We start from the raw sequence: 72,089 nt of genomic DNA, 5'->3' as shown, positions 1-72,089 counted from the left end.
TTGGTTAACCAATTTATTTATTGATTTTAAGTGGTATCCCCAGTATGAACCGTATTTAGATCTTATACCTGATCTACTGGGGAAGGGCTTTTTTTTCACATTTTCGCTTTGGGAGTCTCCTGTTGCTGTCCCTATTAAAAAGCTGGGTACCTACTTCACTCTCTGATCTATGTCCAGTTTGTCATGGTAGCCCAGAAACTGTAGAACATTTTATGTTCTTCTGTACTGCATATTCCTTGCCACGGTCAAAATGGATTTGTGTAATCTGACGAGATTTGAGTTTGACCAAGTGTTGTACAGCTATAAGAATTTTAAAAAGTGATACCTCCTATCTTTTAATTCTTGCGGTTAGCAAGTTTCTTGTGGCCGCCTGGCATATACGAAGCCATTTTAAAAATAATTCTTTATGAATTAATTTAGGTTTATAAGTATTTTAAAGTCATGAAGTTTAAGATTGTATTTTATTACTACTATGCTTTTAAATTTTGTATAAGTTTAAATTTCGCATTAATTGTATTTGATGCTTTGGTGGTTATGATGACCAAATAAAGCTTGTATATTGAACTACTACATCTTCAGAAATAGCAACTACTCTTTCAGCAATGGATAGGTTTAGATTAGAGGAGAGATACTTGCTTGTAGACAACACACTGGGAGAACTTTCTTCTAATGCTTTCTATCGCTTATTGTGTGAGTATATTAGCACGATGGATGCAAGAGATTGTTATGTTGGTACACAAATTCCACCTCTGTTGAGGAGGGAATAGCTTATCGTAGTATGCCATTAACTTACGGCATAAGTTGTAGTCTTTTACTAACAAGATTTTATAACCAGGAATATATCCAATTCTATTTGATCTGGTGTTTTTTTTTGTTCCTATAATTAGAGATCTTAATACAATAGCTAAGAACAATAATATAGTGTTCGTGAGGGATTTCTTTGAGCCTACATTAACATTTGGGACTGCATTTGCCCATCGGAACAACTTAACCTGCTTACTCTCACCTACGAGAAATAGCTTTTTAGATTACACAGATGATAGAAGAAGGGCAATGAAGGCTAAGATAGATAAGGGATTAGTTCTGCAAAGACCGGGGAATGACAATGCATTTACTGACATTACTTGTAGTACCTATACTTATATAAGGGCCACAATCTAGAGTGGATGAGATTTTTGTAGGGATGAGTGAATGTAGACATGTTTTTGTTTCATTATAAATGGACTTTCTATTTTGAATGGTCAAGATCCAACAGTACCTGGTATCTATAACATCTGTGGGACAAATACATATCACTGTCTTCCTAGAGGATGGTATGGCACATGTTATTTGGGGATAGTATTACTGTAAATGTAAGAACTTGAGTAAATTTCCAAAATTGACTGAATTACAACCAAAGAGGCAAAAGCGAAAATCAGTTTCTGGCATTGTTGGAGACATATTTGGAGCAATAATTCCTTCAGTGGGAGTTGTTTTGAATTCTATAAAAATTCGACAGATGTCTTCTGTTGTTGATAACATGCTGACAGATTTTTCAGGAGCCATTGTCCTCATGGACACTGAATTTGCTGCGGTAAGAGCAATGACTCTTCAGAACCACCTTGTGTTAGACATTCTTTTAGCAAAGGAGGGCAGAGTTTGCAAATTGCTAGGTCTGTGTCATTGTTGTTCATATATACCGGACAACAGCAAAGCAGTTAGAGGCTTGATTAACAATCTAACCAGAGATAAAACTGATTGGAAAAAACTAACTGAGCTCACTGCTTGGGGAAAAGCTGGCAAAGGATTTACTTCTGTGGAGAATTGGCTCAGCATTCTGGGAAAAGTAATGTTAACGAAGATAATACAAGGGGTTTTGATTATTGTATTTGTCTAATTGAAATTTGGGGAATGTGCAAATTGTATAAAGTGATCAAAAGTAGAAGATTTAGAAGGAATCAGAGGAGTGTAGAGTTTAAATTAGAAAGATTACATGGAAAAAATTCAAAGAGAAAGAGGATCTATAAAAGTGTATGGGAATCAAAATTTTAGTAAACTGTGTAATGAAATAAATACATTTGTTTGAGATGTAAGTTTGATGACACATATAGGGGGTCATTCTGACCCTGGCGGTCGGTGACCGCCAGGGTCACCAACCACGGGAGCACCGCCAACAGGCTGGCGGTGCTCCCTCGAGCATTCTGACTGCGGCGGTTCAGCCGCGGTCAGAAACGGAAAGTCAGCGGTTTCCCGCCGACTTTCCGCTGCTCGGGAGAATCCTCCATGGCGGCGGAGCGCGCTCCGCCGCCATGGGGATTCTGACACCCCCTACCGCCATCCTGTTCCTGGCGGGTCTCCCGCCAGGAACAGGATGGCGGTAGGGGGTGCCGCGGGGCCCCTGGGGGCCCCTGCAGTGCCCGTAGTATTTCAGTGTCTGCAAAGCAGACACTGAAATACGCGACGGGTGCAACAGCACCCGTCGCACCTTCCCACTACGCCGGCTCAATTCTGAGCCGGTGTCCTCGTGGGAAGGTAGATTTGCCCTGGGCTGGCGGGCGGCCTTTTGGCGGCCGCCCGCCAGCCCAGGGCAAATCTCAAAATACCCTCAGCGGTCTTGCGACCGCGGAGCGGTATTTTGTCGGGGGAAGACTGGCGGGCGGCCTCCGCCAGTCTCAGAATCACCCCCACAGTCATCAGAGGAGGGATTGTGAGCACTGAAATTAATGAAAAAATAATCTTTACATATGTTCTTGTATTTGTTTTAATATATAAGATGTATTAACATTAAAATTACTGTGCGATATATAAGGTGCCTACTTGATTGGCCATCATCATCGTATATGGTCTTACACAAATAATGTACTAATATTGTATTGGGATTTCTATTTGTTTTAAAATGCATTGCTCTGTTATAATAATGGCTAAATAATATGAACTTTACTTGTGCAAACTAAAGGGCCTCAATTAAGCAAGGCCACAGCTAAAGTTGAATGTCTACCAAAGTATTAGAAAGTTGGAACGTTAGTAGAACGATCTCATGTCAGCTGTATAACAAATGAATTGTCTAAATCTCAAACTTGTCCAGTGTTTGTACTAATAAAATGTATTTCTTTAAAGGAAATGGTGCAACTCAAGAGTGTTTCTACATCTCTGTAACTGCTGTCTCAAAGTGTATTTGGAATATGTTGAACAAAGGGCCTACTGATTTCAGTCGGAAGGAACTGCAGGATGATAAACATTGTATTGACTGGATTTACGTAAATGGAGAAGAGCCAATCAATGATGTGTGGATATCTGTCTAGCATATTTTTATGATATGCAGTATATCTGTAATTGGACAATCTTCATCGTAAGATGCCACTGACCAATGACAACGTGAGATTGATTTAACATAACCATCCTGCACTCGGAGTGCCGGGCCAATCTTTATTTGCCGATTTGCAGAGCCACTTTTTTTGCTGATTTGCAAGTCACTTTGACACTTGCCAGCCTGTCTAGTGATGTTCTGGTAATTTGTTATTTTCAGTTGTTTCCCAAGCTTCATGCAATGATGCTGGTGCTTACTTTAGCGCTCAAGGCTTAGAGCCTTTAGCGCTTTGCTGCCTGCCCTAGATAATTAACTTGATGGTTCAGAGAACTTGGATCCCATATTCTGAACTGTCCCCCCTTTCACTGTTCCTTGTCCTATTACTGATGTCCTCCTGAAGAAGCTTAAGCTGTTTTGCTGATCCTTAACCCCTTCGCTGCCAGGCCTTTTCTCCCTCAGGTGCCAGGCCTTTTTTTTACTGTTTGGAGCAGTTCGCCTTTAGGCCCTCATAATGTTTTGTCCACATAAGCTACCCACGCCAAATTTTTCCAACATCATAGGGATTATAAGGTACCCAGAGTTTGTGGGTTCCCCTGGAGGAGATCAAGAAATTAGCCAAAACACAGCAAAGGTTTTTTTTTTTTTTTTTAAATGGGAAAAAGGGCTGCAGAAGAAGGCCTGTGATTTTTTCCCTGAAAATGGCATCAACAAAGGGTTTGTGGAGCTAAAATCACCATCTTCCAAGCTTTCAGGAACAGGCAGACTTGAATAAGGAAACCACATTTTTCAACACAATTTTGGCATTTTACCGGCACATACCCCTTTGTTACTATTTTTTGTGCTTTCAGCCTCCTTCCATTTAGTGACAGAAATGGGTGTGAAACCAATGTTGGATCCCAGACAGCTAAACATTTCGGAAAAGTAGATAAGATTCTGAATCCAGCAAGGGGTCATTTGTGTAGATCCTATAAGGATTTCCTATAGCAAATAACAGCTAAAATAAAAATAAACTGAAATTGAGGTAAAAAAAGCACTTTTCCTCCATGTTTTACTCTGTAACTTTTTCCTGCGATGTCATATTTTCAAAAGTAATTTTACGATACTTCTGCTGGACTCTACTGGTTGCGGGATATATAGGGCTTGTAGGCTGATCAAGAACCCTAGGTACCAAGAGCCAATAAAGGAGCTGCATGTTGCAATGGATTTTCATTGTATACCAGGTATACAGCAATTCATTTGGGGAAATTTAAAGAGTGAAAAATAGGTATCAAGGAAACCTTTGTATTTCCAAAATGGGCACAAGATAAGCTGTTGAGAAGCAATGGTTATTTGCACAACTCTAAATTCTGGGGTGCCCATACAAGGATGTGAATTACAGGGCATTTCTCAAATAGATGTATTTTTTACACACTGTCTTACATTTCGAAGGAAAAAAATGTAGAGAAATAGAAGGGACAATAACACTTGTTCAGCTATTCTGTGTTCCCCCAAGTCTCTCGATAAAAATGGTACCTCACTTGCGTGGGTAAGCCCAATGTCTGTGACAGGAAACACAACATGGACACATCACATTTTTACATTGAAATCTGACATGTTTCTTTAATTAAAATAGGCTGATCTGCCCTCAAGGGGGCAGATATGGCCTAAAATAATTTGCCTCCCCAGGGGAACGACCCTTGCCTAAGGGGTCACTCCCCTTGTGTGAAATTGGCCTAAAAAATAAAATCCCTGGTGTCTAGTGGTGTCTGCTCCCCTGGGTGCAAATTTGCTGAATAAAAATAGGCCGATCTGCCCCCAAGGGGGGGGCAGAAATGGCCTAAATATAATTTTCCCCCCAGCAGAGCGACCCTTCCCTAGAGGGTCGCTCCCCCACGTGAAAAAAAAAATGATCCCTGGTGTCAAGAGGTTTCTGCCCCTCCTGGGGCAGATCGTCCTAACTACAATAGGCTGATCTTCCCCCGGGGGTAGAAATGGCCTTAATAATTTGCCCACCTGGGGAGCGACCAAGGGGTTACTCCCCTTATGTCAATAACACACACAAAAACCATCCCTGGTGGCTAGTGGGTTGTGCCCTCCCCAGGGGAAGATCGGTCTAATTAAAATGGGCCAATCTGCCCCTAGGGGGACAGTAAAGGCTCAAAAATGAATTGGACCTCTGGGGAGTGGCCCTTGCCTAAGGGGCCGCTCCACCTATAAGTAGACAAAGTATAAACAAAAAACAAAAATAATCCCTGGTGTCTAGTGGATTCTGACCCCGGGAGGAAGGGGAGGACAGAAAAGGCCTTCTAAAAAATGCCCCCCCTTGGGGAGCGGCCCATGACAAAGTGGCCGCTCCCCTCATGCCAATTTCACAAAAATATAAACTCCCTGGTATCTAGTGGTTATTTCTGCTGCCCAATCGCTTCATAATCAGGCAGCAGAAATGCTCAGAGAGACATCAAAGGAAAGGAAATTCCTTTCCTTTCCTTTCCTTTGATTCCTCTCCTGCCCCCACCACGCGATTGGAAGAGAAATGTTTTTGCATTTCTCTTGTGCTCAGCTTCCAGCACGGTTGGGGGTGGCCTATGATGAGGTCAGCGTGTGATCGTGCGCTGACGCCATCAGAAGTCAGTGGGGGGTGGGGTAGAAGAGGAAGCGATTCCCCTGCATTCCCTGCCCTGGGGGAGCTCCCCCCAGGCACCTCTGGGCCACAGTCAAGGACGTAACCATTACATTCTTGGCTGCCGAGGGGTTAAAGATAGGTAATATGAATAAACTGTGCATTGTTGTTTGTCTTTTGTTTCCAGGCACCAACTGCTGTTTTTGATGGCGCCATAGCTAGATGTTTTCTAAATTTGCGTTACTAAAACATTTGCATTAAACCCATCATGCTAATGCTAATCTGGATTTAGTGAGGTGTTTTCTCATTACCTATGATCTGACGTCATTCTATTGTTAAAGAAATGTATGTTATTACTCTTGCAAAAATATTGGTGCTAATTATGTCTTTGCTGTTGAGAGAACTGTTTTAGTTGCTTTGTTTAAATGATGATTCTTTAAGCATTTTGGGCAACCTGTGTTGTTTCTCTATTTGTACCATTTGGTTTTGAGATTAATTTACGTGATTTTAGCATTGTTAATATAGGGAAATAAACATTTTAATTGGCATTCAAATTTAAAAGGAGTGGTTATTTGTGGCCAAGTAGGTCATGGTGCGTTCTTTACTGACTCTCTAATGATTTGCATTGTTTAATATTGTTTAACATTGATGACTTTTATGTGCTACTTAGGGTATGATCATCTTAAACGAGTCAAAAGCTTCATCGGCCTTGAGGACCTGCCTGCTTAAAAGTTACTATAACTAAACAGATAAGCCTTGGCGCGCTCACAGGCAGAACAGCTTAAGTGTCTGCCATAATGGTTGTGCCACACCAGCTTTCCGTGTATCAATATGATTACTCTCACCACTGGTTGGTATATTGATACATCATTCTCCCCACAACATAAGGCAAAACCTATGGGAAGAGGAAAACACATTCAGAAACACAGATCAATTTTTTGTTACTACAGAATGATGGCTGTTTGCTTGGAAGGAACTAGTAGATACAATCCTGTCACAGTGTTTGGGGATGGGGGGCAAAGGGCAGACAGGGGCAATAGGGCCCCAACTGTGGTGGTTAAGGATGCTTGCCTCTGATGTCCTGGAGTCCATCTTACTATGGCTCTTCAGACTGGGCCAAGTACACCCTTCCAACACTTGATTCTCAGGTTAGCAAGGACAAGCATTCAAATGTTCATCAGAGAGATAGTGTGAGGGTAGAGACTCACAATTCAAAATTAAACCAACAGATAGAATAACTTACTGTTCTTCCCAGTGCTTTTCTTAATTAAAAAAAAGTACTTTAGTAACAGAACGCAATATAAAACACAGTAGTGAAAGATCTCCTAAGGGTTCCACAATGGACATTAGGGTCTAAGCACCGTTCTAGTAGCAACGATAACCCCAGAATGAATCAGGCACAGATTTAAACTCACAATTTAGTTTAAGCGAGCAGCAATTCTACTCGGTTACCTATAGGTCAGTTTATTCTCCATAACATGCAGTCAATATCTTTCTGACTCACAGACATGGGGCCTGATTTAAGAAAAGTAGTGCTCCTCCCAGTGCAGTGCCACTTTTCTTGCGCCCTTTAGCGCTCCCCTTATGCTACCATGTGTGCGCCATATTTAAGATACTGTGCACCATGGCAGTAGTTAGGGAACTAGCATCGCATTAGCAACCGCTTCCCTTTGTTGTCACAGAAGCGACAGTGCACCATGGTGGTAGTTAAGGGACGCTAGTTCAGAGCTTTGCAGGATTAGTGTAAAAAAAATGTTGACACTAATCCTGAAAAGCCCATTGAGGCTTATTGTAAACAATGGTGTGGTTCCCCTTACCACCTGTTATGAGCATGCGTTAAAAGTGCTGAAAAAAATGACGCAAAGAAATTTCTAAGATTTCTTTGCGCCATTTTTTAGGCCACCCTAATGGAGAAACACCCCCTTTGCATTTGTAAATTTGGCACAGTGATTTCAGACTCGTTGAGCACAATAGCATTAAAAAAAGATGCTAATGAGGTGAAAGGAGGCGCTAAGGGCTCTTACATCTGCCCCTAAATGACCCTCTGTAAACCATTTGCCTTTGGATAGTAAAAGCAAACGCAGTAGGGTAGTCTTATAAATTAATATTAAACGTTTCTGGCTAACAGACTTAATTGCATCGAGATATATGCCCAGAAACCCTGGAAAGAAGGACACTTCAAAACCATGTTACTATTTTATTAGTACAACACTAACTAACCCATAAGAACTACATTTTCATTTTGATTAGACATAGGTCCTCATTACAACCCTGGCGGTCGGCGGAGAAGCGGCGGTCTTACCGCCAACAGGCTGGCGGTAAAAAATTTGGAATTATGACCATGGCGGTTACCGCCATGGTCATCCGCCACTTCTCCAATCCAACCGCCAGGGCGGAGATGACCGCTGGGCTGGAGACCTGGGTCTCCAGCACGGCGGTATCATGACCCGGCTGACCGCCATGGATTTCATGGGGTTTGGAACCGCCATGAAATCCATGGCGGTAAGCACTATCAGTGCCAGGGAATTCCTTCCCTGGCACTGATAGGGGTCTCCCCCACACCCAACCCCCACCCCGAGTCCTTCCCCTACACCCCCAACCACCCCTGCCAGCCCCAAAGGTGGCAGGACCCCCCTCCCCACCCCTACCCCCAACATTACATTATACATACACACCCGACACGAACGCAGGCACCACCAACACACATACCCGCACACACACCAGCATACATGCCAACTGCCACACACACAGTCATACGCACACACCCACATTCAGACAGACACGCACACATCCATACAGATATACATACAGACACGCACTCATTTCCAAACACACAACACCCCCGCATGCATACACGCACTCACACACCCCCTCTACATACACACATGCACACCCCAATGCACGCACACAACCCCCCCCACCCCCCACCCCTAACGGACGATCAACTTACCTGGTCTGTTGATCCTCCGGGAGGGGACGTGATCCATGGGGGCTGCTCCGCCGCCACCACACCATCAACAGAACACTGCCACGCCGAATCACAGAACGTGTTCTGTTGACGTGGCGGTGGAGGTGGAGCAACCTCCACTTCCCCGCCGACCGCCAGTATGGCTGCTGGCGGCTCTCCATCCGGCTCTCCATCCGGAAAAGGACAGAGGGCTGCCAGCAGTCATAATACGCCAAGCGGAAAACCGCCACCACTGGCGGTCTTCACCACGGCGGTCCCTCAGCGGTCTTGTGAAATGACCGCTGAGGTCGAAATGACCCCCAGAGTCTGAAAAATGGTAAAAGGAACAACTGTTATGCATTGGAGGCCTTAAAAAATGTATGCATTATCACAGACCTGTTCAACTTTGATGGCAGTCATATCTAATCATGGGCAGCCCTCTTTTGTCACATATATTGATGAACTGGTCTGGATCACTGAAATGTGAAGGAAGTGCTGCATAATAGTAGATGCACCCATCTTGCCAATTTCAACAAATATAAGTTCATCCTCAATGGATCTATAAGTGGCTTGAAGAATTGATTGCCAATTTCATAACTGCAAGTATTTTAAAAAAAACTTGTTCAAAGAGCAAATTAAGTTCAGTCTGCAAGCCGCCCAAAAGATTTAACATTATTTATATAAGAAATGTGTTCAATGATTGCAACTGTAATCTTGTGTGACTTCCCTTCCTACAGCAGAGACTGCTGGATTATCATGAGGTGGGCAGTTTGTGGACTTCAGGAATCATGAGCATCTTAGCAATTGAGAAAAATATTCTCATTAGATTAAAAGGTATTCAGAACTGCACTCTTGTGAAGTATCTAGATGTTGTTCAAACCTAAAAGCAATTCTATGCATCTCATGTTTTCCAACTATTTCAACAATCATATAATTTTCTTGATCTCTTGACTAACCAGAGTCAACTAATATATGCACATACTCTAGTGATTCTACTATATAGTTAGGGTTTCTAATTTTCATGTAAAACATATTATAACTGATTTTGGCAGATATAACGGATACAATACCACTGAAGGGGCATGAGGTATAGTTACTCCAGTTAACTATAACTGGTGAATTTCAGTGTTTCAGAGATCAAATGTTAAATTTTCACCTATCATGTCACTTTAACTTTTGTGTATTTCAATGACTTACTCTGCTTTTTAAATGTGTAGTGAGATATTATTACCAGACCAAACTCTAATGTCACATTAACCTTTGGTTTTTTTTCAGTGAATTTCTGAGGTAAATTTAATGTGAAGTAACAATTTAAAGAGATGTCATTTTTTAGTAAGGCAGATTTATTTGGTTTGCCAGAGAGTCGGAGCACCAAATTATACAAGCGTCTCTTATTGGCGGCTTTAGCAAGGTGTCCACACATCAGCCTATATAAAGTAGGCCTACTGGTTTGGTTAAAAAGACACAACAATAATTTATCAATAACCATATTTCAAAATAATTCTAATAAACACTCTTAAACCAATACATAATAATTCTTGTCACAAAAATATTTATAAAATATATTTTAATTAAAACAACCATAAATGTGTGCTTGAATCTATCTCTAACACTCTTCACGCAACAAAATGCAGCCATAGAACCAACTACAAGTGGCCCTCACACTCTAGCTGAACAGCTCAACTTCAAAATGCTTAAAAATATATTTAGCTCTCCTGGGGTCATGCATTCAGTGGGGCCATTAGCCCTTGCAAATCTCCCAACTCCCCTGCCAGCACCAATCCTGGGTGATGGTTGGAGCCAACTGCACTACTTTGCTCCCATCTAGCAGCATAACTTGCATCTAGAGTTTCTTGGGGAGTATCAACACACTGTATAGCTGTTTAGAGAAAGAGGCGTAATTATCAATAAGCAGAGGAGGGTGTTCACTCTAAAAGAAAACACACATCAGTATCAGCTCCTTTACTCCCCACTTGATTCAGTATCAGTTTTCAGTGAAGAACAGAATGCTGCGCCATCACAGCAGTCTGTCTCTGTCAGGATCTTCTGGCAGTGTCTTGCACGATAATCTGCGACAAAGGACTGATCCCTAAGAAACTCCAGATGCAAGTTATGCTACCCCATGCTCTCATAGTATAGAGCATAAAAGTAGGTTTTAGGCTGCTAGTTTACTAGATGATATTTGCACTGTGGTACAATTGTTCGTATTGTTTTCATTGTTCACATCATGCTTTAGTGCTGTTTTAATAATATTCTTTTTGGTTATTTTGAATGTGCTGTGCAACAGAAGGAGTCTGCTGAACTAACACGTTTAAGAATAGTGTCTTTTCTTATTGTAGTACTTGTGTGTGATATTGTAAAGAAAGCAATTGAGCTTTCAAATTACCAGTGCATCCCTGAATCCCTATTCAGGGACTGTTAGTAACCTAGAAAGCACAAACTCCATTTCAAGTATGCATTGAGCGAGGTTGGGTGGGGCTACAACAGACTGCTTTTTCAGATTCATTTGTTGGTAGGTACATTGACCTAAGTTCACTCCTGACACCCATGAGTGTGAAAACAAATCTTGTAGAGCTAAGGCAGTGTCTTAGCTTATGCAACATAGCACCCAACATGGGATGCCATGCTGTGTAAACTAAGACTCTAGCTTATCTCTACAAAGTTGACTTGCGCCACCCTTGGGTATGAAAGCATAGATTTTAGAGCTAGGCCAGAGTCATATTTTATGCAAAAGTCTGAACACTAAAGTGAGCCCCAAACAAGTAGGGTCTTAGCTTCTTCAGGGACGAAACCACAGCAAAGGCTTCCCTCTTAATGGCACTCCAATGATGCTCTCTGGGGAGGAGTCACCTACTAATAAAGGCAACTGGTTGCCCCAGGCATTTATCATTTATCTGTGCCAACACTTACCCAGTCCCATGTTCAGAAGCATCTGTCTGGACAATAAACTCTTCGCTGAAATCAGGTGCCTTTATGGCAAGTGCTGAGCACAAATCTTCCTTTATGGTTTCAAAGGCATTTTGATTCTGCTTACTCCATATAATGTTTCTGGACTATTTCTTGGAAGTGAGTTCTGTCAGTGGTGCCATAATGGTGCCTATACCCATTCATAAACCTCCCAGTATACCCAGTCAGGTCTAAAAAGCCTCTGGTCTAGGTCTGTGTCTTAGGATCTTCCCAGGCCAGAGTGGTCTGGATCTTGGTATAGAGAATTTGTACATGGCCTCCACCTACTTTATGGTCTACGTACACAACTGAGCCTTGTCCCATCTGGCACTTACTTGCCTTGATAGTCAAGCTTTAGTGCCACAGGGCCGGAAGCACTTCTTTCAGGAGGACCAGATGCTCCTCGAGGGTGGAACCAAATGCAGCAATGTCGTCAATATATTCAGCACTGAAACTTTCCAACCTAAGAGAACTCTGTTCACCAAACTTTGGAAGGCCGCAGGTATATTTATCAACCCACAGGGCATCACTTTTAACTGAAAGTGGTCTTTAGGAGTTGAACAGGAAGACATCTCCTTAGCTTCTTGTGTTAGGGCTATGTGTCAGTAACCTGAAGTCAGACCAAATGTGTTAGGTACTCCGCATCCCACAACTTTGAGCTTATAAACTCTAGGTATGGGGTGAACATCGGACTTGGTTACTGCATTTAGGCCTCTGAGGCTCCACAGAACCCCATCTCAGGTAGACCCCTTTTGGTGTTTGGCTTAGGTACAAGCACCACTAGGCTGGCCCATGGACTGTTAGAGGGCTCAATCAGTCCAAGCTCTAGCATTTTGACAACCTCAGCTTTTATGCTAGCTTTGACCTGATCTAACAACCTATAAATGCTACTTTTGACAGAAAGCTGTCACCTGTGTCCAAAGAGAATATACGAACAAACAAGTTGTAACAGTTCTTTTGCTGTTGGGCTGTCAAAGTGTATGAAAGGACTACTCTATCCACTAGGCCATCATTTGCACTACTTGACATTAAGTCAGAGAGAGGTTCACTTTTCTCTTTTTCATCTTTATCTGTCCCCATGAGCATGACCATGTCTGTACTGTCATGGTGAGGTTTTAGCCTGTCAAAAATCCTCTGAGGGTGTCTTGGGATACCCAAGCCCACCAGATAAGTGACTTCCCTCTGCCTTTCTAAAATTGGATAGGGCCCAGTCCACTTGTCCTGAAGGGACCTAGGATCCATAAGATCTAAAACTCGCATCAACTGTCCTCTTTTGTACTCTACCAGTGAGGACGTCTGGTCATATCAGTGCTTGACAAGCCCCTGACTGGCCTCCAAATATTTATTGCCTTACTCGCGCCATCCTGGAGTGAAGGCCTCGTACATAATCCACTGTGTCTTGTTTAGGGTCTTTGAATTTGAAAAAATGGGGCAACCCAGTACACTGGGACCTGGGTAAGTGAATAATGTAACAGATCGGAGACAGCCCGCACACAACACCGACTTGTGCGAACACTACCCCAGGTGCTTGGGAACAGCCTGGGCCAGGAACCAATCAGATGTCCCTGTCGGTCGTGATGCGGAATCCAGGAAGCGGAACCGCGGAACCCAGAAGGGAAGAAAAGCCGGCGTCCCTCGGACGAGAGGGGCGCGACGAGGAGGACGAAGAGAGCGGCGTCGTGGGTGAAGAGACCTCTCACCAGAGAAGAGAAGACGACAAGAAGGAGACAGGCAGAAGAACGACCTCCACGAAGGCCCCGGGAGGCAGAGCGAGGAACCCCGCAACGCTTCTGGAGAAGCGTGGCACAATCAGGTGCGTGTCTCTCCGAAACTGAGAGAAACCAGGGTGGCGGGAGGACGGGAGGAGCAGGGTTAAAGTAAGCAAGGGGGAGTGGGTGGCGGGAATAACGAAAAGGAGAAAGACTCAGGGCATTAAGGACACACTCAATAAAAGAACACACCGGGGTATAAAACTGCTACCATACCAAACAAAACGGTAGTTGCAGCACCAAGAGGAAGGGCCACAGCAGCAAAACACCTAAAAAGAGCAGCAAAGGAAGGAGAAGGAGCAGTAAAAGGAATGAATATGAAAGAAAGAGAGGTTCAATAAAAGAGGACAGTAAAGGCTACGAGACTGAAGGGAATGCCAGTATAGCAGAGGATAGTAGCGGAAAAGAAGAGAAAATAGAAAGAGAGAAGCAAAGTACACAGTAACAACTGGACCAGAGAAAAGGAAGAGAGAGAGAGAGAGAGAGACATATGAAAGAACATGGGAGGAAGGACAAGATGAGGTAGAAAAGGGAAAGGGACAGATAGAGAACAAAACCAATTACCGATACTTCTCTTGTTCTTTTCCACGCATGCGCCTCCTGGGAGCCCTGAAAAGAGGAAAAGAACATCCAAGAAGTGAAGAGCCAGGGAGACGAAACAGAAGCTATCCAGGAACCAAATACAAGAAATTCAGAGAAAAGACCTATTTGTCATTCCACTATAATCTTCAATAAAGCACATTTGAAATCTCACCCAGAGCTTCGTGTCATCATTTAACCCGGCCAACCACAGGTCCCTCTGGGGGAAGGATAAGAATTAACCTCCACAACAGTGGTTTTACAACATAAAGAACTTTCTGTACCGATGAGGTTTGTGAGTAATATATCACATTTATTGGAAACTTAAATTCAGCAATTTAAAGTAAAGTAATCGAGGTGCTCCTGTATAACGGTGCAGTGTGAGTGAATTATGTGTTAGTATACGTTTTGCAGGTACTGTGAGCCTGCTGAATTTTTCAAAAGTCAATCTACAATTTCTAACACAATGTCGAAGTTTCAACCCCAATCAAAGAAATTAATTCAGGTGGGTCATCATAAGGACAGAATATTGAAATAGGAAGCACCCCTATTTGATTGAACTCATATACATCCTAGTTGTGTTAACAATACAACTACAGTATACCAATTCGCCTTCCATCTCATGCTGAAGCACCCACGCTGATCTTCCTGCCTTTGCACAGGAATCTCACATTGTTGGTCCTGAGGGTGAGCAGGGTGGTCAAGTCGATTTCAACATTTCCTAAGCTTTTTTGTGACTTCCAGAAACTTTACAAAAACTTTGGCAAACTATCACAAACTTTACAAAAACGTTGGCAAACTTTCACAAACGTTTTCTAAACTTTTTCAATACCATTTAAAAGATTGCAAACTCATGGAAACAATGCTTAAGAGATTCCAGAATGTGGCAACTTTGGTTGGAAATTACAAGAACCTTTTTCTAGGGGTCATCTTGGCAGATTTGTGGCAGTCTCTGACAAAGTTACCTTATGGTACTGCAAAAAGCAAGTTCTGGATCCCAGAGGCACCAATGTAAGGAAAGAGATTCCTTGTGGGTGTGTGACTTCAATGTGTAATAAACTCACAAACCAGTTTTAGGTCAAGCCACATTTGTGTGCAAAATCTTAGCTCAACCCTGCTTAGCTGTGGTTTGAGCAGTCAGACTTTGTCAAATGAACAAGTGCAAAGCATTTAGAAATACCAAACCAGTTGAACAAGAAAGAAATACGACACAAAGAAAATCCTGAACTACTTTATAAACATAGCTCCTATTTTCATAGGACTTTAGACACCAAAACAAAAATAATCCACCAGGTTTCTGAAAATATAAATATTTAAGCAAATAATAAATCACTGCTTTTTATTCAAATTGTAAACAAGCATTGGCAATTACCACGGTTAGTGGTTCCTTGAAAAACTTCGGAACACTGTTGTTGTCGCGTAGGTTCTCATTCTTCTAATGAGTGTACTGGATTTTGAGTGGCAGAATCACCTGTGGTGTGGGAGACTGACTCTGGCCCACTACAGGCGAAACCTGACGCTCCAATACGGGTTTTGCTCCGGCTAACTAGCAGTGCCTCATCTCCACCCAAGGGAGGGATGATTGGGCAGCCGAGCCCATGACATAATTGATTTCTCAGGGAAACCGTGGTCACTCAGGCCTCATGCGTTTCTCTCAATTACATTAGTCTCACATACACAATGACAAACAGAGGCAGTATAGGTTTCAATAATGCTTAAATAAAGTGACTGCATCTTAGATAGCAAAACTTTAACTGCAATAACCAGGACAATACAGCATGACAAGATTAAGATTGTGACAAGGAGAGTAAAGCATAGAAATAAGGGTACCATATTGTCGCTAGAGTCAATTGACTAATTCTCTACCTAGGCTATAATAGAGCACTGCGTGTTAAGTTCTAATTCTGCCCTTCAGGTTCCCCTGGGAAGACATCATCCCCCATATTGAGCAAAGGCCTGAAGTCTGCATAAGCAGCTGTAGCGGGGCATTCAGCAATCAGCATACAGTCGTGGTTCTCTGGCTGAAATTTCCCTCTAACGTGTAAGGGACAGGAAAGTGTTTTTATATTAAAACAGCTGATGTTCTGAGAAAATGTCCCTACATAAGGATGTGTGGTTTCTATGAATGTCAGAGACAAAACGTATACCACGTTCATCGGCAACCTATCTTACTGCAGCCTTGGAAGAAGCACAGAGTGAGCAAGAATGTCTTGTTTGAAAACACAGTGCTAGCCTAGGCAAAAACAGCTAGATAGCTATATAGAGAGAAATAAAACAAGACCGTAAAAGTGGCTACTGTAACAATAATAAAGCGAAGCCGAATAAAATATTTGTAGGTTAAAGTGCACAGCGGCAGGCCTAGTATGTTAGAATACCATGCATGGTGATATAACTGAAATGGCTACACAACATTGTAAAGTTGTCAACAACTACTCCAGCCCACTTTGAATGACCAACTCCTGAAGGGAGCATATTACAGAGGCCAATGAGGCTTGAGATGGCAGATACCTTCCAGTTAAAGCAGTCTCCAGACAAGTGCCAGTCTCTGTGCGACAGCAATGGCAGGATGAGATTCTTGTTTTGCTTTGTCACACTCGGGGTAGAACAATAAATACTGCAGAGCATGAGGAACACTTTAACCTCCAGGCCCTGATTACCCCTGGTACCATATTGTGGAGACTTACAAGCAAATTAGCTTACACCAACTGTGGGTGAGACATTCAGATATACACATTTTATGGGTCAGAGCACTGGCACTGAGGCATGGTTGGCAAAATTCACTACACTCTCAGAGTTGAACACCAGCAGCATTGGTCCAAAACTTTGGGGTTGATCATACAAAAAGAGAAATTTTCTTACAGACATGGAATAAGCAATGTCTGCGCCATGATTCCAATTATAGGAGGTTCAGTATTGAAGACAAATGCCTCTGGCACTGAGCATTTTTATAGGTGAATTTTCTATTATTGCACGTGATGGACCTTCAGCATTAGGACACAATTGTGATTTAATCTGCACAGTCAAATGTAAATGTAGTGGTTTTGCAGCTCCTGGCTCAGGTTCCTGATCTGCCATCTTAACCTTAAGTATTATTTCCTGGGTTTTTGCTGCCTGTGACTCCTCTGTTGACTTCTGCAATGTTCTCAATGTCTTAATGGCTCTCGACTACCGTCCTTGCCTAATTGGGATACCTCCATACTCATACATCGGAACTACTGCATTGTCTTAAAGTATGCTGCAAGACTCAACTTTATTATCTGCAAAAGATCATTCATTGAAAGAGGGGGAAGGTCCTGCATAATTTGAGCAATGTAATCAACTCATTGCCAGATCTGATTATAATTCCTGGTCCCCCTGACCAATAAGTAGTTCAAGGATTTCTCTACAGTTTAATATGAATCTTAACACCAGTGTGGCAGACACACTTGTAGTCCAGTTTCCAGTGGCTTTCCTTCATTTTTTTTGTTTGAATCCGTTTATTGAGTTTTGAATTTCCAACGTACATTACAAAGACAACATAATCAGCCAAATTTACAAGCATGTGGCAAAAACGTAAAACACATGTGCTACAGTAGATGCTAACATGTGTGAAAGTTACAAACATTGCAATTGGGTGCATGGGATAAAGCCATTAAGTGGGTCCATAGCAAAATGGGTGAGTATTGAGGACCTTAACAAAATCCAGCACAATATTAATTCACAAACATCCAATGGCTTTCCTCCTTCAACAAGCAGAGAATACGCTTGAGCCCAGTATTTCAGCCGCTCTGGTGCTTTGAGCCAAGAAGACTATTGCATGTGGAAAGCAGATACTGAGCTGCACCTTTACAGGAGGAGTGTTCGCTTGCCAGAGCAGCAGTACCAGCTGAAGTGAGAAGGCCTGCAGGAGTTGATTAAGAGGTCCTCACTTCATTTACCTTTCAGTGCTATGATGATGTTAGTCAATCATTGTCAATGAATACCTCAACATCCCATTGATTGGTTGATAGTGCTCTGTGTGACTTAGTAGTCCGATTCTGGAGCAGAACATCCTGTCATACATCCGGCAGACAAGCAATGACATTGTTGGTGATGTGTGGGCAGCTCTGGACTTGCACAGCTAACGCTTTCTTTGAGCCTTAGCAGAACACCTCACCTAGGAAGTTTGACAGCCTTTGTGAATAAGTCTGCTCCTTGCTGGATTGTTCAGTGCAAGTGATTCCCATGTGGTGGTGTTGATCTTGAAAGACTTCAGGAAGGCCTTCAGCGTGTCCTTGAAATGCTTCTTCTGTCCTCCATGGCAGCACTTCCCCTGAGTGAGTTCTCCATAGTAGAGCTGTTTGGGGGTGAGCTCATGTGATATTCTGGCAATGTACCAAGGCCATCTGTTTTGGGGTTTCATCAGCAGTGTATGAACTGACAGCAGACTGGCTCTGGAACGGACTTCAGTATCTGGCATTTTGTCTTGCCATCTGATTCTCAGATTCCAGTAAACAGTCCACATCACGCAGGAGTACAGCAGAGTTGGAAGCACCACTGCTTGGTAGATCTTCAGTTTTATTGGTACGCTGATGTCTTGATGTTCCCAAATATTGTAGCACAATCTGCCGAAGACAGAAGTGGCTTTTGCAATTCTGCAGTTTACTTCAGCATTGGTTGACACTACTTGGTAAAGGGTACTTCCTAGGTATGTGAAGTGGTCCACTACCTGCAGTCTGTGTTCATTTACAGTGATGGATTATTCTGTGTATGGAGCGTGGGGAGCTGACTGGTGCATTACCTCAGTCTTCTTGATGTTGATGGTGAGACCAAAGTTGCTGCACACAGATGAAAACTTGTCCATACTGGCTTGCATTTCTGGTTTTGTCGACAAAGAGAAAGTCTCACAGTACACTTTCCTTCATCTTGGTCAGTTCTGTACATCCAGCCTACTCTACTCTACAATGCAGCACTAGAAGGCATTGGTCAGACTATCAGAAAATATCATGCTGAACACCCTGAGCTCTAGAACTCACTCTTGCTTGATGCCATTGATGACTGGGAAGGCCCGGGATGTTTCACCATAATCCAGGACACGAGCCATCATACAGTCATCAAGTTGCTGTACCATTAAAATCAATTTGTCAGGAGAGTCAAATTGTGACATGATCCTCCACAGTTCCTGGTGACTAACATGTCAAATGGTTTTGTGAGTTCCACAAAAGTTGTGTAGAGTTCACAATTCTGCATTTGACACTTCTCTTGTCCTTGACTTGCAGTAAAGGTCATGTCAATGGTTTCATGCCCCTTGCAGAAGCCACACTTTGTTTATGTGAGTAAGCCCTGCTTCAGGTGAGTGATCAGATGGTTCATCATAAGTTATGCTAACTTTCTACAAGTGGCAATTTCAGATTTCTAACTTAGATTCAGACTTTTCATTAAAGAGGATTTTAATTACAATTATTTGAGTGTAAAGAGCATATATCTACCTGCTCCGAATCTAAAGCTTTAGTCAATAGGAGATATAGACCTTACAACAGTGAAAAGTTACTTTAAATTACTATTTTAGGGGTGACATATTTATTATAAATAAAATGTTATGCCTGGCCAAAGGTTTAAAAATGCACTACATGCAATGTCCCCACTCACCCCCACAAAATTGGCACAGTCTTTCTGTCCCCTTGGGGGCCACTACAACTATTTAGGGGTGTGGCTTACTGTGAACAGGAAAGCTAAATTCTAACTTTGCCATCTTAAAACCAAAGCTGAACTGACAATCACAAGACTACGCCAGCTCAACATCTTGATAGAGAGTCCCTCCTCAGTTCCCATCTGACAACTGCTTGCAACCAATCTCCTGCCAGTGTTATATTATGGCCATGAAGGTTTTCCAGGGCAGCCTATAAGAAGGTGTTCAAGTTGCCACAGTACATCAGGGCTGGTTAGTAAGACTAGAGCTGTGTCTAGAAAGCCAGAAGTGGGCTCATATGGATGCCTTTTTAAAATATTACTACAGGGTTGCTAAGGCACCACCTAATATGCTGAAATCAGTAATTTACCCTATCTTCAACCTAAAAGCTTATCCCTGCTCGAATTTTGTAGCCATTGCATTTCAACATCTACAAATTGAACAGTCAGCTTTAGATACGCTGCTCCTCACACAATTTGCCCTCAAAGCAGTTCGAAAGCAGCTGTATTTTGAGTGTGCAATTGGGAAAGCCTGCCTGTCACGAATCATGGTTACAAGGTTGATGGCCCTTAACATTAAAGAGATGACCCCAAAATGGCCTTTCCATGATTTCCAATGGTAGGGTTTGCAGGTATAAATCTGAATCGTTTAGCCACCTACTTTGTTGCTGCCCGCCACTGAGGAATGCACGTTGCACTTTGCTCAAACCTCCTTTTTTAAGCTATGGTATACAAACTTGCGTTCAAGCTAGGAACTTGATTTTTACACTGAAAGAACCAGGCAAAAAATGCTGAACTATAGTATCGAAGATGACTAAACTTTGTTGTACTAATATTTACACTGCATTTGATTTAGTCTTTCTAAAAGAAATAAGAGACTGCTGCCAAGTACCCAAAATAGAGTCTCCTTGTGTACGCCACTTTAATGTATGAGACATTGCTTACCTAACTAGCTAGCTTCCTAAATTGAGTTATTACCCAAGATAGAGTCCTTTTGTACATGCTCCTGTATGAGACCATTTTAGCTTGACATGCTTGTTTGCACTTGCTTTCAAAATAGAGTTACCATCCAAGACAGAGGCCCTCATTACAACCCTGGTGGTCAAAGACCGCCAGGGCTGTTTTGGAGTTTGTACCGCCAACAGGCAGGCGGTACAAACATTATGACTGCAGCGGTCGCACCACCGGGACCGGCCGCTTCCCGCCACATTGGTCCCGGTGGATTTAATCCTCCAGGGCAGCGCTGCCCAGGGGGTTACAAGTCCCCCTCCGCCAGCCTTTTCATGGCGGTATGAACCGCCATGAAATGGCTGGCAGAAAGGGGAGTCGTGGGGCTCCTGGGGGCCCCTGCACTGCCCATGCCACTGGCATGTGCAGTGTAGGGGCCCCCTGCCACGGCCCCATGGAGCTTTTCACTGTCTGCATAGCAGACAGTGAAAAGCGTGACGGGTGCAACTGCACCCGTCGCACCGCCGCTACATCGCCGGCTCCATTTGGAGCCGGCTCCCGTGTTGCGGCCGAGATCCCCGCTGGGCAGGTGGGCGGAAACCAGGTTTCCGCCCGCTTGCCCAGTGGGGATCTCCAAATAGACAGCGCAGGAGTGCGGCTGCATTGGCGGCCGCGCAGCGGTTTCAACTTTTGCCCGCCAATGTTGAAATGAGGGCCATGGTGATTTTGGGTTAGCTAATAAAACAGAGCCCTCTTATCAGCAGTCACTTTAATGTAGGAAATCTGTTAAATTGACTGCCTTTTTAGTGCTCTGCCTCCTTGGAGAGATCATGGTATATATATGATGTGCTCTAGTATTCTTCGCTTAGTGTTCAATGCCCTAGTTTTAAAATTGCCCTTTGCTCACTGTGCTGCTTTTATATGCGTTTCCTGTTTTAATTTACTTGATATTTATTTATACACTGTAAATTGTTTCTTCTTGAAGATCTTTCTTTGTAAAGATCTTAATTAAACATACAATAACATATTTACCTTCCGTTACCTACCTACAGGTTGCAGTGGCAAGCTGGAGGCATGTTTTTAGAGAGCTTCTTTAATGGGTGGCACAATGAGTGCTGCAGCCCACTAGTCAGGGGTGGCTCCTCCATTAGGGCGGAGGCCCCCAGACCCTGCCAGCAGCAGAAGCTGCAACCCTTTCACCACGAAGGGATAATTAACTAGGTTTATTATCCCTTCATGGTAAAAGGGGCGGGCATAGGGGATAACAGCCTATTAGGGGGTGCACAGAGCACTCCCCTCATAGCGCATGTGTGTTTGGCCGGCGGTCTCAGGTGGGCCAAACACATATGCGCAGTAGGCTCTCTCCAGCCTGGCAACACAGAGAGCCTGTACAGGCTCCCAGTCTGCCTGGGAGTGCCCTGCCTGGGTGCTCCCAGCAAATCCTAAAGCTGCTCTGAGCAGTGTCAGGGTTGGCCACAGGGCAGGCTTGGAGCCTGTGCCTGCAGCTGGAGCGAGCCACAACTGCCACTAGTAGCATTTAGTCTACAGACCCTGGTTACATAATATTACGTATACTAGAAACTAACAAGTTAAATAATGTACCAATTAGTAGGATGACAATTCTACTGTGTTGTGGGATCGAGCACAAGCATTATATCACTGTTTAGCAGGGAAAATTTGCACAAAGTCCTAAATCCAACAAAAAACAGATTCAGGAACAGAAGGCAACATGCTGGGATTGTCCCTTCAAAAAGGGCTGGTCAAAAATAAGCAATAAAGAGGTCTCTATATTTTGTTTTTATTTTGTTGCATTTGTTGTGTGTTCTAAGTCAGAGGTCAAATGTCAGGCTATGTCTTCTGACAAACTGCTGCTTATTGTTTTAAAATGGAAACTGATGTTATATTTTTCTTTCCTTTCTGTGACTGCAATGTGAGATGATTTTATAAAGTGAACTATCGGACAATCTTGCTGTGGTACAGAGCATGAGAAAAGAAGGACATTAAATGTACATTTTATTCTAACACAAAAACTTTTAAATATCTGTAAATGAACTGAACAGATATTCAAAATATATCAGTCATAAGAAAAACACAAAGGGGGAAGATTTTTTTATAATTGTAAATTTTGATAGAAGCAAAGATTTTAATAGGATCAAAAGGAATCAAAGCACTTTTCCTGGTAATGCACAAATGATAGATCTTTGTTGAAACACTATTTCAACATATTCATGATTGTGCATTGTAAGAAATTGAATTACTGGTTAAGGAGAGTGAAATCCTTCTCATGCAGCATCCGCAGTCTTTTTTATTGTGAAGATTCAAGCAAATCCCAAAATAACCTGTGCTTAACCCATTAGTAGCTTGGCACAAAAGCAGTTAGGCTTAATTTAGAAGCAATGTGTAAAGTATGCATGCTGTACTTACAACATTAACCCTTCACTCGCTGCTAGACTTTCCACCATGTGTGGAACCCTTTTTTACCTATTTGGGGTAGTTCACGCTTAGGATTCCATATCTTATTTAGATATGGTACCCATGCCAAATTTGTGTCCTTTTTCCAACATCCTGGGAACTTTAAAGGTACCCAGTGTATGTGGATTCCCCGGGAGGGGACCAAGCAATTAGCCAAACTACAGCTAAATTTCAAGTTGTTTCGGAAAAGTTGAAAACAAAGTGCTGCAGAAGAAAGCCTCTGGGTGTTTTTTACTGCAAATGGCATCAGCAAATGGTTTGCATTGCTAAAATCATCATCTTCCGAGCTTTCAGGAACAGGCAGACTTGAATAAGAAAAGCAACTTTTTAAAACAGTTGTTCCATGTTACTGGGATATAGAGCATTTTTCCTTTTTTTATTTATTTTTTAACCTCCTTCTTCTTAGTGGTATAAATAGTGATGAAAACCAATGGTGTATCCCAGAAAGCTATACGTTTCTGAAAAGTAGAAAAAATCTGAATTCAGCATGGGGTAATTTGTGTAGACCCTTCATGGTTTTTCTATAGAAAGTAACAGTTGAAATAAACAAACATTCTTTGTCATATTTTCAAAAGCGATATACTGTTACATCCGCTGGCCCCTTCTGGATGAGGGTATACATAAGGCTTAAAGTTCAAAAGGAACCCTAGGTACGCAGATCGAATGACCAGTCTGCATCTTGCAATTGTTTTTCATTTTGCACCAGGTATCCAGTAATTAATTGGTAAAATATGAAGAGTGAAAAACTGGTATTTTTGATCCTATGTATTTCTGAAATGGGCACCAAATATGGAGTTTAGATGCAGTGGTTATTTGCTCATTTCTGAATTTAGGAGTACCCATACTAAGATGTGACTTAGAGGGCATTGCTCAAAATGATTTCTTTCTTACACACTGTCTTCCATTGGAAGGCACAAATGCAGAGAAAGACAATAACACTAATTCTACTATTCTGTATTCCCCGAAAAAATTTAAGTAGCCCTAAATACTGTATGGAAACATCACAGTTTTCCACCCAAAACTGACCTTTTTTTGCAATGTGCCTGACTGTGGATTTTGCGCCCTAGCTCTGCCAGCACTAGGAAAACCTACCAAACCAGTCCATTTTTCAAAACTAGACGCCCAGGGGAATCCAGGATGGGTTGACTTTTATGGCTCCCATCAGTTTCTGTAAGCCAGACTCCCTTGTAAACCTCAAAATGTGTCCAAAAAGACATTTAACTCACATTTCTGTAATGAAAAGTTCTGGAATCTGAGGAGGGCCACATATTTCCTACCACCCAGCATTCCACTTGGTCGCTCAATAAAAATGATGCCTCACTTTTGTAAGTGGGCCAAGTGTCTGCGACAGGGAAGGGCAAAAATTGTGTAGAAATTGAGGGTGAACCAAATCAGGTCTAGAAGGGCAGTCTTCTTCATACTTTTTAGGCTGACTCTGCTTTGGGCACCCACACAAGAGTGGGACAGAGTTTCTACCAGTACAGATGGTTGTAATGCTGGGTGATAGAAATGTTGTGACTTTGTAAGGATTCCAGAAGTTTCCTTCACAGAAATGTAGGGTAATGTGTGATTTCAGGCAACATTTGTGGTTTGCAGGGAATTGTGGGTAAGAAGAGTCAACTAATATATGCACATACTCTAGTGATTCTACTATATAGCTAGGGTTTCTAATTTTCGTTTAAAACGTATTATAACTGATTTTAGCAGATATAACGGATACAATACCACTGAAGGGGCATGAGGTATAGTTACTCCAGTTAAGTATAACTAGTGAATTTCAGTGTTTCAGAGATCAAATGTTACATTTTCACCTATCATGTCACTTTAACTTTTGTGTATTTCAATGACTTACTCTGCTTTTTAAATGTGTAGTGAGATATTATTACCAGACCAAACTCTAATGTCACATTAACCTTTGGTTTTTTTTCAGTGAATTTTTGAGGTAAATTTAATGTGAAGTAACAATTTAAAGAGATGTCATTTTTTAGTAAGGCAGATTTATTTGGTTTGCCAGAGAGTCGGAGCACCAAATTATAAAAGCGTCTCTTATTGGCGGCTTTAGCAAGGTGTCCACACATCAGCCTATATAAAGTAGGCCTACTGGTTTGGTTAAAAAGACACAACAATAATTTATCAATAACCATATTTCAAAATAATTCTAATAAACACTCTTAAACCAATACATAATAATTCTTGTCACAAAAATATTTATAAAATATATTTTAATTAAAACAACCATAAATGTGTGCTTGAATCTATCTCTAACACTCTTCACGCAACAAAATGCAGCCATAGAACCAACTACAAGTGGCCCTCACACTCTAGCTGAACAGCTCAACTTCAAAATGCTTAAAAATATATTTAGCTCTCCTGGGGTCATGCATTCAGTGGGGCCATTAGTCCTTGCAAATCTCCCAACTCCCCTGCCAGCACCAATCCTGGGTGACGGTTGGAGCCAACTGCACTACTTTTCTCCCATCTAGCAGCATAACTTGCATCTAGAGTTTCTTGGGGAGTATCAACACACTGTATAGCTGTTTAGAGAAAGAGGCGTAATTATCAATAAGCAGAGGAGGGTGTTCACTCTAAAAGAAAACACACATCAGTATCAGCTCCTTTACTCCCCACTTGATTCAGTATCAGTTTTCAGTGAAGAACAGAATGCTGCGCCATCACAGCAGTCTGTCTCGGTCAGGATCTTCTAGCAGTGTCTTGCACGATAATCTGCGACAAAGGACTGATCCCTAAGAAACTCCAGATGCAAGTTATGCTACCCCATGCTCTCATAGTATAGAGCATAAAAGTAGGTTTTAGGCTGCTAGTTTACTAGATGATATTTGCACTGTGGTACAATTGTTCGTATTGTTTTAATTGTTCACATCATGCTTTAGTGCTGTTTTAATAATATTCTTTTTGGTTATTTTGAATGTGCTGTGCAACAGAAGGAGTCTGCTGAACTAACACGTTTAAGAATAGTGTCTTTTCTTATTGTAGTACTTGTGTGTGATATTGTAAAGAAAGCAATTGAGCTTTCAAATTACCAGTGCATCCCTGAATCCCTATTCAGGGACTGTTAGTAACCTAGAAAGCACAAACTCCATTTCAAGTATGCATTGAGCGAGGTTGGGTGGGGCTACAACAGACTGCTTTTTCAGATTCATTTGTTGGTAGGTACATTGACCTAAGTTCACTCCTGACACCCATGAGTGTGAAAACAAATCTTGTAGAGCTAAGGCAGTGTCTTAGCTTATGCAACATAGCACCCAACATGGGATGCCATGCTGTGTAAACTAAGACTCTAGCTTATCTCTACAAAGTTGACTTGTGCCACCCTTGGGTATGAAAGCATAGATTTTAGAGCTAGGCCAGAGTCATATTTTATGCAAAAGTCTGAACACTAAAGTGAGCCCCAAACAAGTAGGGTCTTAGCTTCTTCAGGGACGAAACCACAGCAAAGGCTTCCCTCTTAATGGCACTCCAATGATGCTCTCTGGGGAGGAGTCACCTACTAATAAAGGCAACTGGTTGCCCCAGGCCTTTATCATTTATCTGTGCCAACACTTACCCAGTCCCATGTTCAGAAGCATCTGTCTGGACAATAAACTCTTCGCTGAAATCAGGTGCCTTTATGACAAGTGCTGAGCACAAATCTTCCTTTATGGTTTCAAAGGCATTTTGATTCTGCTTACTCCATATAATGTTTCTGGACTATTTCTTGGAAGTGAGTTCTGTCAGTGGTGCCATAATGGTGCCTATACCCATTCATAAACCTCCCAGTATACCCAGTCAGGTCTAAAAAGCCTCTGGTCTAGGTCTGTGTCTTAGGATCTTCCCAGGCCAGAGTGGTCTGGATCTTGGTATAGAGAATTTGTACATGGCCTCCACCTACTTTATGGTCTACGTACACAACTGAGCCTTGTCCCATCTGGCACTTACTTGCCTTGAAAGTCAAGCTTTAGTGCCACAGGGCCGGAAGCACTTCTTTCAGGAGGACCAGATGCTCCTCGAGGGTGGAACCAAATGCAGCAATGTCATCAATATATTCAGCACTGAAACTTTCCAACCTAAGAGAACTCTGTTCACTAAACTTTGGAAGGCCGCAGGTATATTTATCAACCCACAGGGCATCACTTTTAACTGAAAGTGGTCTTTAGGAGTTGAACAGGAAGACATCTCCTTAGCTTCTTGTGTTAGGGCTATGTGTCAGTAACCTGAAGTCAGACCAAATGTGCTTAGGTACTCCGCATCCCACAACTTTGAGCTTATAAACTCTAGGTATGGGGTGAACATCGGACTTGGTTACTGCATTTAGGCCTCTGAGGCTCCACAGAACCCCATCTCAGGTAGACCCCTTTTGGTGTTTGGCTTAGGTACAAGCACCACTAGGCTGGCCCATGGACTGTTAGAGGGCTCAATCAGTCCAAGCTCTAGCATTTTGACAACCTCAGCTTTTATGCTAGCTTTGACCTGATCTAACAACCTATAAATGCTACTTTTGACAGAAAGCTGTCACCTGTGTCCAAAGAGAATATACGAACAAACAAGTTGTAACAGTTCTTTTGCTGTTGGGCTGTCAAAGTGTATGAAAGGACTACTCTATCCACTAGGCCATCATTTGCACTACTTGACATTAAGTCAGAGAGAGGTTCACTTTCCTCTTTTTCATCTTTATCTGTCCCCATGAGCATGACCATGTCTGCACTGTCATGGTGAGGTTTTAGCCTGTCAACATGTAAAATCCTCTGAGGGTGTCTTGGGATACTCAAGCCCACCAGATAAGTGACTTCCCTCTGCCTTTCTAAAATTGGATAAGGCCCAGTCCACTTGTCCTGAAGGGACCTAGGATCCATAAGATCTAAAATTCGCATCAACTGTCCTCTTTTGTACTCTACGAGTGAGGACGTCTGGTCATATCAGTGCTTGACAAGCCCCTGACTGGCCTCCAAATATTTATTGCCTTACTCGCGCCATCCTGGAGTGAAGGCCTCGTACATAATCCACTGTGTCTTGTTTAGGGTCTTTGAATTTGAAAAAATGGGGCAACCCAGTACACTGGGACCTGGGTAAGTGAATAATGTAACAGATCGGAGACAGCCCGCACACAACACCGACTTGTGCGAACACTGCCCCAGGTGCTTGGGAACAGCCTGGGGCAGGAACCAATCAGATGTCCCTGTCGGCCGTGATGCGGAATCCAGGAAGCGGAACCGCGGAACTCAAAAGGGAAGAAAAGCCGGCGTCCCTCGGACGAGAGGGGCGCGACGAGGAGGACGAAGAGAGCGGCGTCGTGGGTGAAGAGACCTCTCACCAGAGAAGAGAAGACGACAAGAAGGAGACAGGCAGAAGAACGACCTCCACGAAGGCCCCGGGAGGCAGAGCGAGGAACCCCGCCACGCTTCACAATCAGCGTGGCACAATCAGGTGCGTGTCTCTCCGAAACTGAGAGAAACCAGGGTGGCGGGAGGACGGGAGGAGCAGGGTTAAAGTAAGCAAGGGGGAGTGGGTGGCAGGAATAACGAAAAGGAGAAAGACTCAGGGCATTAAGGACACACTCAATAAAAGAACACACCGGGGTATAAAACTGCTACCATACCAAACAAAACGGTAGTTGCAGCACCAAGAGGAAGGGCCAAAGCAGCAAAACACCTAAAAAGAGCAGCAAAGGAAGGAGAAGGAGCAGTAAAAGGAATGAATATGAAAGAAAGAGAGGTGCAATAAAAGAGGACAGTAAAGGCTACGAGACTGAAGGGAAAGCCAGTATAGCAGAGGATAGTAGCGGAAAAGAAGAGAAAATAGAAAGAGAGAAGCAAAGTACACAGTAACAACTGGACCAGAGAAAAGGAAGAGAGAGAGAGAGAGAGAGAGACATATGAAAGAACATGGGAGGAAGGACAAGATGAGGTAGAAAAGGGAAAGGGACAGATAGAGAACAAAACCAATTACCGATACTTCTCTTGTTCTTTTCCACGCATGCGCCTCCTGGGAGCCCTGAAAAGAGGAAAAGAACATACAAGAAGTGAAGAGCCAGGGAGACGAAACAGAAGCTATCCAGGAACCAAATACAAGAAATTCAGAGAAAAGACCTATTTGTCATTCCACTATAATCTTCAATAAAGCACATTTTAAATCTCACCCAGAGCTTCGTGTCATCATTTAACCCGGCCAACCACAGGTTCCTCTGGGGGAAGGATAAGAATTAACCTCCACAACAGTGGTTTTACAACATAAAGAACTTTCTGTACCGATGAGGTTTGTGAGTAATATATCACATTTATTGGAAACTTAAATTCAGCAATTTAAAGTAAAGTAATCGAGGTGCTCCTGTATAACGGTGCAGTGTGAGTGAATTATGTGTTAGTATACGTTTTGCAGGTACTGTGAGCCTGCTGAATTTTTCAAAAGTCAATCTACAATTTCTAACACAATGTCGAAGTTTCCACCCCAATCAAAGAAATTAATTCAGGTGGGTCATCATAAGGACAGAATATTGAAATAGGAAGCACCCCTATTTGATTGAACTCATATACATCCTAGTCGTGTTAACAATACAACTATACCAATTCGCCTTCCATCTCATGCTGAAGCACCCACGCTGATCTTCCTGCCTTTGCACAGGAATCTCACATTGTTGGTCCTGAGGGTGAGCAGGGTGGTCAAGTCGATTTCAACATTTCCTAAGCTTTTTTGTGACTTCCAGAAACTTTACAAAAACTTTGGCAAACTATCACAAACTTTACAAAAACGTTGGCAAACTTTCACAAACGTTTTCTAAACTTTTTCAATACCATTTAAAAGATTGCAAACTCATGGAAACAATGCTTAAGAGATTCCAGAATGTGGCAACTTTGGTTGGAAATTACAAGAACCTTTTTCTAGGGGTCATCTTGGCAGATTTGTGGCAGTCTCTGACAAAGTTACCTTATGGTACTGCAAAATGCAAGTTCTGGATCCCAGAGGCACCAATGTAAGGAAAGAGATTCTTTGTGGGTGTGTGACTTCAATGTGTAATAAACTCACAAACCAGTTTTAGGTCAAGCCACATTTGTGTGCAAAATCTTAGCTCAACCCTGCTTAGCTGTGGTTTGAGCAGTCAGACTTTGTCAAATGAACAAGTGCAAAGCATTTATAAATACCAAACCAGTTGAACAAGAAAGAAATACGACACAAAGAAAATCCTGAACTACTTTATAAACATAGCTCCTATTTTCATAGGACTTTAGACACCAAAACAAAAAGAATCCACCAGGTTTCTGAAAATATAAATATTTAAGCAAATAATAAATCACTTCTTTTTGTTCAAATTGCAAACAAGCATTGGCAATTACCACGGTTAGTGGTTCCTTGAAAAACTTCGGAACACTGTTGTTGTCGCGTAGGCTCTCATTCTTCTAATGAGTGTACTGGATTTTGAGTGGCAGAATCACCTGTGGTGTGGGAGACTGACTCTGGCCCACTACAGGCGAAACCTGACGCTCCAATACGGGTTTTGCTCCGGCTAACTAGCAGTGCCTCATCTCCACCCAAGGGAGGGATGATTGGGCAGCCGAGCCCATGACATAATTGATTTCTCAGGGAAACCGTGGTCACTCAGGCCTCATGCGTTTCTCTCAATTACATTAGTCTCACATACACAATGACAAACAGAGGCAGTATAGGTTTCAATAATGCTCAAATAAAGTGACTGCATCTTAGATAGCAAAACTTTAACTGCAATAACCAGGACAATACAGCATGACAAGATTAAGATTGTGACAAAGAGAGTAAAGCATAGAAATAAGGGTACCATATTGTCGCTAGAGTCAATTGACTAATTCTCTACCTAGGCTATAATAGAGCACTGCGTGTTAAGTTCTAATTCTGCCCTTCAGGTTCCCCTGGGAAGACATCATCCCCCATATTGAGCAAAGGCCTGAAGTCTGCATAAGCAGCTGTAGCGGGGCATTCAGCAATCAGCATACAGTCGTGGTTCTCTGGCTGAAATTTCCCTCTAACGTGTAAGGGACAGGAAAGTGTTTTTATATTAAAACAGCTGATGTTCTGAGAAAATGTCCCTACATAAGGATGTGTGGTTTCTATGAATGTCTGAGACAAAACCTATACCACGTTCATCGGCAACCTATCTTACTGTAGCCTTGGAAGAAGCACAGAGTGAGCAAGAATGTCTTGTTTGAAAACACAGTGCTAGCCTAGGCAAGAACAGCTAGATAGCTATATAGAGAGAAATAAAACAAGACCGTAAAAGTGGCTACTGTAACAATAATAAAGCGAAGCCGAATAAAATATTTGTAGGTTAAAGTGCACAGCGGCAGGCCTAGTATGTTAGAATACCATGCATGGTGCTATAACTGAAATGGCTACACAACATTGTAAAGTTGTCAACAACTACTCCAGCCCGCTTTGAATGACCAACTCCTGAAGGGAGCATGTTACAGAGGCCAATGAGGCTTGAGATGGCAGATACCTTCCAGTTAAAGCAGTCTCCAGACATGTGCCAGTCTCTGTGCGACAGCAATGGCAGGATGAGATTCTTGTTTTGCTTTGTCACACTCGGGGTAGAACAATAAATACTGCAGAGCATGAGGAACACTTTAACCTCCAGGCCCTGATTACCCCTGGTACCATATTGTGGAGACTTACAAGCAAATTAGCTTACACCAACTGTGGGTGAGACATTCAGATATACACATTTTATGGGTCAGAGCACTGGCACTGAGGCATGGTTGGCAAAATTCACTGCACTCTCAGAGTTGAACACCAGCAGCATTGGTCCAAAACTTTCGGGTTGATCATACAAAAAGAGAAATTTTCTTACAGACATGGAATAAGCAATGTCTGCGCCATGATTCCAATTATAGGAGGTTCAGTATTGAAGACAAATGCCTCTGGCACTGAGTATTTTTATAGGTGAATTTTCTATTATTGCACGTGATGGACCTTCAGCATTAGGACACAATTGTGATTTAATCTGCACAGTCAAATGTAAATGTAGTGGTTTTGCAGCTCCTGGCTCAGGTTCCTGATCTGCCATCTTAACCTTAAGTATTATTTCCTGGGTTTTTGCTGCCTGTGACTCCTCTGCTGACTTCTGCAATGTTCTCAATGTCTTAATGGCTCTCGACTACCGTCCTTGCCTAATTGGGATACCTCCATACTCATACATCGGAACTACTGCATTGTCTTAAAGTATGCTGCAAGACTCAACTTTATTATCTGCAAAAGATCATTCATTGAAAGAGGGGGAAGGTCCTGCATAATTTGAGCAGTGTAATCAACTAATTTCCAGATCTGATTATAATTCCTGGTCCCCCTGACCAATAAGTAGTTCAAGGATTTCTCTACAGTTTAATATGAATCTTAACACCAGTGTGGCAGACACACTTGTAGTCCAGTTTCCAGTGGCTTTCCTTCATTTTTTTTGTTTGAATCCGTTTATTGAGTTTTGAATTTTCAACGTACATTACAAAGACAACATAATCAGCCAAATTTACAAGCATGTGGCAAAGACGTAAAACACATGTGCTACAGTAGATGCTAACATGTGTGAAAGTTACAAACATTGCAATTGGGTGCATGGGATAAAGTCATTAAGTGGGTCCATAGCAAAATGGGTGAGTATTGAGGACCTTAACAAAATCCAGCACAATATTAATTCACAAACATCCAATGGCTTTCCTCCTTCAACAAGCAGAGAATACGCTTGAGCCCAGTATTTCAGCCGCTCTGGTGCTTTGAGCCAAGAAGACTATTGCATGTGGGAAGCAGATACTGAGCTGCACCTTTACAGGAGGAGTGTTCGCTTGCCAGAGCAGCAGTACCAGCTGAAGTGAGAAGGCCTGAAGGAGTTGATTAAGAGGTCCTCACTTCATTTACCTTTCAGTGCTATGATGATGTTAGTCAATCATTGTCAATGAATACCTCAACATCCCATTGATTGGTTGATAGTGCTCTGTGTGACTTAGTAGTCCGATTCTGGAGCAGAACATCCTGTCATACATCCGGCAGACAAGCAATGACATTGTTGGTGATGTGTGGGCAGCTCTGGACTTGCACAGCTAACGCTTTCTTTGAGCCTTAGCAGAACACCTCACCTAGGAAGTTTGACAGCCTTTGTGAATAAGTCTGCTCCTTGCTGGATTGTTCAGTGCAAGTGATTCCCATGTGGTGGTTTTGTTCTTGAAAGACTTCAGGAAGGCCTTCAGCGTGTCCTTGAAATGCTTCTTCTGTCCTCCATGGCAGCACTTCCCCTGAGTGAGTTCTCCATAGTAGAGCTGTTTGGGGGTGAGCTCATGTGATATTCTGGCAACGTACCAAGGCCATCTGTTTTGGGGTTTCATCAGCAGTGTATGAACTGACAGCAGACTGGCTCTGGAACGGACTTCAGTATCTGGCATTTTGTCTTGCCATCTGATTCTCAGATTCCAGTAAACAGTCCACATCACGCAGGAGTACAGCAGAGTTGGAAGCACCACTGCTTGGTAGATCTTCAGTTTTATTGGTACGCTGATGTCTTGATGTTCCCAAATATTGTAGCACAATCTGCCGAAGACAGAAGTGGCTTTTGCAATTCTGCAGTTTACTTCAGCATTGGTTGACACTACTTGGTAAAGGGTACTTCCTAGGTATGTGAAGTGGTCCACTACCTGCAGTCTGTGTTCATTTACAGTGATGGATTATTCTGTGTATGGAGCGTGGGGAGCTGACTGGTGCATTACCTCAGTCTTCTTGATGTTGATGGTGAGACCAAAGTTGCTGCACACAGATGAAAACTTGTCCATACTGGCTTGCATTTCTGGTTTTGTACTAGCATTCAGAGCACATTTGTCGACAAAGAGAAAGTCTCACAGTACACTTTCCTTCATCTTGGTCAGTTCTGTACATCCAGCCTACTCTACTCTACAATGCAGCACTAGAAGGCATTGGTCAGACTATCAGAAAATATCATGCTGAACACCCTGAGCTCTAGAACTCACTCTTGCTTGATGCCATTGATGACTGGGAAGGCCCGAGATGTTTCACCATAATCCAGGACACGAGCCATCATACAGTCATCAAGTTGCTGTACCATTAAAATCAATTTGTCAGGAGAGTCAAATTGTGACATGATCCTCCACAGTTCCTGGCGACTAACATGTCAAAAGTTGTGTAGAGTTCACAATTCTGCTTTTGACACTTCTCCTGTCGTTGACTTGCAGTGAAGGTCATGTCAATGGTTTCATGCCCCTTGCAGAAGCCACACTTTGTTTATGTGAGTAACCCCTGCTTCAGGTGAGTGATCAGATGGTTCATCATAAGTTATGCTAACTTTCTACAAGTGGCAATTTCAGATTTCTAACTTAGATTCAGACTTTTCATTAAAGAGGATTTTAATTACAATTATTTGAGTGTAAAGAGCATATATCTACCTGCTCCGAATCTAAAGCTTTAGTCAATGGGAGATATAGACCTTACAACAGTGAAAAGTTACTTTAAATTACTATTTTAGGGGTGACATATTTATTATAAATAAAATGTTATGCCTGGCCAAAGGTTTAAAAATGCACTACATGCAATGTCCCCACTCACCCCCACAAAATTGGCACAGTCTTTCTGTCCCCTTGGGGGCCACTACAACTATTTAGGGGTGTGGCTTACTGTGAACAGGAAAGCTAAATTCTAACTTTGCCATCTTAAAACCAAAGCTGAACTGACAATCACAAGACTACGCCAGCTCAACATCTTGATAGAGAGTCCCTCCTCAGTTCCCATCTGACAACTGCTTGCAACCAATCTCCTGCCAGTGTTATATTATGGCCATGAAGGTTTTCCAGGGCAGCCTATAAGAAGGTGTTCAAGTTGCCACAGTACATCAGGGCTGGTTAGTAAGACTAGAGCTGTGTCTAGAAAGCCAGAAGTGGGCTCATATGGATGCCTTTTTAAAATATTACTACAGGGTTGCTAAGGCACCACCTAATATGCTGAAATCAGTAATTTACCCTATCTTCAACCTAAAAGCTTATCCCTGCTCGAATTTTGTAGCCATTGCATTTCAACATCTACAAATTGAACAGTCAGCTTTAGATACGCTGCTCCTCACACAATTTGCCCTCAAAGCAGTTCGAAAGCAGCTGTATTTTGAGTGTGCAATTGGGAAAGCCTGCCTGTCACAAATCATGGTTACAAGGTTGATGGCCCTTAACATTAAAGAGATGACCCCAAAATGGCCTTTCCATGATTTCCAATGGTAGGGTTTGCAGGTATAAATCTGAATCGTTTAGCCACCTACTTTGTTGCTGTCCGCCACTGAGGAATGCACGTTGCACTTTGCTCAAACCTCCTTTTTTAAGCTATGGTATACAAACTTGCGTTCAAGCTAGGAACTTGATTTTTACACTGAAAGAACCAGGCAAAAAATGCTGAACTATAGTATCGAAGATGACTAAACTTTGTTGTACTAATATTTACACTGCATTTGATTTAGTCTTTCTAAAAGAAATAAGAGACTGCTGCCAAGTACCCAAAATAGAGTCTCCTTGTGCACGCCACTTTAATGTATGAGACATTGCTTACCTAACTAGCTAGCTTCCTAAATTGAGTTATTACCCAAGATAGAGTCCTTTTGTTCATGCTCCTGTATGAGACCATTTTAGCTTGACATGCTTGTATGCACTTGCTTTCAAAATAGAGTTACCATCCAAGACAGAGGCCCTCATTACAACCCTGGTGGTCAAAGACCGCCAGGGCTGTTTTGGAGTTTGTACCGCCAACAGGCAGGCGGTACAAACATTATGACTGCCGCGGTCGCACCACCGGGACCGGCCGCTTCCCGCCACATTGGTCCCGGTGGATTTAATCCTCCAGGGCAGCGCTGCCCAGGGGGTTACAAGTCCCCCTCTGCCAGCCTTTTCATGGCGGTATGAACCGCCATGAAATGGCTGGCAGAAAGGGGAGTCGTGGGGCTCCTGGGGGCCCCTGCACTGCCCATGCCACTGGCATGTGCAGTGTAGGGGCCCCCTGCCACGGCCCCATGGAGCTTTTCACTGTCTGCATAGCAGACAGTGAAAAGCGTGACGGGTGCAACTGCACCCGTCGCACCGCCGCTACATCGCCGGCTCCATTTGGAGCCAGCTCCCGTGTTGCGGCCGAGATCCCCGCTGGGCAGGTGGGCGGAAACCAGGTTTCCGCCCGCTTGCCCAGTGGGGATCTCCAAATAGACACCGCAGGAGTGCGGCTGCATTGGCGGCCGCGCAGCGGTTTCAACTTTCGCCCGCCAATGTTGAAATGAGGGCCATGGTGATTTTGGGTTAGCTAATAAAACAGAGCCCTCTTATCAGCAGTCACTTTAATGTAGGAAATCTGTTAAATTGACTGCCTTTTTAGTGCTCTGCCTCCTTGGAGAGATAATGGTATATATATGATGTGCTCTAGTATTCTTCGCTTAGTGTTCAATGCCCTAGTTTTAAAATTGCCCTTTGCTCACTGTGCTGCTTTTATATGAGTTTCCTGTTTTAATTTACTTGATATTTATTTATACACTGTAAATTGTTTCTTCTTGAAGATCTTTCTTTGTAAAGATCTTAATTAAACATACAATAACATATTTACCTTCCGTTACCTACCTACAGGTTGCAGTGGCAAGCTGGAGGCATGTTTTTAGAGAGCTTCTTTAATGGGTGGCACAATGAGTGCTGCAGCCCACTAGTCAGGGGTGGCTCCTCCATTAGGGCGGAGGCCCCCAGACCCTGCCAGCAGCAGAAGCTGCAACCCTTTCACCACGAAGGGATAATTAACTAGGTTTATTATCCCTTCATGGTGAAAGGGGCGGGCATAGGGGATAACAGCCTAGTAGGGGGTGCACAGAGCACTCCCCTCATAGCGCATGTGTGTTTGGCCGGCGGTCTCAGGTGGGCCAAACACACATGCGCAGTAGGCTCTCTCCAGCCTGGCAACACAGAGAGCCTGTACAGGCTCCCAGTCTGCCTGGGAGTGCCCTGCCTGGGTGCTCCCAGCAAATCCTAAAGCTGCTCTGAGCAGTGTCAGGGTTGGCCACAGGGCAGGCTCGGAGCCTGTGCCTGCAGCTGGAGCGAGCCACAACTGCCACTAGTAGCATTTAGTCTACAGACCCTGGTTACATAATATTACGTATACTAGAAACTAACAAGTTAAATAATGTACCAATTAGTAGGATGACAATTCTACTGTGTTGTGGGATCGAGCACAAGCATTATATCACTGTTTAGCAGGGAAAATTTGCACAAAGTCCTAAATCCAACAAAAAACTGATTCAGGAACAGAAGGCAACATGCTGGGATTGTCCCTTCAAAAAGGGCTGGTCAAAAATAAGCAATAAAGAGGTCTCTATATTTTGTTTTTATTTTGTTGCATTTGTTGTGTGTTCTAAGTCAGAGGTCAAATGTCAGGCTATGTCTTCTGACAAACTGCTGCTTATTGTTTTAAAATGGAAACTGATGTTATATTTTTCTTTCCTTTCTGTGACTGCAATGTGAGATGATTTTATAAAGTGAACTATCGGACAATCTTGCTGTGGTACAGAGCATGAGAAAAGAAGGACATTAAATGTACATTTTATTCTAACACAAAAACTTTTAAATATCTGTAAATGAACTGAACAGATATTCAAAATATATCAGTCATAAGAAAAACACAAAGGGGGAAGATTTTTTTATAATTGTAAATTTTGATAGAAGCAAAGATTTTAATAGGATCAAAAGGAATCAAAGCACGTTTCCTGGTAATGCACAAATGATAGATCTTTGTTGAAACACTATTTCAACATATTCATGATTGTGCATTGTAAGAAATTGAATTACTGGTTAAAGAGAGTGAAATCCTTCTCATGCAGCATCCGCAGTCTTTTTTATTGTGAAGATTCAAGCAAATCCCAAAATAACCTGTGCTTAACCCATTAGTAGCTTGGCACAAAAGCAGTTAGGCTTAATTTAGAAGCAATGTGTAAAGTATGCATGCTGTACTTACAACATTAACCATTCACTCGCTGCTAGACTTTCCACCATGTGTGGAACCCTTTTTTACCTATTTGGGGTAGTTCACGCTTAGGATTCCATATCTTATTTAGATATGGTACCCATGCCAAATTTGTGTCCTTTTTCCAACATCCTGGGAACTTTAAAGGTACCCAGTGTATGTGGATTCCCCGGGAGGGGACCAAGCAATTAGCCAAACTACAGCTAAATTTCAAGTTGTTTCGGAAAAGTTGAAAACAAAGTGCTGCAGAAGAAAGCCTCTGGGTGTTTTTTACTGCAAATGGCATCAGCAAATGGTTTGCATTGCTAAAATCATCATCTTCCGAGCTTTCAGGAACAGGCAGACTTGAATAAGAAAAGCAACTTTTTAAAACAGTTGTTCCATTTTACTGGGATATAGAGCATTTTTCCTTTTTTTATTTATTTTTTAACCTCCTTCTTCTTAGTGGTATAAATAGTGATGAAAACCAATGGTGTATCCCAGAAAGCTATACGTTTCTGAAAAGTAGAAAAAATCTGAATTCAGCATGGGGTAATTTGTGTAGACCCTTCATGGTTTTTCTATAGAAAGTAACAGTTGAAATAAACAAACATTCTTTGTCATATTTTCAAAAGCGATATACTGTTACATCCGCTGGCCCCTTCTGGATGAGGGTATACATAAGGCTTAAAGTTCAAAAAGAACCCTAGGTACCCAGATCGAATGACCAGTCTGCATCTTGCAATTGTTTTTCATTTTGCACCAGGTATCCAGTAATTAATTGGTAAAATATGAAGAGTGAAAAACTGGTATTTTTGATCCTATGTATTTCTGAAATGGGCACCAAATATGGAGTTTAGATGCAGTGGTTATTTGCTCATTTCTGAATTTAGGAGTACCCATACTAAGATGTGACTTAGAGGGCATTGCTCAAAATTATTTATTTCTTACACACTGTCTTCCATTGGAAGGCACAAATGCAGAGAAAGACAATAACACTAATTCTACTATTCTGTAATCCCCGAAAAAATTTAAGTAGCCCTAAATACTGTATGGAAACATCACATTTTTCCACCCAAAACTGACCTTTTTTTGCAATGTGCCTGACTGTGGATTTTGCGCCCTAGCTCTGCCAGCACTAGGAAAACCTACCAAACCTGTCCATTTTTCAAAACTAGACGCCCAGGGGAATCCAGGATGGGTTGACTTTTATGGCTCCCATCAGTTTCTGTTAGCCAGACTCCCTTGTAAACCTCAAAATGTGTCCAAAAAGACATTTAACTCACATTTCTGTAATGAAAAGTTCTGGAATCTGAGGAGGGCCACATATTTCCTACCACCCAGCATTCCACTTGGTCGCTCAATAAAAATGATGCCTCACTTTTGTAAGTGGGCCAAGTGTCTGCGACAGGGAAGGGCAAAAATTGTGTAGAAATTGAGGGTGAACCAAATCAGGTCTAGAAGGGCAGTCTTCTTCATACTTTTTAGGCTGACTCTGCTTTGGGCACCCACACAAGAGTGGGACAGAGTTTCTACCAGTACAGATGGTTGTAATGCTGGGTGATAGAAATGTTGTGACTTTGTAAGGATTCCAGAAGTTTCCTTCACAGAAATGTAGGGTAATGTGTGATTTCAGGCAACATTTGTGGTTTGCAGGGAATTGTGGGTAAGAAGAGTCAACTAATATATGCACATACTCTAGTGATTCTACTATATAGCTAGGGTTTCTAATTTTCGTTTAAAACGTATTATAACTGATTTTAGCAGATATAACGGATACAATACCACTGAAGGGGCATGAGGTATAGTTACTCCAGTTAAGTATAACTAGTGAATTTCAGTGTTTCAGAGATCAAATGTTACATTTTCACCTATCATGTCACTTTAACTTTTGTGTATTTCAATGACTTACTCTGCTTTTTAAATGTGTAGTGAGATATTATTACCAGACCAAACTCTAATGTCACATTAACCTTTGTTTTTTTTTCAGTGAATTTTTGAGGTAAATTTAATGTGAAGTAACAATTTAAAGAGATGTCATTTTTTAGTAAGGCAGATTTATTTGGTTTGCCAGAGAGTCGGAGCACCAAATTATAAAAGCGTCTCTTATTGGCGGCTTTAGCAAGGTGTCCACACATCAGCCTATATAAAGTAGGCCTACTGGTTTGGTTAAAAAGACACAACAATAATTTATCAATAACCATATTTCAAAAATAATTCTAATAAACACTCTTAAACCAATACATAATAATTCTTGTCACAAAAATATTTATAAAATATATTTTAATTAAAACAACCATAAATGTGTGCTTGAATCTATCTCTAACACTCTTCACGCAACAAAATGCAGCCATAGAACCAACTACAAGTGGCCCTCACACTCTAGCTGAACAGCTCAACTTCAAAATGCTTAAAAATATATTTAGCTCTCCTGGGGTCATGCATTCAGTGGGGCCATTAGTCCTTGCAAATCTCCCAACTCCCCTGCCAGCACCAATCCTGGGTGACGGTTGGAGCCAACTGCACTACTTTGCTCCCATCTAGCAGCATAACTTGCATCTAGAGTTTCTTGGGGAGTATCAACACACTGTATAGCTGTTTAGAGAAAGAGGCGTAATTATCAATAAGCAGAGGAGGGTGTTCACTCTAAAAGAAAACACACATCAGTATCAGCTCCTTTACTCCCCACTTGATTCAGTATCAGTTTTCAGTGAAGAACAGAATGCTGCGCCATCACAGCAGTCTGTCTCGGTCAGGATCTTCTAGCAGTGTCTTGCACGATAATCTGCGACAAAGGACTGATCCCTAAGAAACTCCAGATGCAAGTTATGCTACCCCATGCTCTCATAGTATAGAGCATAAAAGTAGGTTTTAGGCTGCTAGTTTACTAGATGATATTTGCACTGTGGTACAATTGTTCGTATTGTTTTAATTGTTCACATCATGCTTTAGTGCTGTTTTAATAATATTCTTTTTGGTTATTTTGAATGTGCTGTGCAACAGAAGGAGTCTGCTGAACTAACACGTTTAAGAATAGTGTCTTTTCTTATTGTAGTACTTGTGTGTGATATTGTAAAGAAAGCAATTGAGCTTTCAAATTACAAGTGCATCCCTGAATCCCTATTCAGGGACTGTTAGTAACCTAGAAAGCACAAACTCCATTTCAAGTATGCATTGAGCGAGGTTGGGTGGGGCTACAACAGACTGCTTTTTCAGATTCATTTGTTGGTAGGTACATTGACCTAAGTTCACTCCTGACACCCATGAGTGTGAAAACAAATCTTGTAGAGCTAAGGCAGTGTCTTAGCTTATGCAACATAGCACCCAACATGGGATGCCATGCTGTGTAAACTAAGACTCTAGCTTATCTCTACAAAGTTGACTTGCGCCACCCTTGGGTATGAAAGCATAGATTTTAGAGCTAGGCCAGAGTCATATTTTATGCAAAAGTCTGAACACTAAAGTGAGCCCCAAACAAGTAGGGTCTTAGCTTCTTCAGGGACGAAACCACAGCAAAGGCTTCCCTCTTAATGGCACTCCAATGATGCTCTCTGGGGAGGAGTCACCTACTAATAAAGGCAACTGGTTGCCCCAGGCCTTTATCATTTATCTGTGCCAACACTTACCCAGTCCCATGTTCAGAAGCATCTGTCTGGACAATAAACTCTTCGCTGAAATCAGGTGCCTTTATGACAAGTGCTGAGCACAAATCTTCCTTTATGGTTTCAAAGGCATTTTGATTCTGCTTACTCCATATAATGTTTCTGGACTATTTCTTGGAAGTGAGTTCTGTCAGTGGTGCCATAATGGTGCCTATACCCATTCATAAACCTCCCAGTATACCCAGTCAGGTCTAAAAAGCCTCTGGTCTAGGTCTGTGTCTTAGGATCTTCCCAGGCCAGAGTGGTCTGGATCTTGGTATAGAGAATTTGTACATGGCCTCCACCTACTTTATGGTCTACGTACACAACTGAGCCTTGTCCCATCTGGCACTTACTTGCCTTGAAAGTCAAGCTTTAGTGCCACAGGGCCGGAAGCACTTCTTTCAGGAGGACCAGATGCTCCTCGAGGGTGGAACCAAATGCAGCAATGTCATCAATATATTCAGCACTGAAACTTTCCAACCTAAGAGAACTCTGTTCACCAAACTTTGGAAGGCCGCAGGTATATTTATCAACCCACAGGGCATCACTTTTAACTGAAAGTGGTCTTTAGGAGTTGAACAGGAAGACATCTCCTTAGCTTCTTGTGTTAGGGCTATGTGTCAGTAACCTGAAGTCAGACCAAATGTGCTTAGGTACTCCGCATCCCACAACTTTGAGCTTATAAACTCTAGGTATGGGGTGAACATCGGACTTGGTTACTGCATTTAGGCCTCTGAGGCTCCACAGAACCCCATCTCAGGTAGACCCCTTTTGGTGTTTGGCTTAGGTACAAGCACCACTAGGCTGGCCCATGGACTGTTAGAGGGCTCAATCAGTCCAAGCTCTAGCATTTTGACAACCTCAGCTTTTATGCTAGCTTTGACCTGATCTAACAACCTATAAATGCTACTTTTGACAGAAAGCTGTCACCTGTGTCCAAAGAGAATATACGAACAAACAAGTTGTAACAGTTCTTTTGCTGTTGGGCTGTCAAAGTGTATGAAAGGACTACTCTATCCACTAGGCCATCATTTGCACTACTTGACATTAAGTCAGAGAGAGGTTCACTTTCCTCTTTTTCATCTTTATCTGTCCCCATGAGCATGACCATGTCTGCACTGTCATGGTGAGGTTTTAGCCTGTCAACATGTAAAATCCTCTGAGGGTGTCTTGGGATACTCAAGCCCACCAGATAAGTGACTTCCCTCTGCCTTTCTAAAATTGGATAAGGCCCAGTCCACTTGTCCTAAAGGGACCTAGGATCCATAAGATCTAAAACTCGCATCAACTGTCCTCTTTTGTACTCTACGAGTGAGGACGTCTGGTCATATCAGTGCTTGACAAGCCCCTGACTGGCCTCCAAATATTTATTGCCTTACTCGCGCCATCCTGGAGTGAAGGCCTCGTACATAATCCACTGTGTCTTGTTTAGGGTCTTTGAATTTGAAAAAATGGGGCAACCCAGTACACTGGGACCTGGGTAAGTGAATAATGTAACAGATCGGAGACAGCCCGCACACAACACCGACTTGTGCGAACACTGCCCCAGGTGCTTGGGAACAGCCTGGGGCAGGAACCAATCAGATGTCCCTGTCGGCCGTGATGCGGAATCCAGGAAGCGGAACCGCGGAACTCAAAAGGGAAGAAAAGCCGGCGTCCCTCGGACGAGAGGGGCGCGACGAGGAGGACGAAGAGAGCGGCATCGTGGGTGAAGAGACCTCTCACCAGAGAAGAGAAGACGACAAGAAGGAGACAGGCAGAAGAACGACCTCCACGAAGGCCCCGGGAGGCAGAGCGAGGAACCCCGCCACGCTTCACAATCAGCGTGGCACAATCAGGTGCGTGTCTCTCCGAAACTGAGAGAAACCAGGGTGGTGGGAGGACGGGAGGAGCAGGGTTAAAGTAAGCAAGGGGGAGTGGGTGGCGGGAATAACGAAAAGGAGAAAGACTCAGGGCATTAAGGACACACTCAATAAAAGAACACACCGGGGTATAAAACTGCTACCATACCAAACAAAACGGTAGTTGCAGCACCAAGAGGAAGGGCCACAGCAGCAAAACACCTAAAAAGAGCAGCAAAGGAAGGAGAAGGAGCAGTAAAAGGAATGAATATGAAAGAAAGAGAGGTGCAATAAAAGAGGACAGTAAAGGCTACGAGACTGAAGGGAAAGCCAGTATAGCAGAGGATAGTAGCGGAAAAGAAGAGAAAATAGAAAGAGAGAAGCAAAGTACACAGTAACAACTGGACCAGAGAAAAGGAAGAGAGAGAGAGAGAGAGAGAGACATATGAAAGAACATGGGAGGAAGGACAAGATGAGGTAGAAAAGGGAAAGGGACAGATAGAGAACAAAACCAATTACCGATACTTCTCTTGTTCTTTTCCATGCATGCGCCTCCTGGGAGCCCTGAAAAGAGAAAAAGAACATACAAGAAGTGAAGAGCCAGGGAGACGAAACAGAAGCTATCCAGGAACCAAATACAAGAAATTCAGAGAAAAGACCTATTTGTCATTCCACTATAATCTTCAATAAAGCACATTTGAAATCTCACCCAGAGCTTCGTGTCATCATTTAACCCGGCCAACCACAGGTTCCTCTGGGGGAAGGATAAGAATTAACCTCCACAACAGTGGTTTTACAACATAAAGAACTTTCTGTACCGATGAGGTTTGTGAGTAATATATCACATTTATTGGAAACTTAAATTCAGCAATTTAAAGTAAAGTAATCGAGGTGCTCCTGTATAACGGTGCAGTGTGAGTGAATTATGTGTTAGTATACGTTTTGCAGGTACTGTGAGCCTGCTGAATTTTTCAAAAGTCAATCTACAATTTCTAACACAATGTCGAAGTTTCCACCCCAATCAAAGAAATTAATTCAGGTGGGTCATCATAAGGACAGAATATTGAAATAGGAAGCACCCCTATTTGATTGAACTCATATACATCCTAGTCGTGTTAACAATACAACTATACCAATTCGCCTTCCATCTCATGCTGAAGCACCCACGCTGATCTTCCTGCCTTTGCACAGGAATCTCACATTGTTGGTCCTGAGGGTGAGCAGGGTGGTCAAGTCGATTTCAACATTTCCTAAGCTTTTTTGTGACTTCCAGAAACTTTACAAAAACTTTGGCAAACTATCACAAACTTTACAAAAACGTTGGCAAACTTTCACAAACGTTTTCTAAACTTTTTCAATACCATTTAAAAGATTGCAAACTCATGGAAACAATGCTTAAGAAATTCCAGAATGTGGCAACTTTGGTTGGAAATTACAAGAACCTTTTTCTAGGGGTCATCTTGGCAGATTTGTGGCAGTCTCTGACAAAGTTACCTTATGGTACTGCAAAATGCAAGTTCTGGATCCCAGAGGCACCAATGTAAGGAAAGAGATTCTTTGTGGGTGTGTGACTTCAATGTGTAATAAACTCACAAACCAGTTTTAGGTCAAGCCACATTTGTGTGCAAAATCTTAGCTCAACCCTGCTTAGCTGTGGTTTGAGCAGTCAGACTTTGTCAAATGAACAAGTGCAAAGCATTTATAAATACCAAACCAGTTGAACAAGAAAGAAATACGACACAAAGAAAATCCTAAACTACTTTATAAACATAGCTCCTATTTTCATAGGACTTTAGACACCAAAACAAAAAGAATCCACCAGGTTTCTGAAAATATAAATATTTAAGCAAATAATAAATCACTTCTTTTTGTTCAAATTGCAAACAAGCATTGGCAATTACCACGGTTAGTGGTTCCTTGAAAAACTTCGGAACACTGTTGTTGTCGCGTAGGCTCTCATTCTTCTAATGAGTGTACTGGATTTTGAGTGGCAGAATCACCTGTGGTGTGGGAGACTGACTCTGGCCCACTACAGGCGAAACCTGACGCTCCAATACGGGTTTTGCTCCGGCTAACTAGCAGTGCCTCATCTCCACCCAAGGGAGGGATGATTAGGCAGCCGAGCCCATGACATAATTGATTTCTCAGGGAAACCGTGGTCACTTAGGCCTCATGCGTTTCTCTCAATTACATTAGTCTCACATACACAATGACAAACAGAGGCAGTATAGGTTTCAATAATGCTCAAATAAAGTGACTGCATCTTAGATAGCAAAACTTTAACTGCAATAACCAGGACAATACAGCATGACAAGATTAAGATTGTGACAAAGAGAGTAAAGCATAGAAATAAGGGTACCATATTGTCGCTAGAGTCAATTGACTAATTCTCTACCTAGGCTATAATAGAGCACTGCGTGTTAAGTTCTAATTCTGCCCTTCAGGTTCCCCTGGGAAGACATCATCCCCCATATTGAGCAAAGGCCTGAAGTCTGCATAAGCAGCTGTAGCGGGGCATTCAGCAATCAGCATACAGTCGTGGTTCTCTGGCTGAAATTTCCCTCTAACGTGTAAGGGACAGGAAAGTGTTTTTATATTAAAACAGCTGATGTTCTGAGAAAATGTCCCTACATAAGGATGTGTGGTTTCTATGAATGTCTGAGACAAAACCTATACCACGTTCATCGGCAACCTATCTTACTGTTGCCTTGGAAGAAGCACAGAGTGAGCAAGAATGTCTTGTTTGAAAACACAGTGCTAGCCTAGGCAAAAACAGCTAGATAGCTATATAGAGAGAAATAAAACAAGACCGTAAAAGTGGCTACTGTAACAATAATAAAGCGAAGCCGAATAAAATATTTGTAGGTTAAAGTGCACAGCGGCAGGCCTAGTATGTTAGAATCCCATGCATGGTGCTATAACTGAAATGGCTACACAACATTGTAAAGTTGTCAACAACTACTCCAGCCCGCTTTGAATGACCAACTCCTGAAGGGAGCATGTTACAGAGGCCAATGAGGCTTGAGATGGCAGATACCTTCCAGTTAAAGCAGTCTCCAGACATGTGCCAGTCTCTGTGCGACAGCAATGGCAGGATGAGATTCTTGTTTTGCTTTGTCACACTCGGGGTAGAACAATAAATACTGCAGAGCATGAGGAACACTTTAACCTCCAGGCCCTGATTACCCCTGGTACCATATTGTGGAGACTTACAAGCAAATTAGCTTACACCAACTGTGGGTGAGACATTCAGATATACACATTTTATGGGTCAGAGCACTGGCACTGAGGCATGGTTGGCAAAATTCACTGCACTCTCAGAGTTGAACACCAGCAGCATTGGTCCAAAACTTTCGGGTTGATCATACAAAAAGAGAAATTTTCTTACAGACATGGAATAAGCAATGTCTGCGCCATGATTCCAATTATAGGAGGTTCAGTATTGAAGACAAATGCCTCTGGCACTGAGTATTTTTATAGGTGAATTTTCTATTATTGCACGTGATGGACCTTCAGCATTAGGACACAATTGTGATTTAATCTGCACAGTCAAATGTAAATGTAGTGGTTTTGCAGCTCCTGGCTCAGGTTCCTGATCTGCCATCTTAACCTTAAGTATTATTTCCTGGGTTTTTGCTGCCTGTGACTCCTCTGCTGACTTCTGCAATGTTCTCAATGTCTTAATGGCTCTCGACTACCGTCCTTGCCTAATTGGGATACCTCCATACTCATACATCGGAACTACTGCATTGTCTTAAAGTATGCTGCAAGACTCAACTTTATTATCTGCAAAAGATCATTCATTGAAAGAGGGGGAAGGTCCTGCATAATTTGAGCAGTGTAATCAACTAATTTCCAGATCTGATTATAATTCCTGGTCCCCCTGACCAATAAGTAGTTCAAGGATTTCTCTACAGTTTAATATGAATCTTAACACCAGTGTGGCAGACACACTTGTAGTCCAGTTTCCAGTGGCTTTCCTTCATTTTTTTTGTTTGAATCCGTTTATTGAGTTTTGAATTTTCAACGTACATTACAAAGACAACATAATCAGCCAAATTTACAAGCATGTGGCAAAGACGTAAAACACATGTGCTACAGTAGATGCTAACATGTGTGAAAGTTACAAACATTGCAATTGGGTGCATGGGATAAAGCCATTAAGTGGGTCCATAGCAAAATGGGTGAGTATTGAGGACCTTAACAAAATCCAGCACAATATTAATTCACAAACATCCAATGGCTTTCCTCCTTCAACAAGCAGAGAATACGCTTGAGCCCAGTATTTCAGCCGCTCTGGTGCTTTGAGCCAAGAAGACTATTGCATGTGGGAAGCAGATACTGAGCTGCACCTTTACAGGAGGAGTGTTCGCTTGCCAGAGCAGCAGTACCAGCTGAAGTGAGAAGGCCTGAAGGAGTTGATTAAGAGGTCCTCACTTCATTTACCTTTCAGTGCTATGATGATGTTAGTCAATCATTGTCAATGAATACCTCAACATCCCATTGATTGGTTGATAGTGCTCTGTGTGACTTAGTAGTCAGATTCTGGAGCAGAACATCCTGTCATACATCCGGCAGACAAGCAATGACATTGTTGGTGATGTGTGGGCAGCTCTGGACTTGCACAGCTAACGCTTTCTTTGAGCCTTAGCAGAACACCTCACCTAGGAAGTTTGACAGCCTTTGTGAATAAGTCTGCTCCTTGCTGGATTGTTCAGTGCAAGTGATTCCCATGTGGTGGTTTTGATCTTGAAAGACTTCAGGAAGGCCTTCAGCGTGTCCTTGAAATGCTTCTTCTGTCCTCCATGGCAGCACTTCCCCTGAGTGAGTTCTCCATAGTAGAGCTGTTTGGGGGTGAGCTCATGTGATATTCTGGCAACGTACCAAGGCCATCTGTTTTGGGGTTTCATCAGCAGTGTATGAACTGACAGCAGACTGTCTCTGGAACGGACTTCAGTATCTGGCATTTTGTCTTGCCATCTGATTCTCAGATTCCAGTAAACAGTCCACATCACGCAGGAGTACAGCAGAGTTGGAAGCACCACTGCTTGGTAGATCTTCAGTTTTATTGGTACGCTGATGTCTTGATGTTCCCAAATATTGTAGCACAATCTGCCGAAGACAGAAGTGGCTTTTGCAATTCTGCAGTTTACTTCAGCATTGGTTGACACTACTTGGTAAAGGGTACTTCCTAGGTATGTGAAGTGGTCCACTACCTGCAGTCTGTGTTCATTTACAGTGATGGATTATTCTGTGTATGGAGCGTGGGGAGCTGACTGGTGCATTACCTCAGTCTTCTTGATGTTGATGGTGAGACCAAAGTTGCTGCACACAGATGAAAACTTGTCCATACTGGCTTGCATTTCTGGTTTTGTACTAGCATTCAGAGCACAATTGTCGACAAAGAGAAAGTCTCACAGTACACTTTCCTTCATCTTGGTCAGTTCTGTACATCCAGCCTACTCTACTCTACAATGCAGCACTAGAAGGCATTGGTCAGACTATCAGAAAATATCATGCTGAACACCCTGAGCTCTAGAACTCACTCTTGCTTGATGCCATTGATGACTGGGAAGGCCCGAGATGTTTCACCATAATCCAGGACACGAGCCATCATACAGTCATCAAGTTGCTGTACCATTAAAATCAATTTGTCAGGAGAGTCAAATTGTGACATGATCCTCCACAGTTCCTGGCGACTAACATGTCAAATGGTTTTGTGAGTTCCACAAAAGTTGTGTAGAGTTCACAATTCTGCTTTTGACACTTCTCCTGTCGTTGACTTGCAGTGAAGGTCATGTCAATGGTTTCATGCCCCTTGCAGAAGCCACACTTTGTTTATGTGAGTAACCCCTGCTTCAGGTGAGTGATCAGATGGTTCATCATAAGTTATGCTAACTTTCTACAAGTGGCAATTTCAGATTTCTAACTTAGATTCAGACTTTTCATTAAAGAGGATTTTAATTACAATTATTTGAGTGTAAAGAGCATATATCTACCTGCTCCGAATCTAAAGCTTTAGTCAATGGGAGATATAGACCTTACAACAGTGAAAAGTTACTTTAAATTACTATTTTAGGGGTGACATATTTATTATAAATAAAATGTTATGCCTGGCCAAAGGTTTAAAAATGCACTACATGCAATGTCCCCACTCACCCCCACAAAATTGGCACAGTCTTTCTGTCCCCTTGGGGGCCACTACAACTATTTAGGGGTGTGGCTTACTGTGAACAGGAAAGCTAAATTCTAACTTTGCCATCTTAAAACCAAAGCTGAACTGACAATCACAAGACTACGCCAGCTCAACATCTTGATAGAGAGTCCCTCCTCAGTTCCCATCTGACAACTGCTTGCAACCAATCTCCTGCCAGTGTTATATTATGGCCATGAAGGTTTTCCAGGGCAGCCTATAAGAAGGTGTTCAAGTTGCCACAGTACATCAGGGCTGGTTAGTAAGACTAGAGCTGTGTCTAGAAAGCCAGAAGTGGGCTCATATGGATGCCTTTTTAAAATATTACTACAGGGTTGCTAAGGCACCACCTAATATGCTGAAATCAGTAATTTACCCTATCTTCAACCTAAAAGCTTATCCCTGCTCGAATTTTGTAGCCATTGCATTTCAACATCTACAAATTGAACAGTCAGCTTTAGATACGCTGCTCCTCACACAATTTGCCCTCAAAGCAGTTCGAAAGCAGCTGTATTTTGAGTGTGCAATTGGGAAAGCCTGCCTGTCACAAATCATGGTTACAAGGTTGATGGCCCTTAACATTAAAGAGATGACCCCAAAATGGCCTTTCCATGATTTCCAATGGTAGGGTTTGCAGGTATAAATCTGAATCGTTTAGCCACCTACTTTGTTGCTGTCCGCCACTGAGGAATGCACGTTGCACTTTGCTCAAACCTCCTTTTTTAAGCTATGGTATACAAACTTGCGTTCAAGCTAGGAACTTGATTTTTACACTGAAAGAACCAGGCAAAAAATGCTGAACTATAGTATCGAAGATGACTAAACTTTGTTGTACTAATATTTACACTGCATTTGATTTAGTCTTTCTAAAAGAAATAAGAGACTGCTGCCAAGTACCCAAAATAGAGTCTCCTTGTGCACGCCACTTTAATGTATGAGACATTGCTTACCTAACTAGCTAGCTTCCTAAATTGAGTTATTACCCAAGATAGAGTCCTTTTGTTCATGCTCCTGTATGAGACCATTTTAGCTTGACATGCTTGTATGCACTTGCTTTCAAAATAGAGTTACCATCCAAGACAGAGGCCCTCATTACAACCCTGGTGGTCAAAGACCGCCAGGGTTGTTTTGGAGTTTGTACCGCCAACAGGCAGGCGGTACAAACATTATGACTGCCGCGGTCGCACCACCGGGACCGGCCGCTTCCCGCCACATTGGTCCCGGTGGATTTAATCCTCCAGGGCAGCGCTGCCCAGGGGATTACAAGTCCCCCTCCGCCAGCCTTTTCATGGCGGTATGAACCGCCATGAAATGGCTGGCAGAAAGGGGAGTCATGGGGCTCCTGGAGGCCCCTGCACTGCCCATGCCACTGGCATGGGCAGTGTAGGGGCCCCCTGCCACGGCCCCATGGAGCTTTTCACTGTCTGCATAGCAGACAGTGAGAAGCGTGACGGGTTCAACTGCACCCGTCGCACCGCCGCTACATCGCCGGCTCCATTTGGAGCCAGCTCCCGTGTTGCGGCTGAGATCCCCGCTGGGCAGGTGGGCGGAAACCAGGTTTCCGCCCGCTTGCCCAGTGGGGATCTCCAAATAGACACCGCAGGAGTGCGGCTGCATTGGCGGCCGCGCAGCGGTTTCAACTTTCGCCCGCCAATGTTGAAATGAGGGCCATGGTGATTTTGGGTTAGCTAATACAACAGAGCCCTCTTATCAGCAGTCACTTTAACGTAGGAAATCTGTTAAATTGACTGCCTTTTTAGTGCTCTGCCTCCTTGGAGAGATAATGGTATATATATGATGTGCTCTAGTATTCTTCGCTTAGTGTTCAATGCCCTAGTTTTAAAATTGCCCTTTGCTCACTGTGCTGCTTTTATATGCGTTTCCTGTTTTAATTTACTTGATATTTATTTATACACTGTAAATTGTTTCTTCTTGAAGATCTTTCTTTGTAAAGATCTTAATTAAACATACAATAACATATTTACCTTCCGTTACCTACCTACAGGTTGCAGTGGCAAGCTGGAGGCATGTTTTTAGAGAGCTTCTTTAATGGGTGGCACAATGAGTGCTGCAGCCCACTAGTCAGGGGTGGCTCCTCCATTAGGGCGGAGGCCCCCAGACCCTGCCAGCAGCAGAAGCTGCAACCCTTTCACCACGAAGGGATAATTAACTAGGTTTATTATCCCTTCATGGTGAAAGGGGCGGGCATAGGGGATAACAGCCTAGTAGGGGGTGCACAGAGCACTCCCCTCATAGCGCATGTGTGTTTGGCCGGCCGTCTCAGGTGGGCCAAACACACATGCGCAGTAGGCTCTCTCCAGCCTGGCAACACAGAGAGCCTGTACAGGCTCCCAGTCTGCCTGGGAGTGCCCTGCCTGGGTGCTCCCAGCAAATCCTAAAGCTGCTCTGAGCAGTGTCAGGGTTGGCCACAGGGCAGGCTCGGAGCCTGTGCCTGCAGCTGGAGCGAGCCACAACTGCCACTAGTAGCATTTAGTCTACAGACCCTGGTTACATAATATTACGTATACTAGAAACTAACAAGTTAAATAATGTACCAATTAGTAGGATGACAATTCTACTGTGTTGTGGGATCGAGCACAAAAGCATTATATCACTGTTTAGCAGGGAAAATGTGCACAAAGTCCTAAATCCAGCAAAAAACAGATTCAGGAACAGAAGGCAACATGCTGGGATTGTCCCTTCAAAAAGGGCTGGTCAAAAATAAGCAATAAAGAGGTCTCTATATTTTGTTTTTATTTTGTTGCATTTGTTGTGTGTTCTAAGTCAGAGGTCAAATGTCAGGCTATGTCTTCTGACAAACTGCTGCTTATTGTTTTAAAATGGAAACTGATGTTATATTTTTCTTTCCTTTCTGTGACTGCAATGTGAGATGATTTTATAAAGTGAACTATCTGACAATCTTGCTGTAGTACAGAGCATGAGAAAAGAAGGACATTAAATGTAAATTTTATTCTAACACAAAAACTTTTAAATATCTGTAAATGAACTGAACAGATATTCAAAATATATCAGTCATAAGAAAAACACAAAGGGGGAAGATTTTTTTATAATTGTAAATTTTGATAGAAGCAAAGATTTTAATAGGATCAAAAGGAATCAAAGCACTTTTCCTGGTAATGCACAAATGATAGATCTTTGTTGAAACACTATTTCAACATATTCATGATTGTGCATTGTAAGAAATTGAATTACTGGTTAAGGAGAGTGAAATCCTTCTCATGCAGCATCCGCAGTCTTTTTTATTGTGAAGATTCAAGCAAATCCCAAAATAACCTGTGCTTAACCCATTAGTAGCTTGGCACAAAAGCAGTTAGGCTTAATTTAGAAGCAATGTGTAAAGTATGCATGCTGTACTTACAACATTAACCCTTCACTCGCTGCTAGACTTTCCACCATGTGTGGAACCCTTTTTTACCTATTTGGGGTAGTTCACGCTTAGGATTCCATATCTTATTTAGATATGGTACCCATGCCAAATTTGTGTCCTTTTTCCAACATCCTGGGAACTTTAAAGGTACCCAGTGTATGTGGATTCCCCGGGAGGGGACCAAGCAATTAGCCAAACTACAGCTAAATTTCAAGTTGTTTCGGAAAAGTTGAAAACAAAGTGCTGCAGAAGAAAGCCTCTGGGTGTTTTTTACTGCAAATGGCATCAGCAAATGGTTTGCATTGCTAAAATCATCATCTTCCGAGCTTTCAGGAACAGGCAGACTTGAATAAGAAAAGCAACTTTTTAAAACAGTTGTTCCATTTTACTGGGATATAGAGCATTTTTCCTTTTTTTATTTTTTTTTTAACCTCCTTCTTAGTGGTATAAATAGTGATGAAAACCAATGGTGTATCCCAGAAAGCTATACGTTTCTGAAAAGTAGAAAAAATCTGAATTCAGCATGGGGTAATTTGTGTAGACCCTTAATGGTTTTTCTATAGAAAGTAACAGTTGAAATAAACAAACATTCTTTGTCATATTTTCAAAAGCGATATACTGTTACATCCGCTGGCCCCTTCTGGATGAGGGTATACATAAGGCTTAAAGTTAAAAAAGAACCCTAGGTACCCAGATCGAATGACCAGTCTGCATCTTGCAATTGTTTTTCATTTTGCACCAGGTATCCAGTAATTAATTGGTAAAATATGAAGAGTGAAAAACTGGTATTTTTGATCCTATGTATTTCTGAAATGGGCACCAAATATGGAGTTTAGATGCAGTGGTTATTTGCTCATTTCTGAATTTAGGAGTACCCATACTAAGATGTGACTTAGAGGGCATTGCTCAAAATTATTTCTTTCTTACACACTGTCTTCCATTGGAAGGCACAAATGCAGAGAAAGACAATAACACTAATTCTACTATTCTGTATTCCCCGAAAAAATTAAAGTAGCCCTAAATACTGTATGGAAACATCACATTTTTCCACCCAAAACTGACCTTTTTTTGCAATGTGCCTGACTGTGGATTTTGCGCCCTAGCTCTGCCAGCACTAGGAAAACCTACCAAACCTGTCCATTTTTCAAAACTAGACGCCCAGGGGAATCCAGGATGGGTTGACTTTTATGGCTCCCATCAGTTTCTGTTAGCCAGACTCCCTTGTAAACCTCAAAATGTGTCCAAAAAGACATTTAACTCACATTTCTGTAATGAAAAGTTCTGGAATCTGAGGAGGGCCACATATTTCCTACCACCCAGCATTCCACTTGGTCTCTCAATAAAAATGATGCCTCACTTTTGTAAGTGGGCCAAGTGTCTGCGACAGGGAAGGGCAAAAATTGTGTAGAAATTGAGGGTGAACCAAATCAGGTCTAGAAGGGCAGTTTTCTTCATACTTTGTAGGCTGACTCTGCTTTGGGCACCCACACAAGAGTGGGACAGAGTTTCTACCAGTACAGATGGTTGTAATGCTGGGTGATAGAAATGTTGTGACTTTGTAAGGATTCCAGAAGTTTCCTTCACAGAAATGTAGGGTAATGTGTGATTTCAGGCAACATTTGTGGTTTGCAGGGAATTGTGGGTAAGAAGATGCATGTGAAGCACACCCCTGGAGTCCACCAGATTTTAGTTTTCAGAAGTGTCTGAGTCTGGTACATTTTTCCAGATGCCAGCATACCCAGGACCAACAATGTCAGCCACTCACCATTACAACAGGAATGCTATTGAGAGTTAACCAAGCTCTCCAGGCCTATATGGAAAATTAACATCCAAAACAGTCAAATTGCCTCTTGCTTGCTACTGGGATGAGATGCTTTAGTTTGCGGTTGGGGGGGGCAGAAAGACTGTTGCTCCATTCAGTTGTGGTTGGGGCATAACCATGCCCATGATGGTGGGCCGTTCCCACCCCTTTATTTTTTGTTAATTCCCCATATCCCTGGTGTCTAGTTGTTTTTTTCTCCTTATGGGGGGCAGATCAGAAGTAATTACCCTATCTGCCCCAAAGGGAGCTTTAAGAATTTGGTCCCCATTGATGTTGGGTGGGGGCATGGCCATGCTCATGGTAGGAAGCCCCACCCCTCGTTTATAAAAACAAAATCTCTGGTGTCTAGTGGGCTTTCTGCCCTCTCTAGGGGAGAGAAAGACTGTTCCTATTTTTCAGGAGTGGGTGCAATCTTGTGCCCATTCTGAGTAGCCCCGACCTCACATAATCACTGGTGACTAGTGGGCTTTCTGCACGCCTGAGGGGTAATAACCCCCATCTGCCCACCAGGGATAGGGAGAAAGACTGTGCCTATTGTTGGGGTGGAGTAGGAGCATTGCCTTGCCCATTGTGGGCAGCCTCCATCTTTCCTAAAAACAATCCGTGGTGTCTAGTGGGCTTTCTGCCCCTAGCCCCCCTCCCCTGGAGAGCAAATGGGGGTATTAATAATCGCTTTCTGCCCTTCCAAGGGGGGGTGGAAAGACTGTGCCTATTTTTGGGGGTACATGGGAGCACTGCCCTGTCTATTCTGGGCAGCCCCCATCCTATTCTAAATAAAAAAGTCCCTAGTGGCCAGTGGACTTTCTGCCTCCCCAGAAGGCAGATTAGAGGCTATTGCCTCCATCTGCCACCCCAAAGGGTGGGGGGGCAGAAAGACTGAATTAAAAAAAAAATTAAGAGACAGCAAAAGCCTTCCCCCAGAGGCCGCTCCCCCCTCCCTGGTAGTCTAGTGGAGTAGATCGTTGTTTAGGAATCACCATCCTGAGGCTATCCCCAAGCAGGGATCCACTAGGGAAAGGTACTTTTAGAAAGAGTAGATTTCTCCCATTTTCAACTTTAAATTGATTTAAATTGATGCTCAAGGGGCTGAGATATGCTCCTGAGCATCAAAGGAAATTTGCCGATTAGCTTATTTTACTTTCATTTTCCCTGTAAAGACGTTGACGCACACTGCGCACCGGTCATCATTACTGGTTGAGGATATTTTTAGGCTGAAAACTTCCAAAGGAAATCCCTCTGGTGCCAACACCAGAGGGATTTTCAGTACCATGGGCTTCTGACACAAGCACTTTATTAAAATTTTCAAGTGGGCACTTACGCACCCTGAAAGAAAATCTTCCCTATTGGCAATTTCTCCGCATTTGGAGAAATTGCACAAACAGGGATGACTACTTTGAAAATGCAAAAAATCTTATCAACAAACTGGGTAGCAGAGGTTACACTAAGAAGCTTGTGAAATCAGCATCTAAGAGGGCATGGTTTACACAAAGAGAAACATTGCTGGTACTGAAGAATCATCCAAAAGAGACTCCCTTGACATGTATCACATATATAACCCTAAGTCAAATAAGGTTAGGTCTATCATTGAAAGACATTGGAAAATGTTATCTCCACTAGAAATCCCCAAACCCCTGTTTTCATCTAAAAAGGGTTGCAACTTGTGGGACCACCTCCTAAAAGATGCCTTTCCACAGAAGAGAGACCTCAGAGAAATGCATGACTTGCCTCCACTTAGTGAAAACTACAAATGCATCAACTGCACAGTGTGCAACTTACCAGTGAAACTAAAACCATCACCATAAATGGTATAATACACCAACAACTGAAATTCTTGACTTCTGACACCAAAAGTGGTGTCTTGTGTACGGTGCCCATGTACATTTAATATATTTAGGGCAAACGATACAATAAGTTAAAACACGTAAACTACAACATGGATGTAGGATCAGATGTGTAGTGTGTTAAGCTCCTCTTGTAGAACATCTTATCACTTTAAATCACTCAGAAGATGGCATGCGGTGGTTGGTGATGTTCATAGGATAGACAAATAAAAGAGGGCCACCAATTTTGGTGGTACTTGGACAGTATGGATGCTAGGTTGATTGAAAAATATGGGCTAGCACATCATGGACTTAATGACCTGGATGAAATGTGGTTCTTAATTTAAAGTTATGTTTTTTAACATGAAACCACTCATGCATAACATCTGAGTAGGACTAAGTATTGCAAATACCCCACCTTTTGCAACATAGCATCTAGGGTTGGAGCAATAGATGAGCATAGTCATGATGTTGATATTTGGGGTCTTATGTGGAATTTGAAAAAACAAGAATCATACTCTGATGTTACTTTGCACCCATTAGCTTGAAAATGTTCACCGATGGTCATACATCCTCTTACTGGAATGGTGTGCTTGCATGAACTCATGCAACAAGGTTCTGAAAAGGTGTTAATTCGATAGCCTGTGTCAACTTTTTAACTATTCCTTTTTTGATTTGTGTCCAAGTTTAGCCATGTCTCAAAGAAATTCTATGGCAACACTAAACAAATATATCAATGCACAATCCCATAGTATTCCTAAATGTAATCATAGTTGGAGGTGCTCATACACTAAAACACATCGTTGCCATGATGTGCTTACCGGAATTCCCCAAAGAAAACAAGTGACAAACAATCGACAAAAATTATAGCTGAGCACACCTATTCTGCTCGATATATAAATGTAAAAAGCCAGTAGTGGCTATACAGCTGATGATAGAAAATCAAAGATGTACCCACTATACTTTTCTTCCATTAGTCACAAAGATGTAGGTTCTCTTGGTAGTACATACATGACAACATTTATTTTAATGTATATATAGAAACTTATTTATTTTTAACAGAAATACATAACATACAATACAAATCATAACATAACACAAACTAATACAATGAGAATCCACTGTCAAATAGCTATTACATAAGTAAATTTTAAGTCAGTGTGTGAGAAAACAGGGCTGATTGCAGAGGCCCCATAACTTTTTGCCCCCATTTTCCACTTTTTGCTGGTGTTTTCCTGACTTTAAAGGTGCTCTGGGTACTGCTAACCAGTCCCAGGGCCTGTGCTCTGTGTAAAATGGATATGCAAATTAGGCTAATTATAAGTGGCTAAGTTAACCTACCTATAAGTCCCTAGTATATGGTAGGGCATGTAGGTTTAGGGACCACAGCATAGGTGGTGCACACCTAGGTGCATTGCTGAGGTGCCCAGTGTCATTTTAAAAGCAAGCCTGCCTTGCTGGCTGCTTTTAAATTAAAGTTATATGCAAATTCGACTTTGGAATTAAAGGTGCTTCCAAAGTCTTAAACTACCTTATTTTTACATATAAGTCACCCCTAAGGGGTGCCCTATGTGCCCCTAGGGCTGGGTGCCATGTAACTATAAGCAGGGACTTTATAAAAATAGATTTAAAAGCCCTGGTGAGGTAAAAACAGCCAAATTCGTTTTTCCCTCATTGAAGTAAATGGCCTTCATAGGCTAGAATGGGCAGACTTTATTTTAAATTTTAAAGTCTCCTTAAATGTTGCATACCAAGAATTTGGTATCAAATTAATTGTTGTAATAAATCCTACAACTTCCAGTTGTTGGATTTAATATAACTAGTTCAGGTAAAAAGTTTAGACTTTACCTAAAAAGTTGCCAATTTCAGCTCTGCATTGTTTTTGCTGCTGTGCTCTGATTGGCCAGCCTGCAGCAGCTTCTGCCAGGCTGCCTTGATGAGGTGTGAAGTGGCCAGGCTTCACACAAAGGAATGTGCTTGGGGGAGAGAATCTCCCCTCAGCAGATGGTGAGGCAGGAAGGGGGAGGGCTGCCAAACTGGTCTTCAAAGGCAGAGAAGGACATTTGCAGCACCCAGCAACACCCCCACATCCTGCAACCCCAGACAGCTAGGTGCCCCCTTGATTAGATTAGGAGAGGGCAGGAGAGGGGTGTGTTTATGATTTTTAGCCACACCAGTGGGTGGGCTCAGCCAGATGTAACCTCCAAAAATCAGATTCATCCATGTTGGATTTTTAGAGACTGTTGCCTTCTGGGATGGATTTTTGCCACACTTCCCAGGAAGTGGTCATCACAGGGGGACGACCCTGTCCCTGATTGGAGAACCAGGGCCCCCCTGCTTTTCACCCAGGAGCAAGGATAAAACTGGCAGACCTGCACCCACGCCTCAGATCCCCTCCAGAATTCAACAAGAAAGGAACTAAAGAAGAAGAAGGACTGCCCTGCTGGACCCCTAGCCTGCACCTGGACCCTGCACTCAGAAGGACTGCACCAGCTGCACACTTGGGCTTCACCACAAGAAGGACTTTGCCTGGCTTCAAATGGTTCAAGGAGGGACTCCCTGTTTGCTACAGGTGAAAAATTGCTAAACCAGAGCCCCCTGCACCAACTCCTGAAGAAAGCGACCAGCTGACCACTGTCCAGTGGCCAAAAAGGAGTTTGCGCCAGGTGCATTCTGGGAGTTGAAGTCCGCACCCCCCAAGGACCATCACAGAACTTCTGGACCCTTGGGGTGAGCTGTGGACCCCAAAAGAACCTTAAAAGAACATCTGGGTGAAGCCCCAGAAGTTTGGAAAAGATTTGAGAATTTTTGGAAAAAAGCTCCAGAGAGGGACCGACCCGCCGCGGAAATTCTAGCCGGCTTGCCTCAACCGCGACCCGGCCTGACTTCGTGGTTCGTCCCGGTAAAGAAAAACATCCAAAAAAGAGACTAAGTCCGAACGTAAAAAGTTGACCGGGACCTCCCAGCCATCGTATCCGAGAAGGGCTCCATGGACGTCGGATCAAGATCCAGGTTTACCCCGGTCGAAGGATTTTCATCTCGAAAAAACGACTAAGTCCGAAGGTAAAAGTCTCCACCGAGGAAACCCACATCGCGTATCCGGACAAGGGCTCCAGGAGGTCGGATTCAACTGGCAGGTTCGTCCCGGTGAAGAAAAACTTCAAAATAAAGACTAAGTCAGAAGGTAACTTTTTAACCGAGGCATCCCGCGACCTGTAGCCGAGCAGGGCTCCATCGCGGTCGGCCTGAAAGTTTGACTTTGCCCCGGTCGAGGTGCAACCAGATGACCCGATTGGCGCTTTTTGTTTCTAAGCGCTAGAAAAGTAATAATTCTTTAAAAATTCATATCTCCGGTTCCCCTGAACCGATTTTAATCGTTTTTGTGTCATTTTAAAGATAAAAATATAAACTATTTTTATAAATTGGTTTTGGATTTTTAAACTGTTTCCTGTGTTTTATTTAAATACTGTTTTGTGATATTTGAATGCTTTACACTTTGTCTCCTAAGTTAAGCCTTGACGCTCGTTGCCAAGCTACCAAGGGTTGAGCTGGGATTAATTTACTGAGACCTAACTGTACCTATGTGGAGGTTGGTGGCTTGTTGCTAGGTGTAGGTACCTACCTGCCCTACCAATAACCCATTTTCCAACATAATTGGAAGCAGCGACGGGATCCTGTACTTGTGTTCAATATCACGTTACAGTTTTAGGTAAAACAAATTAAAAATCCTTTAAATTGTCCTAGTGCAAAAATTGTTTTTAATTTTTAATTTGGATTAATTTCAATTATTGAATTTTTGTAATTTTTCTAAATTCTTGTTTCCAATTTTTGCAAAAAGTTTTTGTTGACACAAAACTAGGGAACCATGGAGCTTGATCTGGCTAGCCTACCCACACTGACAGTAGTCCAGCTTAGGGGGTTGTGTATTGAAAGAGGGTTGCCTGCAACCACTGATCTCAGGAAGCAAATCCTGATCACATCCCTGACAGCATGGGCTGAGGCCCAAGAGGTAGAGTCAGAAGAAGCTCCAGAGGAGGGAGAAAGAAGGGAGGATGCAAGCTCTAACCACTCAGGGGAGGGAAGGCATCTGAGCCCAAGTGAGGATGAGGAGGAACGGTCCTCAGTAAACACAGTCACTAGGGGCAGATCCAAAGCTAGTGGTGGGAAGGGGGTCCTTTCAGGAGGAGAGAACCCATCCATCAGAGAAAGAGAGCTGGAGGCCCAGCTAGCATACATAGCTTTGGAAGCAGAGAAGCTGGCCCTAGAAAAGAAAAAGTGGGCATACAAAGAGAAAAGAGATGGAAGCAGCGATAAAGAAGCTGAGGTGTCCATGGGTGGGGGAGTTTGCCCCAGATTACCCAAGGGGGTGGTTCCTGCTTATGTAGAGGGGGATGACATAGATAAGTGGCTGGGGGCCTTTGAGAGGGCACTCCAAATGAGAAGGGTTAGGCCTCAATACTGGGGTTCCCTTTTGTGGGAGTTGGTCCCCAACTCAGGGAGGGATAGGCTTCTGACCTTAAGGGGGGAGGAGGCAGATTCATACCCTAGTATGAAGAGGTGCTTAGCCAAGAAGTTTGGTCTGACCCCAGAGCAATATAGAATGAAGTTCAGGGACACCCAGAAGGTCAGTACCCAGTCTTGGGTTGACTTTGTGGACATTTCACTAAAGGCACTAGAGGGCTGGATTATTGGTAACAAAGTAGATACTTATGAGGGGTTATACAATCTGATCATGAGAGAGCACATCTTGACCAATTGTACCCAAGAAAGGTTACGCCAGCATCTAGTGGACTCTAAGCAGACCAACCCTAGAGAGCTAGGGGAGGCAGCTGATGAGTGGTTGAGAACCAGGGTGGTTGTCAAGTCCCAGGGGGGAGACTCCAAGAAGGGGGGGACAGGTCCCCAAAAACCTAAGGAGGGAGGTGGTAAGCCCACCACAGAGACTCCCTCTGTACCCCAGAACCCTAAGAAGGAGGAGAGTAAATCCCACTCCCACTCTGACAAGCAGAGACAGGGAGACCCAGGGTTAAAGAAACTCTTGGACTGTAGGGCTTGCTTTGACTGTCAGCAGACAGGTCACTTCAGAGGAGATGCAGCCTGTCCAAGGAAGGTGGTTAGCACTGGGTTGTCCAGTGTAGCCATAGAGGAGGATTCCTCAGATGATGAAGTCCTCCTAGCATTGTGCTGGGAAACAGGACCAGATGGTAAGCTGGTGATCCCTGAGGGTGGGAGTAGGCACTTCCACCACATTCAAGTGAATGGGATCCCTACCACTGGCCTGAGAGACACCTGTGCCAGTCACTCTATAGTGAGTGACCGGTTAGTGACCCCAGACATGTATGTCCCAGGAAAGACAAAGAAAGTCAGGATAGCCACAGGGGAGGTCACCTCCAAACCTGTAGCCATAGTGCCCCTAGAGAGGGAGGGTATCCTTGACTGGATTAGGGTGGTAGTCAGTGCTGACCTTCCCCTAGATTGTATCCTGGGCAATGACCTCCCAGAGGTGAGTCTGGTCACAGATGGGGTGGTCGCCCAGGGCGCCCCCCCAACCCAAAGTCCTGGGGAGTCAGTCCCTACAGTTAGGAGACAGGGGTCCCCAAGAAAAGGAAAGAAGAAAAGGAAGGGTAGGCCACTCTTAAAGAGAGTTCCAGGGAGCCAATGGCCTTCTGCCCCAGTAGGGGGGGAGCCCAGAGTTGGCACTGGTGAGGCCTCATCTGACCCCAAGGAAGTCCTGAGTAGTCAGGCAGCTGTCCAGATGCAAGGTGTTGCCCCTGCACTGACAGAAGGGAGAGTGGAAGGAGGGTGTCTGCCACAGGAAGTGGTAGCCCCCCACTCTAGACAGCAAGAGGGTTGCCAGGACCTCACAATTGCCCCTAAAGCAGCTCAGCCACCTGTCAGTGGAGAGCTTAGGGTGTGGTTCTGGGTACTGACAGCTGTCAGTAGCCTCTGCTGGGTGCTAGCCTTCCTGGCAGCACTGTACTTGGCCTGGGAGGCAGACCCCAGGGCCAATAGCAAAGTAGGCCCCCTGACCCTATTGGTCATGGTGGGGTTGCTCAAGTGTTGGGTGACCTCTTTGGGTAAGCTAGGTGTTGCCCTAGCAAAGTTTGGAGTAGGGGAGGTGGGCACCTCACTACCCAAGTTGGCAGAGAGAGAGGAGGAAGACCCCCGTAGAGGGACGTTTCAGTTTGAATTGGGTCCTTTTACTGTTGGGATGGCTTCACTACCCATAGGAAGTGACCCTGACAGGAGGATATAAGGCAGAGTAGGCCCTGCAAAGGGACAGCCAGTTTTCTTCACTGTCTTCCTCGCCTAACAAGCCAGGAAGACTCTCCCAGGGTTGGGCTGAGTCTCCTGGGCGTGTGGGCTGGCGGGGGGTTGTGTGAGAAAACAGGGCTGATTGCAGAGGCCCCATAACTTTTTGCCCCCATTTTCCACTTTTTGCTGGTGTTTTCCTGACTTTAAAGGTGCTGTGGGTACTGCTAACCAGTCCCAGGGCCTGTGCTCTGTGTAAAATGGATATGCAAATTAGGCTAATTATAAGTGGCTAAGTTAACCTACCTATAAGTCCCTAGTATATGGTAGGGCATGTAGGTTTAGGGACCACAGCATAGGTGGTGCACACCTAGGTGCATTGCTGAGGTGCCCAGTGTCATTTTAAAAGCAAGCCTGCCTTGCTGGCTGCTTTTAAATTAAAGTTATATGCAAATTCGACTTTGGAATTAAAGGTGCTTCCAAAGTCTTAAACTACCTTATTTTTACATATAAGTCACCCCTAAGGTGTGCCCTATGTGCCCCTAGGGCTGGGTGCCATGTAACTATAAGCAGGGACTTTATAAAAATAGATTTATAAGCCCTGGTAAGGTAAAAACAGCCAAATTTGTTTTTCCCTCATTGAAGTAAATGGCCTTCATAGGCTAGAATGGGCAGACTTTATTTTACATTTTAAAGTCTCCTTAAATGTTGCATACCAAGAATTTGGTATCAAATTAATTGTTGTAATAAATCCTACAACTTCCAGTTGTTGGATTTAATATAACTAGTTCAGGTAAAAAGTTTAGACTTTACCTAAAAAGTTGCCAATTTCAGCTCTGCATTGTTTTTGCTGCTGTGCTCTGATTGGCCAGCCTGCAGCAGCTTCTGCCAGGCTGCCTTGATGAGGTGTGAAGTGGCCAGGCTTCACACAAAGGAATGTGCTTGGGGGAGAGAATCTCCCCTCAGCAGATGGTGAGGCAGGAAGGGGGAGGGCTGCCAAACTGGTCTTCAAAGGCAGAGAAGGACATTTGCAGCACCCAGCAACACCCCCACATCCTGCAACCCCAGACAGCTAGGTGCCCCCTTGATTAGATTAGGAGAGGGCAGGAGAGGGGTGTGTTTATGATTTTTAGCCACACCAGTGGGTGGGCTCAGCCAGATGTAACCTCCAAAAATCAGATTCATCCATGTTGGATTTTTAGAGACTGTTGCCTTCTGGGATGGATTTTTGCCACACTTCCCAGGAAGTGGTCATCACAGGGGGACGACCCTGTCCCTGATTGGAGAACCAGGGCCCCCCTGCTTTTCACCCAGGAGCAAGGATAAAACTGGCAGACCTGCACCCACGCCTCAGATCCCCTCCAGAATTCAACAAGAAAGGAACTAAAGAAGAAGAAGGACTGCCCTGCTGGACCCCTGGCCTGCACCTGGACCCTGCACTCAGAAGGATTGCACCAGCTGCACACTTGGGCTTCACCACAAGAAGGACTTTGCCTGGCTTCAACTGGTTCAAGGAGGGACTCCCTGTTTGCTACAGGTGAAAAATTGCTAAACCAGAGTCCCCTGCACCAACTCCTGAAGAAAGCGACCAGCTGACCACTGTCCAGTGGCCAAAAAGGAGTTTGTGCCAGGTGCATTCTGGGAGTTGAAGTCCGCACCCCCCAAGGACCATCACAGAACTTCTGGACCCTTGGGGTGAGCTGTGGACCCCAAAAGAACCTTAAAAGAACATCTGGGTGAAGCCACAGAAGTTTGGAAAAGATTTGAGAATTTTTGGAAAAAAGCTCCAGAGAGGGACCGACCCGCCGCGGAAATTCTAGCCGGCTTGCCTCAACCGCGACCCGGCCTGACTTCGTGGTTCGTCCCGGTAAAGAAAAACATCCAAAAAAGAGACTAAGTCCGAACGTAAAAAGTTGACCGGGACCTCCCAGCCATCGTATCCGAGAAGGGCTCCATGGACGTCGGATCAAGATCCAGGTTTACCCCGGTCGAAGGATTTTCATCTCGAAAAAACGACTAAGTCCGAAGGTAAAAGTCTCCACCGAGGAAACCCACATCGCGTATCCGGACAAGGGCTCCAGGAGGTCGGATTCAACTGGCAGGTTCGTCCCGGTGAAGAAAAACTTCAAAATAAAGACTAAGTCAGAAGGTAACTTTTTAACCGAGGCATCCCGCGACCTGTAGCCAAGCAGGGCTCCATCGCGGTCGGCCTGAAAGTTTGACTTTGCCCCGGTCGAGGTGCAACCAGATGACCCGATTGGGGCTTTTTGTTTCTAAGCGCTAGAAAAGTAATAATTCTTTAAAAATTCATATCTCCGGTTCCCCTGAACCGATTTTAATCGTTTTTGTGTCATTTTAAAGATAAAAATATAAACTATTTTTTAGAAATTGGTTTTGGATTTTTAAACTGTTTCCTGTGTTTTATTTAAATACTGTTTTGTGATGTTTGAATGCTTTACACTTTGTCTCCTAAGTTAAGCCTTGACGCTCGTTGCCAAGCTACCAAGGGTTGAGCTGGGATTAATTTACTGAGACCTAACTGTACCTATGTGGAGGTTGGTGGCTTGTTGCTAGGTGTAGGTACCTACCTGCCCTACCAATAACCCATTTTCCAACATAATTGGAAGCAGCGACGGGATCCTGTACTTGTGTTCAATATCACGTTACAGTTTTAGGTAAAACAAATTAAAAATCCTTTAAATTGTCCTAGTGCAAAAATTGTTTTTAATTTTTAATTTGGATTAATTTCAATTATTGAATTTTTGTAATTTTTCTAAATTCTTGTTTCCAATTTTTGCAAAAAGTTTTTGTTGACACAAAACTAGGGAACCATGGAGCTTGATCTGGCTAGCCTACCCACACTGACAGTAGTCCAGCTTAGGGGGTTGTGTATTGAAAGAGGGTTGCCTGCAACCACTGATCTCAGGAAGCAAATCCTGATCACATCCCTGACAGCATGGGCTGAGGCCCAAGAGGTAGAGTCAGAAGAAGCTCCAGAGGAGGGAGAAAGAAGGGAGGATGCAAGCTCTAACCACTCAGGGGAGGGAAGGCATCTGAGCCCAAGTGAGGATGAGGAGGAACGGTCCTCAGTAAACACAGTCACTAGGGGCAGATCCAAAGCTAGTGGTGGGAAGGGGGTCCTTTCAGGAGGAGAGAACCCATCCATCAGAGAAAGAGAGCTGGAGGCCCAGCTAGCATACATAGCTTTGGAAGCAGAGAAGCTGGCCCTAGAAAAGAAAAAGTGGGCATACAAAGAGAAAAGAGATGGAAGCAGCGATAAAGAAGCTGAGGTGTCCATGGGTGGGGGAGTTTGCCCCAGATTACCCAAGGGGGTGGTTCCTGCTTATGTAGAGGGGGATGACATAGATAAGTGGCTGGGGGCCTTTGAGAGGGCACTCCAAATGAGAAGGGTTAGGCCTCAATACTGGGGTTCCCTTTTGTGGGAGTTGGTCCCCAACTCAGGGAGGGATAGGCTTCTGACCTTAAGGGGGGAGGAGGCAGATTCATACCCTAGTATGAAGAGGTGCTTAGCCAAGAAGTTTGGTCTGACCCCAGAGCAATATAGAATGAAGTTCAGGGACACCCAGAAGGTCAGTACCCAGTCTTGGGTTGACTTTGTGGACATTTCACTAAAGGCACTAGAGGGCTGGATTATTGGTAACAAAGTAGATACTTATGAGGGGTTATACAATCTGATCATGAGAGAGCACATCTTGACCAATTGTACCCAAGAAAGGTTACGCCAGCATCTAGTGGACTCTAAGCAGACCAACCCTAGAGAGCTAGGGGAGGCAGCTGATGAGTGGTTGAGAACCAGGGTGGTTGTCAAGTCCCAGGGGGGAGACTCCAAGAAGGGGGGGACAGGTCCCCAAAAACCTAAGGAGGGAGGTGGTAAGCCCACCACAGAGACTCCCTCTGTACCCCAGAACCCTAAGAAGGAGGAGAGTAAATCCCACTCCCACTCTGACAAGCAGAGACAGGGAGACCCAGGGTTAAAGAAACTCTTGGACTGTAGGGCTTGCTTTGACTGTCAGCAGACAGGTCACTTCAGAGGAGATGCAGCCTGTCCAAGGAAGGTGGTTAGCACTGGGTTGTCCAGTGTAGCCATAGAGGAGGATTCCTCAGATGATGAAGTCCTCCTAGCATTGTGCTGGGAGACAGGACCAGATGGTAAGCTGGTGATCCCTGAGGGTGGGAGTAGGCACTTCCACCACATTCAAGTGAATGGGATCCCTACCACTGGCCTGAGAGACACCTGTGCCAGTCACTCTATAGTGAGTGACCGGTTAGTGACCCCAGACATGTATGTCCCAGGAAAGACAAAGAAAGTCAGGATAGCCACAGGGGAGGTCACCTCCAAACCTGTAGCCATAGTGCCCCTAGAGAGGGAGGGTATCCTTGACTGGATTAGGGTGGTAGTCAGTGCTGACCTTCCCCTAGATTGTATCCTGGGCAATGACCTCCCAGAGGTGAGTCTGGTCACAGATGGGGTGGTCGCCCAGGGCGCCCCCCCAACCCAAAGTCCTGGGGAGTCAGTCCCTACAGTTAGGAGACAGGGGTCCCCAAGAAAAGGAAAGAAGAAAAGGAAGGGTAGGCCACTCTTAAAGAGAGTTCCAGGGAGCCAATGTCCTTCTGCCCCAGTAGGGGGGGAGCCCAGAGTTGGCACTGGTGAGGCCTCACCTGACCCCAAGGAAGTCCTGAGTAGTCAGGCAGCTGTCCAGATGCAAGGTGTTGCCCCTGCACTGACAGAAGGGAGAGTGGAAGGAGGGTGTCTGCCACAGGAAGTGGTAGCCCCCCACTCTAGACAGCAAGAGGGGTGCCAGGACCTCACAATTGCCCCTAAAGCAGCTCAGCCACCTGTCAGTGGAGAGCTTAGGGTGTGGTTCTGGGTACTGACAGCTGTCAGTAGCCTCTGCTGGGTGCTAGCCTTCCTGGCAGCACTGTACTTGGCCTGGGAGGCAGACCCCAGGGCCAATAGCAAAGTAGGCCCCCTGACCCTATTGGTCATGGTGGGGTTGCTCAAGTGTTGGGTGACCTCTTTGGGTAAGCTAGGTGTTGCCCTAGCAAAGTTTGGAGTAGGGGAGGTGGGCACCTCACTACCCAAGTTGGCAGAGAGAGAGGAGGAAGACCCCCGTAGAGGGACGTTTCAGTTTGAATTGGGTCCTTTTACTGTTGGGATGGCTTCACTACCCATAGGAAGTGACCCTGACAGGAGGATATAAGGCAGAGTAGGCCCTGCAAAGGGACAGCCAGTTTTCTTCACTGTCTTCCTCGCCTAACAAGCCAGGAAGACTCTCCCAGGGTTGGGCTGAGTCTCCTGGGCGTGTGGGCTGGGGGGGGGTTGTGTGAGAAAACAGGGCTGATTGCAGAGGCCCCATAAATTTTTGCCCCCATTTTCCACTTTTTGCTGGTGTTTTCCTGACTTTAAAGGTGCTCTGGGTACTGCTAACCAGTCCCAGGGCCTGTGCTCTGTGTAAAATGGATATGCAAATTAGGCTAATTATAAGTGGCTAAGTTAACCTACCTATAAGTCCCTAGTATATGGTAGGGCATGTAGGTTTAGGGACCACAGCATAGGTGGTGCACACCTAGGTGCATTGCTGAGGTGCCCAGTGTCATTTTAAAAGCAAGCCTGCCTTGCTGGCTGCTTTTAAATTAAAGTTATATGCAAATTCGACTTTGGAATTAAAGGTGCTTCCAAAGTCTTAAACTACCTTATTTTTACATATAAGTCACCCCTAAGGTGTGCCCTATGTGCCCCTAGGGCTGGGTGCCATGTAACTATAAGCAGGGACTTTATAAAAATAGATTTATAAGCCCTGGTGAGGTAAAAACAGCCAAATTCGTTTTTCCCTCATTGAAGTAAATGGCCTTCATAGGCTAGAATGGGCAGACTTTATTTTAAATTTTAAAGTCTCCTTAAATGTTGCATACCAAGAATTTGGTATCAAATTAATTGTTGTAATAAATCCTACAACTTCCAGTTGTTGGATTTAATATAACTAGTTCAGGTAAAAAGTTTAGACTTTACCTAAAAAGTTGCCAATTTCAGCTCCGCATTGTTTTTGCTGCTGTGCTCTGATTGGCCAGCCTGCAGCAGCTTCTGCCAGGCTGCCTTGGTGAGGTGTGAAGTGGCCAGGCTTCACACAAAGGAATGTGCTTGGGGGAGAGAATCTCCCCTCAGCAGATGGTGAGGCGGGAAGGGGGAGGGCTGCCAAACTGGTCTTCAAAGGCAGAGAAGGACATTTGCAGCACCCAGCAACACCCCCACATCCTGCAACCCCAGACAGCTAGGTGCCCCCTTGATTAGATTAGGAGAGGGCAGGAGAGGGGTGCGTTTATGATTTTTAGCCACACCAGTGGGTGGGCTCAGCCAGATGTAACCTCCAAAAATCAGATTCATCCAAGTTGGATTTTTAGAGACTGTTGCCTTCTGGGATGGATTTTTGCCACACTTCCCAGTAAGTGGTCATCACAGGGGGACGACCCTGTCCCTGATTGGAGAACCAGGGCCCCCCTGCTTTTCACCCAGGAGCAAGGATAAAACTGGCAGACCTGCACCCACGCCTCAGATCCCCTCCAGAATTCAACAAGAAAGGAACTAAAGAAGAAGAAGGACTGCCCTGCTCGACCCCTGGCCTGCACCTGGACCCTGCACTCAGAAGGACTGCACCAGCTGCACACTTGGGCTTCACCACAAGAAGGACTTTGCCTGGCTTCAACTGGTTCAAGGAGGGACTCCCTGTTTGCTACAGGTGAAAAATTGCTAAACAGGAGTCCCCTGCACCAACTCCTGAAGAAAGCGACCAGCTGACCACTGTCCAGTGGCCAAAAAGGAGTTTGCGCCAGGTGCATTCTGGGAGTTGAAGTCCGCACCCCCCAAGGACCATCACAGAACTTCTGGACCCTTGGGGTGAGCTGTGGACCCCAAAATAACCTTAAAAGAACATCTGGGTGAAGCCCCAGAAGTTTGGAAAAGATTTGAAATTTTTTGGAAAAAAGCTCCAGAGAGGGACCGACCCGCCGCGGAAATTCTAGCCGGCTTGCCTCAACCGCGACCCGGCCTGACTTCGTGGTTCGTCCCGGTAAAGAAAAACATCCAAAAAAGAGACTAAGTCCGAACGTAAAAAGTTGACCGGGACCTCCCAGCCATCGTATCCGAGAAGGGCTCCATGGACGTCGGATCAAGATCCAGGTTTACCCCGGTCGAAGGATTTTCATCTCGAAAAAACGACTAAGTCCGAAGGTAAAAGTCTCCACCGAGGAAACCCACATCACGTATCCGGACAAGGGCTCCAGGAGGTCGGATTCAACTGGCAGGTTCGTCCCGGTGAAGAAAAACTTCAAAATAAAGACTAAGTCAGAAGGTAACTTTTTAACCGAGGCCTCCCGCGACCTGTAGCCGAGCAGGGCTCCATCGCGGTCGGCCTGAAAGTTTGACTTTGCCCCGGTCGAGGTGCAACCAGATGACCCGATTGGCGCTTTTTGTTTCTAAGCGCTAGAAAAGTAATAATTCTTTAAAAATTCATATCTCCGGTTCCCCTGAACCGATTTTAATCGTTTTTGTGTCATTTTAAAGATAAAAATATAAACTATTTTTATAAATTGGTTTTGGATTTTTAAACTGTTTCCTGTGTTTTATTTAAATACTGTTTTGTGATATTTGAATGCTTTACACTTTGTCTCCTAAGTTAAGCCTTGACGCTCGTTGCCAAGCTACCAAGGGTTGAGCTGGGATTAATTTACTGAGACCTAACTGTACCTATGTGGAGGTTGGTGGCTTGTTGCTAGGTGTAGGTACCTACCTGCCCTACCAATAACCCATTTTCCAACACAGTGGAACTAGATGATGTGTGTTGAGTCCACATGTAGCATCAGCCGACACGCGTTTTGTCCAAAGCTGGACTTCTTCAAGGCTTATTTCTCCACTGGTCCTTAAATCTCCAAATGATATCCAAGCCTCTTAGTAATACTAGCACATATGCCCATTAGTTGTAAAATATCCCGAACCAAACTTCCATTTCTGCTGGAAATATTCCTTCAATTCACAGACTCTCAGCTAGTCCTTTATCATAGCGGCATCTAGAATGTCATGGATCCGCGTCGTGTATTACTCCCTCACGATATCATCCCTTCTCATTAGCCATGTCTCAGTCAGATTGCACCATTTACTAATTTAACCTCTTACTAACTCAGGCTTTCAACACCCTTTTTTAGAGTTTTATTAATACAGCTAAGCAGTTTATGACGCAGTGACCATATAGCAACTATGATGGGTTCCTGCATGCTGACGTGATTGCCTAGGCTCAGGCAGGATGAGGATCACATGACCGGCACAGAAGGTTTCCGCGTCCCACATCGCTCACTGCCCGAAGCCTTTGATCTATAGCTACAATTGAATTTCTGATTGATCCTAGTGCTGTACAGAACAACTGCATCACTTCACTTTTAAAGTGAGTTCCATGATCCGATTCAAGATGAACTGGCATCCCAAATTTGAGGGCATATTAAGAGCCCCCAGTGCCACTTTTTGTGACTTAAATCTACCTTATAAATACGGCCCCTTCACACACAGCAATGGGTGTTGTTGTGGGCGTGCCACAGCAACACCCATTGCATTTTAATGCTGCCTCAGATTTATATGTTTTCGTAAACCTGAGGCAGCGCCAAAATCTAACGCCACCCCAGGGGTTGCATTAGCAAGGCGCAACGAGGAGGAATTCTTTTATTCCCCTTCGGTTTTTGCTTTCTATGTGTGCTGCATTCTGCAGCACGCATGGAAAGAGCAAAATGCCAGAAATTACTATTTGTGTGCGCGAAGGTGTCCCTTCTTGCACATAAACAATCATTTAAAAATGAGGCCTTAGTACTTCTATGTGTGCTACAATTGCCATTAGTGATTGTTTTTGTGCAGGAAGGGACACCTTCCCTCACATAAACAATCAAACCCCTCAACGCAGTCATCCTTGCACGATG

The sequence above is a fragment of the Pleurodeles waltl genome, chromosome 2_2 (genome assembly GCF_031143425.1).
Source record: "Pleurodeles waltl isolate 20211129_DDA chromosome 2_2, aPleWal1.hap1.20221129, whole genome shotgun sequence".
In the NCBI taxonomy this organism is placed as follows: domain Eukaryota; kingdom Metazoa; phylum Chordata; class Amphibia; order Caudata; family Salamandridae; genus Pleurodeles; species Pleurodeles waltl.
This window is presented reverse-complemented; position numbering follows the sequence as displayed.